At 36.7% G+C, this 72,089-nt stretch overlaps 1 protein-coding gene and 2 long non-coding RNA genes across 3 annotated transcripts; 1 reads left to right on the plus strand and 2 right to left on the minus strand.

Moving 5' to 3' along the window:
- Positions 1–41,853: 41,853 nt before the first annotated feature.
- LOC107012881 lies at positions 41,854–47,225 on the minus strand. The gene is made up of 2 exons (XR_001456101.2): positions 46,349–47,225; positions 41,854–44,354 (listed from the first exon to the last, which is right to left on the minus strand). It is a non-coding gene; the product is annotated as an uncharacterized LOC107012881 (long non-coding RNA).
- On the plus strand, positions 42,507–47,494 carry LOC114077652. Its single transcript, XR_003579001.1, has 2 exons — positions 42,507–42,585; positions 47,299–47,494. It is a non-coding gene; the product is annotated as an uncharacterized LOC114077652 (long non-coding RNA).
- Positions 47,495–68,011: 20,517 nt separating this feature from the next.
- Positions 68,012–68,638, minus strand: LOC107022811. Its single transcript, XM_015223400.1, has 2 exons — positions 68,392–68,638; positions 68,012–68,253 (listed from the first exon to the last, which is right to left on the minus strand). The coding sequence occupies exons 1-2, from the start codon at positions 68,636–68,638 to the stop codon at positions 68,012–68,014; spliced, it is 489 nt and encodes a 162-aa protein (XP_015078886.1).
- Positions 68,639–72,089: the final 3,451 nt, after the last annotated feature.

The raw sequence follows: 72,089 nt of genomic DNA on the forward strand, positions 1-72,089 counted from the left end.
TATCAAGATGCATTGTATTGCCTTTTTGCAAGGAGCTTGAATTTTTATCTTTTGGTAACTTTATATTAGTACATTTTCAAATACAAGTAATTATGCATAGTGTGGTCATTTTCTTTTCTCCTGCAACATCTATAGCCATCCAGGCTCCAACTTACAACCCTAAAAATTTGCTAATAAAATGGCATTCACGGTCACGATTATGGGACATTAAAGGAATTTACCAAAACTCCTTATAACTATTTAACTTTGACTAAAAGATAATATTATAGAGTTTAATGTCTAAATAGTCACTCCACTTATAATAATGAATTACTACAGTCAGTTTTCTTTGTTTTATAGTTTCCAGAAAACAATTAACATTGTTTATATTGTCCTTTTAGCTTAAAATAAATTTTAAAATTTTTTAAGTCCACAATATATAAGGTCCCAACATATACATAAGACCAAACTCTAAAAAGTAGCAACCTTTTAGTTCAAAGGAGTAATATCCATGGATGCCCAAAGATCTAAGCTTTTCAATGAAGATTGTGAACGAAGAAAAATATTTCCTGTCACCATGATTATGGACCTTCCAACAGTTATGATGATCGAAATTCTTTCTCGATTGACAATCAAAATAGTTTTTAAATTTTTGTACCTTATTTTAATTTCTGATCCTTTGTTTATTAACATGTATCACCTCAAAGGACCAAACTCTAAAAAGTAGAACTGAAAGTAGGTGATTCTCACCCCATACAAAGAGGTTTTGTGTTGAGCCAGATGTTTCACGTCCCTTCACCCAAATTTCCTTAAGGTAACATGACATTAATTGATTCATGTAATGGATATATTTGTTTGTTGAATTGTTGGAAAAATGGCGCAAACCACAGAATTTACATTAGCAATCCAATTTTAGATGAGTATTTCGAGGTTAAATTACCCAAATGGGAGAAAAGAATTAGGCTCCCTTATAACTCAATTTTCACTTGGAACCAACTAAGGGACATTTTCATAGCACGTTACTACCCGGTTTCCAAGAAACTAAACAACAAAGACAAAGTGAACAACTTTGTGGCACTACAGTTGGTAGTTCTTGGGATAGATTCCCCTCATTTTTTAGAAGCGTCCCCAATCACCGCATAGATGATGACTCACTAAAGGAATAATTCTATCAGGTACAGGATGATAATAATAAAGCGGTATTGGATACTATAGCTGGTGGTTCTTATGGGGAGTATCCTTATGCTGAGATTGCTGAAAAGATAGAGAAAATCTCCCGGAATAATAAGGCTTGGAGTACTAAGAAGTCAAATACTGGAAGAAATACCTTCGCAGTGCAATCCACTCACTTCCCAGCCACAGATGAGATTCGTGAAGAGATGGCTCAGATTAGAACTAAGCTTGGGTTGGTATTAAAATATGTCACTGGGGTGCAGAAAAGATAAATGCAGTTAACTACTTGTCTAAACCACCACCACCAAATGATGAATGTTATTATGTGAAGAATTCCTATGCGGTAATTGAGCATACGGGGGGTTTCCGACCGAGTGCCCAATGCTCAAATCAGGAGAATTGGCGCCAAGGTCAAGGAAACCAAGGTCGGATATATGGTAACTATAACCGTGAGGGTCATTATGTCCGAGATTGAAACTACAACCGCGAAAACAACTACAACAAGGGTAACTATGGTATTAGAAATGATAGGAATGGGCCCTATGTCCCTTCTCAAAATCGTGAAGTTACTCCTAGGGATGGTGAAGATAGTATGGCGCGAGTTGAAAATATGTTGCACAAAATGATGAGGAGGTTCGATGCTAGTGATGAGCACATTAAAGAGTTAAGGAGTGATTTAGCGGGTATTGGGCAGAAAGTCAATACACATGCAATATCGATTAAGCATCTTAAGTTGCAAATGGCCCAATTATCTGCGACCGTGAACACACGGCAACCGGGCACTTTTCCTAGCAACACTGTCCAAAATCCCAAAAATGATGGACAATGTATGGAAATCACTACTCGGGGTGGTAAGCGAACCATTGACCTACCTATGTCGTCTAATGAGGAAAATGTAATAAAAGATAATGATAAAGTGGTAAAGGTTAGTGGTGAACTAGAAGATAACACTGAAAAGATTCTAAAGTGCCTACAAAGGTAATTCCCATGCATAGACCACCACCCACCTTTCCTCCAAGATTAATGAAAAAGACCGAGATGGTAAATATCGGTGTTTTATAACAATGTTGAAGCAACTTTCTATCAATGTCCCTTTGGTAGAAGCCTTAGAACAAATGCCCGGTCATGACAAGTTTATGAAAGATCTGGTTAAAAAGAAAAGATAGGTCATTTTTGAGGACGATGATAGATGCAGCATTGTAGTGCTATTGCTACAAGATCTCTAGTACAAAAGAAAAAAGATCTGGGTGCGTTTACTATTTCTTGTACAGTCGGGTCATTAGATTTTGCGAATGCATTATGTGATCTGGGGGCAAGCATAAATCTAATGCCCCTATCGATTTACAAGAAATTGGTTTTGGGTGATCCCAAGCCCACTGCGATGCGGCTACTGATGGCCGATCGAACAGTAAAAAGGACTATAGGGATATTCTACGATGTGCTAGTAAAAGTGGAGTCGTTCATATTTCCCGCAGATTTTGTTATTCTTGATTGTGAAGTCGATTTTGAAGTTCGTATTATTCTTGGGAGGCCATTCCTTGCTACGGGTAGAGCCTTAGTTTATATGGAAAAGGGGCAGATGAAATTTTGATTGAACAATGAAGAAGCGACCTTCAACATTTGTAGGTCCATGTGGTAGAGTGGTGAGCTCCAATCGGTATCTGCTATATCCTACAAAGATAAGATGAAGAATCACCATAACCTAAAAATTAAAAAATGAGAGTTTACGGTTGGGGATTTGGAGTTTTTATACAACCCTAGGTTGCGTTTGTTTTCGGGCAATCTTAAGTCCAAATGGACTGGCCCTTACTTGGTTATCCAACTATTCCCTCATTGAGCAGTTGAGTTGGAAACCAAGGAGGGTATGCGGTTTAAGGTAAATGGACGACGAATAAAAGCCTATTCCTGGCATGCTGAATCATCAAATGAAGTAATCCCTGCATACCATCTTGATGAAGTCTGAGTAATCAAGTGTCTTCAGTCGTGCCATGACGTTAAATCAGGCGCTGGTTTGGACGCAACCCAACACCTATAGTTTTCATTCTAGTAATGGTAGCGTTTTCTACTAATGGGTTTTAAATTTGCAGGTAGCACATCACCAGGAAATTCTGCAGAAAATCACTCCGCAATAGTCACTGCCAGATACATCGATGAACTGTCACGCATGTGATGGACTGTCGCATGAGTCCATCGTGCCAGGTACGTCGTTCATTTATTTTCAAAACTTAGGCACACACAATGGAACCAATGATGGACCGTCGCATCTAGATGGACAGTCGTCGGGGAATCGTTGCGTCATTAATGAGAGTACCCGACCTGAACCGGTCGGGGGTATTTTAATAATGGTTAACATTTAAAAACCCCACCCCTTCATTTCACCCATTTCCTTCCCTCCTTCTCCCATTTCCCTCCCTTTCAAACTTCAAACTTCCTATATCTCTTCTCTATTAACCGATCACTTCCCCAATTCCTAATTCCTAAAATCTACTCTCTACTGGTCAGGGTCTGGTGTTGTGGTTCTGTTCTTGCTAACCATGTGTGTCACTTGCCTGTCTTTCTCCTGTTCTCAGGTGTGTGACTCTGGTTTCTACCAATTTACATTGCATTTTTGTTTTTCAATTAGTATCAGCCTATTTCTTATTGATAGGTCTTCATTCTTTGATCCAATTTTGTATGACCTAGGTTTAGAATCCTCAAATTGTCTCGTTCAAACTCTAGAAATAAGTGTTTTAGCATTGCTAGTTTGCTAGGTATTTGGGTTAGAAACATATATGTTAACACTTAGTATTCCATGTGTGTCACAAAGGATGAAGGTGCAATCCTCTGTTCTATCAATGAATGACAGAACGAGACCCCGATGACGGACCACCGTACCCAAGACTGACCACCATAGGGTCTGTTCCAACAATCCCAATAACCCACTGTCCAATTTTCTCCAAATGTCCACAATTGAACACATGCGACGGACCGTCGTTCCCACGACTGTCCATCCTGCACAACCGTTCTGGATGTCATAGACCCTATTCCTAAGGGTCTCCAACTTTTTCTAAGTGTCGTTTGACGGACATCTAAGACGGATCTTCATACCCTCGACGGTCCATCCTGCACAACCGTCATGACGGTTAGAGACCAATCTCCTGAGGGTCTCCATACTTTTTCTCAGTGTCCTCTGACGGACATCTACGACGGATCGTCATACCCAGGATGGTCCGTCCTGCACAACCGTTATGACGGTCAGAGACCCATCTCCTGAGGGTCTCCTTACTTTTTCTAAGTGACCTCTGACAGACATCTACGACGGACCGTCATACCCTCGACGGTTCGTCATGCACAACCGTCGTGACGGTTAGAGACCCCTCTCCTAAAGGTCTCCATACCTTTTTCTAATTACCCCACGACGTACATCGACGACGGACCGTCATTGTCACGACGGTCCGTCCTGCTTAGCCGTTAGAACTGTCATAGACTTTCCTTCAGGGTCTCCACATCAACATAGTTGAAGTAAGACATGACGGTCCGTCGTACTCACGACGAGCCATCACCTTGTCCATCGTGTTTCACTGTTACTGTAGAAAAGTCAATAAAGCTTAGCTCTTATATTTATTTAGTGTCATTTTTGCTCGTCTTGTTTCCTTCTCGTACTAATATTGATCCTTTACAGGTACTATCTCTAATGACACCAAAACAAGATTGAGTTTACGCACGTGGGTGTTCAAAGTATGTCGCCCCGTCTGCCCGACTGGTTATAGGCTCTGATGATTAGCATGACCCCGAGTACGTGCCCCCAGGCACTGCCACTCCATCATGAGCTGCACGTGCTACGCCCAAAAAGGTAGCGTCTGACGTAGTCACTGCCTCCTAGTATGATGAGGAGCGCACACTGACCGGCACACCTTTGGGGTCATCTACACATGAAGAAGGAGCATCTGGTTCCTTAGGAGTTTTGTGGTTGGAGGAAACCTCCGGGTCCGCAGAAGTCCCTGCACCCGCCACGGCTTGAAAGTGTGCCTTGTCTGATGAGGCTGACAGTCGTGATTCAACTCCCAGCTCACCAACTAGTGCTCTCAACTCGGTTGATGACCACCCCAACCGGTGGTGTGTCGACGGGAAATATCAAGTGTATTCAGACGCCACGTTTCAAAATGATAAAGTCGTCATGACACGGACCCTTACACTGGAGAGTCGAGTCCTTACGGGAAGTCTCCCCACCATGCCAGATATCTATAATCTCTTTAACAGACACCGGCTAGAGTGGACAACTCGTGCTTTGGGCCTCTACAGTGAGGAGATGGTCTGAGAGTTCTATGTGTCTTATGTTTCTACTCTCCTATCACAGATAGATAGACGGGATGCCCCCGCCAAACAGGCCCCACTTGAGCATGTACGAGTACATGGCATACAGGTTGATATCTCACTGCCAGCCATCCGCCAGTATCTGTACGGCGAGGATGTTGATGCCAACAAGACCCTTCTCACGTCCGAGTTAGACTACCGGTGGCAAATTGTAAAAGAGGGCCAATTATTGCGTGAGCCATCACTGAGAGAGACCACCAAGATGTGGATTGCCCTGCATTTGTCTATTGATGGGGTGGGTGCAAACTGGGTAACGGAGCCGAAGGGAGCCATCAAGAAGGATATCTTGACCTTCACGGATTAGTTCTTATGGTTGATTCTTCGCCACTGCCTTTCTCCCACGGCTACTGATAATATTGTCACATGGGATCGCGCAGTTCTGGTGGCGGCGATGACAGACAGGTTTGAGGTGGACTTCGCTTGGCTTCTACAGGCGGTCATGCACGAGAGGGCTTTCAAGGTCACAACTACTTACCCATTTCCGTGCATGGGATTTTCCTTATGCAGGTCCGCACGTGTGCCCATATGGCACGTTGATCAGCTAAAGACTCCATTGGGAACTGTTGATATTTACCTCATCAGGGATGAGGCCAATGAGTTTGATCCACGCAGAGGGCCCCGTCCATAGTTGCCTCCATTTGGTGAAAATCTGGCTGATATGGTAGCACATGCTTAGACGGCTACGCAGGCTGCTTCTAAAACTACTGACAGTACCCTAGTCGAGTCTATCCCGGGTAGTAGCACTGCCGCTAGCTCCTCTCGCTCAGTCCCTTTCCCCTTTCTGGTCATGCTTGTTAGGGTCGAGAAACTAGAGGCACGGCCTTGGATGCAGAGGTCTATTGCTGAGGCAGAAGAGCGCTTGGAGCGTAAAATTGTCCAGCACACAGAGCGGAAGATCGCTGAGGTTCACCAGCGCTTGGACGCTTTTGAGTTGCGGGTGCTAACCCAGCCAGCCCCTCACGTGAACGTGTCGACCCATCTGGTTGAGGTTGAGAGTCTGCGAGCGGACATTAATATGATCCTAAAGGCTAGGGTGCCTGAGTCTGAGGCCCCTTCTACTGAGCCTGCTGAGGACACAGTGATGGCGGCCTTATTCGCCACTTCTGAGATTACACAACCTCCCCCTCGAGAGTATGCCAAGAGGTGCAAGGTTCGAGAGAAAATGAGGCTAGAGCACGGAAGAAGAAGCGCCGTGAGATGGAGGCTGCTAGGAGAGCCTCGCTTGCTGATGAGGAGACACGTCGGATCAAGGTTGTAGAGTCAATTGCTGGGGCATCTAGCTCTAGAGATGTGGCAATAGCGGGAGGCAGTGCTGACAGTGTTGTTGTTGATGAGGACACTACTGAGGGTGTCCAGATTATAAAGGTAGTGGGTTCCAGGGAACCAGACCCACCAGCATGCTGATCGTCGGCGTTTTGTGCCCCAGGTTTGCTTCACCTACCACTCTCGTATTTCAATTTTTTTTTTGCATTGGGGAAAATTGCATATCTTTTTGTTGGGGGTGGGGTAAATGGAAAGTGAGTGCTAGGGTGAAGTCTGAGTAGCCCAATTCACTATCCTTTTTTGGGGTTTTCTTGCCTGTGTTCTTTTTCCCCAAGAGACTGATTATTTTTATTGTTGAACCGGCATGTCTATATCTTGTGTACATAGTTTAACTCTGAAGCATGATGGCTAAAACGTTATCCTTATGTAATGAAAATGATGCATGACTAGGCATGGTAATTGATAAATGTGTGGCTCTAAGCATGACATAGATATACACCACTGCATGACCCCAAGTCCAAAATTCGAAATAGGTGTCTGATAATCTTGTAGAGTAATGAGATGTCAAGTGAGTGTGAGGAAAATTTGAATAGTCCACTATTTGTACTGACTAGAACTTGCCTAGTTAGTCCTGCTAAAAGTAAGTTGTCATAAACAATTAGTAAATGATCATAGGACCTTGTTCAATATAGCCAATTTTTAGCCTAAATAAAAAAACCCAATGAAATTAAACCCTCTTTGATCCAAATGATTTAACCTTAAAATAGACCTTTCTTTTTCACCCCAACTGATCTTTTCTGGGAATAATGTGTTGGCCCTGGTCCCTCTTTGGACATGTGCACCTCAGCTTATGCCAAAAGAATAATTTGAGGGTGGCTAATGCAGTAAACAACCTTTTAGTGGCCCTGACCAAACATTGGTTATTGTGTACTTTGACTCATGTAAAAGCCATGAGTTGAGGGTGACTCTTATGAGGATTGCTCTGGAAAGTGGGGTTGAAAGAACAATGAAAGAGAAAGAACAAAAGTAAAGTGACTCAAGAAATATAGTTAACACATATTTAATAATCAACTAGGAGCTTAGAATATATCTCATATATGATCTCTTCCAGCATTGAAAATTGTATTGAATGCCTCTTGCTCTTTTTGTTCTCCATTAGGAAAAGCATTTGTTACCTGAAATAGTTCCATATTGATATTTTCAAGTAACGAATACTTGAACGATTTCATTACTAAACACATTAATGAACAATACCATATATCACGATGTTTTAGAACATAGCGTTACCTTTTTTTATATGAGAACAGAAACTGCTAGTAATAAACTGGGAATATGAACAATGGAATCTCAAGAAATGTATTAAAAATCTATATTATTCAAGTCTCAAGAGTAATATTTTATATGTGTAGTTTCCCTTCAATGTTTAGATAATGTTTTAGTTATATATTTATTAATTTCTAAAGCCTAGGTAGGTTTAAGAAATAATACTAGGAAAAAATGTAATGTTAGTTATGGGATAGTTACAGTTAACTAATTTTTTCAATCAATAACTGTTTTGGATACTTGTGGAACTCAAATTAGCATATATATATTAATTTTATATTGAAATTAATTTCCACAATCTTTGAGCACAGTGTACATGTAATTCCAGCGAATACATAAGACTAAAACCCTCAAAACTAGTTCCATTTTTGTTCAAATTTAGTGACATCAATGGATTCCAATATCCTGAGCTTTTACAAGGAGTTGTTGGAAGAGTTATAATCGCTCATGCACAAAGGATTATGCACCTTACAATGGTTATAGTCGAAATCATTCATGATTGTCAATCAAGTCAATTTCTATTGTACGATTACTTTTATTCAACAATATTCTCTATTAACTTTCAATAATTTATTTGTTGACATGTATCACAAAACATTTAATTTTCCCAAAATTTTCTATTCGATATATGACGATGTCTGATTACTTCTGCAACTCAAAGACAATGTCCTGACCCAATAAACAGAGGCACTGTGTTATTTCCTAGGTGTCACATCGTTAAACCCACTTAATCTAAACAAAACATGATACTAATTACTTGTTCAATTGTTGGAAAGATATGGTTGAGTATTCAGTTTACATTAGCAATCCTCTTTTGGGAGAGTATTTTGAGCTTTAATTTATCGTGAATTTTTCGGTATTGTTGATACATTATACTTGAAGTTTGCATGTCTTAGTTATTTTATTTTATTACTAGATATGATGGTATTTTGGTCTAATTTTGTAGGATATAGTTTTGATTTAGTTAGTGTTGAATGTATCTAAACCATCAGGATTTTTGAAACAAAGGAGCTCATCACAAGACGTCGTTTACTTGATGGGCCCTAGGTGAGGCCATAGTTGGAGTGTTCAAGTATAACCAAGGGTAGAACCACGGAGGATAAAAAGGCCACGTCGCTTGAGTTAAGGACCGTGGTTGATAGTTTTCATCTCATTATGAGAAAAGTAGTTCCAATACTTGAACAATGGAGAGACAGGATGGACCGTTAATAGACCTACGGGTTGTAAGTGCGACATGAATTTGAATACCATATGATTATGTCGAACTGCTGGCTTATGGAGCTAATCGAAGACAGTTGATTGAATCACAAACCGTCGTTTGGTTGTCCTCGATCGAAACTACTTAGACCATATTTTCTTATATTTTCTTTTCCTAGTTGGCTTAGGATATGGTTTCTATAAATATAAGTTGTATTTTTTTGTTTTTGGGTTGTTAAACCTTTTGTGAAACTTTTCTCTGGATTCGAGGATTATTGTGAAAATACTTTGGGCATTTTAATTCTAAAAGATTGTTAATGCAATTTTCCTTTGATTTTCAATTTATTATTTTAGATTTCAATCTATTGCAATTGAAAGTTCATGATTTCATTTCAAACTAAAATATGGATTGTGATAACTCAAGCATGAATAGACAAATCCACAACTAAGATTTTGGGATACATGCGTTATTAACAAAGTAAAACCAATAACTAAGTAAATCTAAAATAGTGTTTATGCATGTATTGTTAATATTTTTGTTTAGAATTTTTTTAACAGTGTGCAACGTTACAACTCGCCTCATTCAGTTTTTCCAAACCAAGGAGGTAAAAAATGAGAAAAGTATCAAACGGTGGAGATTTAGACGTGATAATTTCCTATCTAATAGCCTAGGCCATTTACTACGAAGGCTAATCTGGGTTTAAGGTTAAGGTTTAGTAATGCACACCCCTAGACGAATAAAGTTGTGTGGTGAAATTACCTATTTTGTGGACTAATAGCATAGAGATACATAACTTACCAACCTTACATGTTAACACTAGGATAGAGCTACGATTATTGGAATTACTGCGTTAAGAACTCGTTTGGAACATATGTACCCTAGTTTTCATATTATATTGATATTCAAACTGCAAATTATGATTACTTTTTACTTGTTAATTCAGATCAATAAACTTTTATTTTATTTACACATTACCCCTTTTTCAGAAGTATGTTAGTGAAGTAGATAATGTTAGTGAAGTAGATAATGGTAAGTCAGACTATGTCGGGATCATATTCTTCGTGTAATCGACCCTAATCTAAAAGTCAGGGTTCTTTATTTGAAAGCAAACACTTATATATCTTTGGGGAGGTGTAATTAGGGATTATCAAGGTCAAATTTTGCAAATGGGATAAAATAATTTTGTGTGTTTATTATCTATATTTGCATTATACATACTACTAAAATCGGAAGTAGGGAGAACTAGGGTGATGAAAATTCAACAATTTCATTGGAAACAACCTTAGTTTTGGTTTTCTTGAAGTCAATACGTTTGAAAAGACTCCTGGGGAAAGGAATCCAAGAAAGAAAACCCATTCTTTACTGTAGGATTGAATCTACGAAGATCACCCTGTATTTTGCACGAAAATCTTGAAAAATTGCCTTGAAATCGCCTAAGGAGAACCGATCAGGTTTTCTTATGTTTGTTTACTGTTTTTCAGTTGTGAGTTTCTAACCTAGTTAAATGTGAGTCTAAGTCTTAGGAACTTAATATTGACTAATTCAACTTAGGGTAATTAACATAAATAAATAAATAAATTAGCTAAGTACCAAATGCCCCTCCTAAATTAACTAAAAATAGGAGAGCACTTGACTTAGCCAAATCTTGAAAATTTGCTAAGGGTTAGGGTTTGACATTATTTTAAATTAATTAATTAATTTAGAAATTTAATTATTTAAGTGACCTATGATAATTACAAAAATACCCCTAAGTCAGTAGGACCATAATCAACCCCTTTGGACCATCCTAGGTTACAAACTAGGATGTTTCTTGAGTTAGTTACTCGGCTAGTGTCACCCGGTAAGGTCTTAAGATTTCGGTCACACTAGTTAGCTTATTTTAGTTAGTCCTAGGATAGTTAGCTAGTTAGGTAAGTTATTTAGAGCCTAGGATTGGTTAGGAAGCTAGAGCCCACGTTGCTTGACCGGACGCACTCCTGCCCCCTAACCGAATTCGGTTGGGTTTGGCCGGTAGCACATGTGTTGTTGTGCACTTCTTGTCCAAGGATCATCAATATGTCCTTGGGCACTGCTTAATCTAAATTTTAAATGATAATGTTCTATGGTACCTAGGCTTGACTCTTGGATTCCTCATACCTAATATGTGGAATCTAAGAAATGAAAATTTTTAGCTTAGGGTCTTCATTGCAGGTACAGTTCCTAAAAAAGCCTTGATTGGAGCATTTGAACATCAAAGTATATCTTAAGTTACTTGTCAATACATAAATTGGCTAACATCATTAAGACAATATTCTCTAACTTGTCCAATATTACTCAATATTGGGCATTGGGATGTCTATGTACCCCAATACATATTCTTGAAACGTAATAGACCCTTCACTAGACAAGTACATTTTCTGGAATGTTACAGGAAGTTAAATCATAATAAAGATGAAAAAATGGGGAATAATCATAGGCTAAAACTTATATATATGAAAAATTGATGAGTTTAATACAAAGAAGTTATCAACTTAACACTAAGTTGAAACTAACTATGTCTGAATTAAGCCTCTAATTGACTAAAAAAGATGGGACAAGCCCCAGCTAAGTCTAGCAAAACATAAACTAAATTACTAAAAGATTGAAATAAACTCATGACTTTTGTCCTTAGAGATTGAGGACTCACCACAGATTTTTCTGAAGTTTAGATCGGGAATCTATCTAAGAGTGATTTGGATGCTAAGAACCTGAATCTACATCACGAGAAGATGTAGCGCACGTATCCGTCAGTACTTGAAAGGTAGTGAGCATAAAGGATAAAGTAAAGCTGAAATAAAACATAACGGAACAAGCGCAAAAACAAGTATAATATTAAGAACATTGTATAGTGAATTCTGAGCTAACTGGATGCAGTGACCAAATTTATAATATGGTGATATTGAATACTAACTAAACTGTAAATATAGTCAGTGCAATAGATTTTGACTTAACTGTGGGAGATACTAATAACCGATAATAAAACCACATGAGTTAAATGTGGAATCCAATGTATAAACCCCATTGAAAGGACCCAATATACCCTTCCAGAGGTAAAAAGGCATGTTGGCGTGATCACTAAACTGATGTCCACATAGGGGTTTTAGAACCTACTTTGCTTGTAGTTCTGGAACTATTTGGGTACGTTAAACCCTAATCCAACTAGGAATTATGCTACTCCCATTGAATTGATTGATTAACATATTATTACTGAATTAATGTAAATACTAGATAGCTCAAAACTGAACATGTAAACTGATAATGCAACTATTAATTTGATAATGATGAATTAAAAACTAAAGCATGTATAACTAAATAATTAGAATATTGACCTAGCATGTGTAATTCAAGAACTAAAAAAATACATAGCTAAAATTCATGTGATAATCTAAGTAATAATATGGAAATCTAATTTCGAACATATAACAAACTAATTCATGATATTTTGTTCAAGTTCTAATGACCTAGGTCTAATAATGATAAGAAAATTAAAAATCTGACTTAAAACTAGCGATAAAATAGGTGAAAGGAACCAACTAGTTAAATCCTACATACATGAGGATGAAATCCGCAGAGAAATCTTTAGATTTCGGGGCTAGAACTGATTGAACCTTGATGCATTCTTGATTTAGGTTTTTGACCTTTTTCTCATCAATTGCTTCTAATTTTCTAGTTTTGATTTGTGATTTTTACTTGGGTAAGTTCGTTTTATGTTTCTAAGCTTAAAATGACTAAAATCTCATGATTTAAGGTCTAAACTATGTAGCTTAGGGGACAACGAACAAGGAAATGATAAAAAAAAACGTGAATTAAAAGTTGTTGGAGTCATTGACGGAGTCGACTGACAGTATGTACTTGTAGATCATCATTTGTGACTGAGAGTTGAAAGTTAGCTCCATACTGGTCGACCATCGTTCGCGACTAAGAACTGGAAGTAAGTTAATTAATCGATGAAGTAGATTGAAAGACCGTATGTCGACTGACTATCTATACTAGTTGACCGTCGTTTGTGACTTTGAACTAAGAGTCAGCTGGTCCATCGACGGAGTCGACTGATGTACCGTAAGTTGACTGATGGTCTATAGTTGGTTCCGTCGTTTGCACCAACAATTTCTGAAATTTGAATTTATTTTATTTTTTTAAGTATTTTTTGGGTCTATTTTGGATGCATGGTGTTATATTATCTCCCCCTTGGGACCATTCGTCCTGGAATGACGACTAAACTAGCTAAAATAGAGGGAGAGAACTACAACCCTTACCACTAAACACTGAGAACTGAGTATCTGATTGAATTGATTTCCACGAACATGCAAATATGCTGAAAATGCAAGTACAAACATAAGGGACATGATTCTAAGGCAGAATGTACACATGAATGAGTGAAAAATTGAAGAGGAAATATTATCTCAAGATGTAGTGGAATCTAAAGCAAAGAGGTTAGGATACTTGGTTTCATGAGTGCTTCTGCTTCCCAAGTATCTCCCTCTATGGACTAACTCCTCCACAAAACCTTGACTGAAGTGACTTCTTTCTTTCTCAACCTTCTAACTTGACCATTAAGAATCTCAACTGGTACATCCTCATAAGAAAGACTATCTTTCACCGCCACACTCTCTACTGGCACTACAGAGGATGGGTCACCCAGACACTTCTTCAAGAGAGAGATGTGGAAGACTCGTTGCAGTGTTGCTAGTTTTGCTGGAAACTATAACTCATATGCCACCTTACCAACCCATTTAAAGATCTTTTAAGGGCCTACATATCTAGGACAAAGCTTCTCTTTTTTTCCAAATCTCATCACCCTTTTCAAATGTTACACTTTCAGAAAAAACTCAATCATCAACTTGGAAGTCTATTTTCTTTCTCCTTGCATCTGCATAAGATTTCTGATGACTTTGGGTATTCTTAAGTCTATCTCTAATGTGTTTAGCTTTCTCCATAGAAGAAACGATTGAATCTTGCCCTATTAAAGCTGTTTCCCTTACTTCAAAGCAACAAACATGAGATCTACACCTACGCCTATACAGTTCCTCATAGGGGGTCATTTGAATGTTGGAATGGTAGCTATGGTTATAGGCGAACTAAATAAGAGGAATGTGATCATACCAACTGCCCTTGAAATCGATCACACAAGCTCCCAACATATCCTCTAGGATCTAAATGGTAATCTCTACATGTTCATCCTATTGTGGATAAAATGTTGTGCTAAGGTTAACCTGAGTACCATGACCCTTTTGAAATGACTTCCAAAATGAGAGGTAAATTGAGGACCTCTATCTGAGATGATAAACAATGGAACCCCATGAAACCTCACATTTTCATTAATCTAAAGCTTTGCATAGTCCTCTGCTGAATTTGTAGTCTTGACCGCTAAAAAGTGAGAAAACTTAGTCATCGTGTCAAATATCACCCAAATGGAGTCATGTTTTCTGCGAGTACTAGGTAACCTTGTGATGAAATCCATATTGATGATATCCCACTTCCATGTAGGAATGTCGATATCTTGAGTCATACTCCCTGGTTTCTGATGTTCTTCCTTTACTTGCTGGAAATTGGGGCACTTACTCATACAATATGCTATATCTCTTTTCATGCCATTCCATCAATAGACTTCCCGCAGATCGCGATACATCTTAGTAGAACCTGGACTCATTGAATATCTGGAATTATAGGCTTCTATAATAATATGTTGCTTCGACTCACCCACATCAGGAAACATAGAATCTACCTTAGTAGCGAAGTACACCATCTCCCCCTTGGGACAAACCTCCAGTCTATAATCGTGGACTGCACCCTTAAGTTCAATCAAGATTGGATCACTGTATTACTTTTCAGTAGCCTCCACTATCAAAGAAGATTCTGCCCCATTCTGAATTGTTACCCCACAACCTAATGTTCTCATATGGCGAACACCCAAGCGGTCAAGTCTATGAACATCTTTTACTAGTTCCTTCCTTTCTTCCTCAACATGTGCTACACTACCCATAGATAATATGCTAAGAGCATATGCTACTACATTCGCCTTACTAGGATGGTAATGCACACTCCTATTCTGTAGCTCCTCTCTTGACTACAGTTAATCTATTTTTCAATTCTACAATGCTTTTCTCATAATCATTTGACCATTGAAACTTAACAATTTTCTGAGCCAACCTAGTTAATGGTGAGGCTATGGATGAAAATCCTTCCATGAACCTTCTGTTATAACCCTCAAGATCTATGAAACTTCTAATATATGTAGCAGAGTTAAGTATGGGCCATTTTTTCACTACTTCTATCATTTGTGAATCCACTCGGATCTCCTCCCTAGATATAATATGACCAAGTAAAGCAACGGATTGCAACCAGAACTCACATTTGCTAAACTTGGCGAATAATTGGCGATCTTTGAGAGTCTACAAATAACTCTCAAATGATTCGCATGTCCTTCCTCATTCCTAGAGTAAATGAGGATATCATTAATAAAGACGATAAAGAACAAGTCCAAGTACTGTTTGAACACTCTGTTCATTAAGTCTATGAAAGTTGCAAAAGAATTTATTAGTCCTGACGACATAACTACAAATTCATAATGACCATACCAGTCTGTCTTCGGAATGTCACTATTTGTGACTCTAAGCTGATGATAACCCGATCTGAGGTCTATCTTTTATAAATTACTAGAACCCTGCAGTCGGTAAAACAAGTCACCAATCCTGGGGATGGGATACTTATTCTTGATTGTGACATTGTTCAACTTCCTATAGTAAATCTACATTTTGAAAGAATCGTCTTTCTTCTTTATGAACAACAGTAGTGCACCCCATGGCGAAATATTAGGTCTGATCAAGCCCTTATATAGAAGGTCATTCAACTGTTTTTTCAATTCCTTGAGCTCATCTGGAGCTAGTCTGTAAGAAGGAATATAAATAGGTTGGGTATCTGGAAGGAGGTTAATTCAAAAGTTGATTTCCCTTTCGGGAAGGACTCTAGGAATATCTTCTGGAAACTCACTGACTACTGGAACTGATTGAAGAGTTGGGGTTTCAGAGCTAGAATCCTTAACTCAAACTAGATGAAAACGATATTCCTTAGAGATCATCTTTCTAGCCTTACGGTAAGAAATAAATCATCTCATAGGCGCTAAGTTACTACCCTTCAATTCTAAGATTGGTCCATTTGGAATTGATAACGAACAATCCTAGTTCTACAATCGACTGAGGCATAACAGGAATGTAACCAATCCATTCCTAGAATGACATCAACGTCTACTATTTCTAACTCTACAAGATCTACTAAGGTGACTTTTAGAGAGGCTATGACAAGGCAATTTCTATATACCCATCTATGTATAACTGGGTCACCAACTGGAGTAGAGACTGAGAAAGGTTCTGAGAGATTTTCTGGATTAAAAATGAAATTTATTACTATACTGAGTTACAAAAGACAAAGTGATAAATGTTTTCTTTACACTAAGTGAATCATATGTGAGTGACATCCTTAAGCTAGTTGGATGCCAATTTCACCCTATCATTATTAGTCACTTGCATCATTCTAAAGATTTTCTTAACCTCATCAATGTAGTTTTGTGGGTCCTTAACAACTTATGACCCTTAAACTCCGGTGGATTCATCCAAACAAAATCTCAAAGTCTAGCTACCATTGATCCATCATTTCTATTGGTAGGAACTAGAACCTTCTGATCATTCTAGTTGGTCATACTATGAGCCCAAAGCTGAATTGGAGTTCCAAAACATTGCATTCGAAACCTCCTAATCTGGGACTAGAGGAAATTCATTAACATTTTTTGCATTAATATTCCCTATGTAAACTCTATGACAAGGAATGATCTTAAGCGCATATCAATGGATTAGAAATGAGATCATAGCAATGCACGATAAGAATATCGAGAAAGTGATGTTTTCCTAAAACACTTCATAGGTTCCCTCTCTTAGATGTGGTGCACTTCACGCACATGAAAAGGACTATACTTAGTGTGGCATTTAAGATATCCTAGGACACTTAAACCTTGTTCTATGATACCATGTTTGTCACCCCCGAGCTATCCCTGAGACACTAACAAAGGACCTACGACCACAAGTTATCCCAAGCTAATCCTGCTAGCATGATCATAAACATTCTAAAGATGATAAACCGATGCGAAACCTAAATCTTTATAAAGATGAAAAGATGGGGAATACCCATATTCCAAAACTGAGATATATGAAAAACTAATGAATTTAATAAAAAGAAGTTATTAACTCAATACTAAGCTGAAACTAACTATGTATGAAATAAATTTTCTAACAGACTAGAAATTCTTGGACAAACCCCAGCCAAGTCTACCAAACACTTAAACTAAATGACTAAAAGACAGAAATGACCGCATGACTCTTGTCCTCGGAGAATAAGGACTCACCACTGATTCTGCTAAAGTTGAGATCGGGAATTGATCTAATAAGAGGGATGTGGATACGGAAAACATGATCCTACATTACGAGAAGATGTAGCGCACGCAAAAGTCAATACTTGAAAGGTATTGACCATAAGGATAGTAAAGATAAACTAAAACATAACTAAACAAGCACAAAAGCATGTACAATATTCTTAACATGATACTGATTTCTAAGCTAACTAATGTAGTGCCAAAATTTATAACATGCTGAGACTGAATACTAATTTAACTGTATATATGGTAATTGAAATAGAGTTAAACTGAACATTAGGAGATACTAATACCCGATAATAAAACCCTATGAGCTAAATGTGGAGTCCGATGTATATGCCTCGAGAGGACCCAATATACCCTGCCATAGGTATTAAGGCATGCAGGCGTGATCACTATAATGATGCCGACATAGGGGACTTACAGCCTACTTAGCTAGTAGTTTTGGGACTATTTGGGTGCGGTGAACCCTAGTCCAACTGAGTATTATGCTGCTCCCCATGAATTATCTGATTAACATATCATGACTGAATTTTTGTTAACATTAGATAGCTGAAAAGTGAACATGCAAAATGAGAAATACAATAATTAATTTGATAATGATGCTTTAATAACTGAGGCATGTAAAAATAAAAAACGGAAACATCTTACCTAGCATGTGTAATTCAAGAACTAAAGAAATGCATAGCAAGGGTTCTGGAATTCATGCGATAATCACAGTGATAACATGGTAATCTTTGTTGGAACATATAACTAACTGATTCATGATATTCTGTTGATGTTCTAGAAACCCTAGGTCTAATCATGATCAGGGAATCAAGAATATGACCGGAAGCTAGAGATCTATTGGGTGAAAGGAACCCACTAGTGAAATACCACATAACTAGAGATGAAATCAACAGAGAAATCTTTAGATTTCGGGGCTGGAACTGATGGAACCTTGTTGCGTTCTTGAACTAGGATTCTTGACCTTTTTCTCCTCTCTTGCTTCTATTTTTTCTAAGTTTTTATGTATAATTTTGACTTAGGCATGTTCTTCTTATTCTTCTAAGTTTTAATTGATTAAAATCTCATGATTTAGGGTATAAAGGACATAGCTTAGCGGTCAAACGACCAAGGAAAGACTCAAAGACCCCTGACTTAAAAGATGTTAGAGTTATTGACGGATCGTAAGTCGACTGACGGTCCGTACTAGTCTACTGTCATTTGTGACTAAGAGTTGAAACTAAGCTGCCAAATCAATGGAGTGGACAGACATGCCATACATCGACGGACGGTTTGCACTTGCCGACTGTCGTTCGCGACTGAGAGTTAGATTTAACCTGATCAATCAATGGAGTCAACTAACGGACGATAAATATCACATCTGGGGAGAACCCCGTAGATGTAACATAGCGTATTTGACCTCTCGGAGGTCTTATGCAAGCCCATAGTTATCATTCATCGGATTGACATAATAAATTTAGCGGAAAATTTAAAACATTTCATAGCACATCATATGCTAGAAACTTTACTTCGTATATATATAAAAAAAATAAGTCATAAATACATATTAGACCCTAAGTATCCTTTCCATATTAACACAACACCATTAGAATACATTAGGGACACGACCATTAAGATATAATATAAAACTATACAATATTTTATAGACTTTACTGTAAGTACACATTAGGACATCCTTGGACTTAAGCATTCCTTTCCTTGAGATTTGGAATCACCTATCAAGCTCCTCAAATCATGTATACACCCTTTGCGCATCCATAACCTACACATTGTTAAAAAAGTAGAGAAGAATGGGATTAGTATAAGAATGCACTAAAAGAATGGAAACCATGCAAAAACATGCATTTAAAAGGGAAATTTTCTTGAAATCATACTTCATGCCTTTCTGAGTAAATATTTATAAAATCTTTCAACAATAGCATTTGCATCATTTTCATCCTTTATAGAAACACAATCAAATTCCAAACATCATAGAAGTGCACATATAGAATTTAAGTCGAATTTGAGTTCACTTTACAGTGAGCTCAATTCCCATTAACAGTAAACTCTTTCTTTTAATTCATTAGTCTCCTATGTAATCCAGTAGGGATGCTTGGTGCAGTGTATCACCTTAGGACCACAAGGAAAACCATACAAATCATGTACACAAGACGACACACATCATCATAGAAGTATAGTACACCATAGACACGATTAAATCAAGACTATAAGGACATTACAGTGAAATTTTAGTCATTATGCACATATGCTTATTTTACTTCACATAGAACCTTATAAGACCTAACTCATGCCCCTAATCGAAGTCTACTAGTGCAATGTACATGTAAGGCCCCATAACCTCACACATACTTAGTAAACCTATCATGAAACACCAAGTCTTACCATCCAGTTCATACATCTACAAGCAAGAGAATATAACTTCATTCATCTCAATACGAGACCTCTATCATATAGAAATTTAGACTAACATAATGCATATAAGAATAAGATCAAATCATGTAGACTCATACCATGCAAATTTTCATAACAAATAGACCAATACTACAAAGCCATGCATATGGACATAAAAATATTCATACATATTAGGTCACTTTTCTAGGACATTCTAAGGAGATTTTTGTGCAATGTTTAGATGGTTTCATTACTTCCACCTATCTTTAGTAATTAACCTTAAGTCCTCCTAGTTAGGTTCCTATTTATTTACTTCCACTGTCCATTTTCTTTAGGGAAACTATAGCCTTAACCGACACTAAGACCATGGGTGCTAAACGTGGAATTTGGTCTTGTAGAGCCTTACACAATTGGAAGGTGTTCCTCTCTAGCAAAGGTAGAACGTTAAAATATATCCTAGCATATTAGGTGATATCACTTGCTAGATCATATGTGGCAAGCATAGTTTATGGAACTAGGAGATAGGTGTTCCCTAATCGTACCATGTGGTAATTGGGCCTCTTCTCCTGGAAATCCCTCGGATGAAATATCCGTAAAAAGGGAAGTCAACATCATATCGGCACCTGTAGAGTGAATCTTTCTTATTTAAGAAAAGTAATCACCTACTTTTTGTCAAGTTCATTTGATGCTAAGCTATGTTACCTTTATTGAAAAGCATTTATTACATTTATTTATAAAACATAGGCTTAGGATATTAATTCCTCATATTCTATAGCATAGTCAAGCACCTATCTAGTTTTATAGTATTCTTGGGCACCCCTCTCAAGGCCCCTCTATTAACTAGATCTTCATACATGTGTTTGTGTATACATTGATGTGAACAAACCTTTCACATAACACATAAAGTCATACACGTTTATAGATTAATGCATGAGTCTATAGGTATACCTACATGAGTAATTCTTAAATATCAACACTCCAATACACTATGCACATTCATAATTCATCATATTATATACTTAACATCATATCATATAAGTCATATCTATAACATATTCATATAACCCTACGCATGTCCTTAGGAGACCAACCTAGGAACTATCCCGTAAAGGTGCACATGTGCAATACATAGTCAAAGTCTCATACCCTTGCCTATTTTAGTACACCTATCAAGTTAGCCTAGTGAATGATACATCACACAACATCATAGAATGGTTAGCATAGCACAGACTCATTTATTTAAGACTTACAATATTCTTACAATAAGCTTAGGTCTTTATGTACTTATCTTAGATTTACATCATATATATATATATATATATCATTATAAAACCTCATTATAGGAAGCAAGTACATATAACCTTAACACAACTATTTACATGCTCATAACAATAGCAACATCACCAAAATTCACAACTAGAGAAGAAGACTAGGCACAAGTTACACATAAATTGATCATTATATTCACTCAATCATATATTAATCAATTTTTGCCTTCAAAGTCATGGTCAATACATATATAATGATAATAAAGTAAACACCGCCTCCATAAGTGGACCATACCACACAATTCCATAAAAGGCTTTATCAACATTACTATAAGGTAGTAGAAAGTAGAACAGTAGAGCAATTCTTACCAATTCTTTAGCCTTTGTTCACCATTGACCATTACTAATCTTTAATAAATAAATCAAGTATAGGGCATTAACTTTAGTACCATAATCATACATGAATTCAAGTATAGGCTACTACAAGGTCATACTACAACTAGCACAACACATTAAAATACTAGAATGTAGAAGAACATAAACCATAAACCAATTTATTTTTCATGGATTATAGATCATATTACATGAATCATATAACTCTAAATAAATAGATAATCTTAAACTTATACATAACGAAATCATGCTTACATCCCTACAAGATCAAGATACTATCGTAGGCATTCAACTATCAATTCAATAAAGTGTAGAGATAATAGGCCATCCTACTAATTATCCCAAAGTATTAATCATAAATCATATTTTACCAATAAATTACATGTTAGTCAGTATCTATAGAAAATTAAACATGATCAATTCATATAACAACTAACCTAACGGCAAGATCACAAGTTACAATATCATAGACTAGAAGAACTTAGACCAATTCATGTAAGTATTTCATCAATTTGATAATCAAGGATTTAGACACACAATTCATCAATAATATCAACATAAAGGAGTAGCTACAATGATCAACAACCATTCAAATTCAATATTAAATTATGAAAAGACCAACATTACAGTGAATCATGGGAGTTAGAGTAAATATATTCAAATCTTCATAAATTGATCCTCATATATCCTTAACATCAATTATCATTCAACTAACATAACTATAGTAGATGTAGACAATTCAAAGTAAGAAAATAACAATTAAATCGATAACAAGTCATGATCATCATGCCCATGCAAGGGCTAAATTGATTTTTGAAAGGAACATAGGTTAATTATGCAATTGGAGTAAAATAACGTTTAAAACATTACATTAACATCAATTCATCATTATTTAACCATTAAAAACTTTTTGAGAAAGAACCCATGGCTAGATTGAATGATTGGAAGACTGATCATAAAATCTCTTATGAAAATTTTTAGAAGAACTCTCCAAGTTAAAGGTTACTTTAAGATCAAGGATAACCATAACTTTGTATAGTAGAAAACCTCTAAAACTTGATGATTCATCAGTCGAAATCCAATCTCCAATCTGTTCTTGAGCTTCACCAACAAATGGTGGTTTCTAGGTAAATATTTTTGGAGGGAAAGGCTTTAATCATGTGAGTTGATTTGGGAATGGTTTGATCACTTTTTAGATGACTTATATACACCTAAAACTGACGCAGACAACAACTCACAGGCCACCATTGACAGAACCATTTACTGGCCGTTGGTCAGTCGACGGGCTGTGCATTGGCTTCCATCGTTTGGTCCTTGGCTAAGTTTTGGATCGAAACTTGCCCAAGTTAAGTACCGATTGACGAGACCTCACCTACGGGCCGTTGGTTGACCAACTGGCCATCGTTTGGTCCATACACTACCAAGGTAGTGTCTTGACCATCCTTGGGTCCTTCTTGTGGGGCTTTTTGTGGGTCCCTTTAGAAGTTGTATGTAAAAACCCTAAAAAAATGAATAATATAAATGCTTAAGGTGTCAAGAATGCTTGCGATTAGACCCAAGGTTCACACGGATTGATACGCGTAGAACCAGACTTTAGAACCCTTACTACGGCCAAGCCAACTAACTTGGGGAGTTTGTTGGTCTAGGAAATGTTTGAACCAACCATATAGAGCTCACGAAAATGAAGATTTAATGGAACGAGTCTTTACCGGACTTAAAAGAGGAAATTTTAAGTTTTGACGGTCCGGGGGTAAAATGGTCTTTTCCAGGCCTAGGTTAATATGGTAATTACCCTAAGGAAATAATTAATTAATTAATTAATTTAATTAAAGAACCAATTAGCCTTGGGTTGACCCGAAATGGTCCATTTCACAAGGGTCACTCCACCCTAGTTCGAGCCCCAAAGGAAGCAACATATTGGTGATTTAATTATTTTTTATAATCTTATTTTTTATGGGAATAATGGTCCTTTCACAAAGATAATTAAATAAGGTTTTTATTTAAATTAATAAGCAGTCCTAATTTGTCTAATTCTTAAACAAAAAACTCCTAATTTTAGACTACTCTCTCATGATCTCTCTCTCACGTTGGTTTCTGCCAAAAAAACTAAATAAAAAGAAATAATATTAAGAGTTCTTCACACTTGAAGAACTCACATTAAATTTTAAGAAAAACAAAGTAACTTCAACGTTTTAACAATCATATAAGGTGTGGGTTACTTCCCTCTTGGTACCTTTCCCAAGAGACCCCTTAAGATTCAGTCATTCAGTCCGAAAACTAGAATTGTTTTTTTCCTTTGCATGTCCCTGTCACTAGCTCCAAATGATTCTTATGTACGTGAAATCATGATAATTAAAATCAATGTGTGTTCGAAGTTATGTGCAAGTGTGTGAAAGTATGTGATTTAGGAAATGGTCTCGGCTTAATGCTCAAAATTTGATAAAGTTCTAGTTGTTTTATGTGTATAAATCCATGAAAATTGTGATGTTCATTTAAGGAAATATGGCCGAATTAGTGACAATCTTTTAGCCAAATAATCTCATGAAAGATGCGCCTAAAGATGTGTTCAAATGGTATATGAATGCGCCCTAAGAAATAACATGAAAAGGTTGATGAAAGGAAGATAAAAATAATGAATAAATTTCCGTCTTGGTGTACCTTAATTTCGCTTAAAAAGAATGTTGGAAATCTGGAAACTTAATATATTTTAAAGAGGTGAGTCCACCAGGATTCAAACCTATGACCTCACCCTTTGGCTACTAAAATTCGCGGAAAAAAAAAAAGAAAAGGGGAATAGGGGAATCGAAATTGGGTCTAATTGTTTAGGAAGAAGAGAACAAGCATTAAAATAAATAAATGGGAGGCGTGGGAATCGAATCCACGACTTCCAGGCAGCGAGTCAAGAAGAGAAATTAAAGAAAAGACAATGGGAGGCGTGGGAATTGAACCCACGACCTCAAGGATGGAAAGGAGAAGGCAAAATTAATTAAAGAAATAAAGTGAGGCTGTGGGAGTTCTATCCCACAACCTGACTGCCACATGCCTAACTTAGTGAATTTTTAATTAAAATAAAGATAGGAGGTTGCGGGGGTTCGAACCCACAATCTCCCAATTCCCAACGAAAATTAAGAATAAATAAAAGAGGTTGTGGGGTTTTGATCCCACAACCTCTTGGTTTAGGCGAAATTGATCAACAAGATGATAATGAAAAATAAAAAGTGGTTGTGGTGGTTCGAACCCAAAACCCTTAGGCCAACCTAAGAGGAAAACCAAGTAGAAAACTAAAGCTACAATGTTAATGATGGGGTTCAATCTAGATTCCCAATATCATGGAGATAAATATAAAATCAATGAAAAATGAAATGTTATCCAAGTGATTCGAACTTGGGTTTCCTTTCCCAAACATCCGTATTGATACATAAGTCATACATGAACAAAATATCAAGAATAATGCCACCTACTCAGATCGAAATCAGTATCTTAGCATATATACAAGTTACATAAGTCTTGTACTACATAATATTAGGAATGTATGAATCACTTAACAAGCTATGAATGAATCCCCATGGCATGTATGTATAGACTCATAAGTCTAGCATACGTTCAAAAGTAAGTGAACCTAAGATGTATGTAATGAAATGATGAACCCTAGAAGGGTTAAGTATGAGTGTAAGATACACTAAATGGCCAAGTGCATTTGTATAATATGAGATTAACAATGAAATGAGGAAATGAACAATGAAATGATGAAACCCTAGAAGGGTAAAGTAAGGGTGTGGAACACACTGAATGGCCAAACGCGTTGGCATATGATGAAATTAACATTCACGTAATATGAGGTGAGTAACTATGAAAACAAAAGGTGCTAATGATAATGAATGTGGTGACAACATAATATGAGGCTAATGAAAATGATGAGAGCAATCTCAAATGAGCCTAAGTAAATGTTACCAAAACATACTCACCTACGATAGTGTAAGATAATGAATAGACCAGTCTCTATGAACACTGTAATGATAGTATTGAGCTTAACACACTTAATAGTAATGATGAGATGAGAAATCATGTAATGAGTTATGGTGTCCTCATACTAGAATCTAACTTCCATGAAGTATGAGTTTAATGTAATGGAACTTTATACTGAGAATAGGCTACATATGAGCGGTGATGCCTTCTTTCGGGAAGGGAGGAGGTTCACGTAACTCTCATGAGATGATACTTTCCGGCTTGCCGGGTATGGGTCTCCTTATATCTCCTAGTCTTCGAACCAATACAACCAATACAAGGATATGGCGGGGTTAAATTTCCAAGTACGCTAGCATGTTATGGGTCACTTTAGTCGGTGATTCCACTTCTTTTAGGTGTGGGGGAGACACTGGTTTCATGATGCTCACATTATCTATGTAGGTTAAAGTTAATGTTCCAAATAAATGAATGATGCCAGCCTCAAATGAAGCACATAATGAATTGAATGATACCAAAGGTGCTACGATAGGATAATCAAAAGGTGAATTAGATTCAAGTAATGACATTAGGTCATTCATGGTCATTGCACAACGAACATAATGAAAGTCTTAAATTACATCTCAGGTATAGCTGTTGTTTACACTAGCCTATGAATGAACTTAAATGGAGTAGGTATGAATGAACGAAGCAGACTCTGTGTTTGCTAATGAAGACTCCCTAGTTGAGGTCCCATCTGTTGAGCCCTCATTTCTAGAATGTCTTGATGTTAAGTCCATGATTCCAAGGTCTCATGGCATATGACTGAATGGTAATAAAGGAGTTATGTGCTACATGCAAAATGTGTTGTATGCTATATGATATGTGCAATGTGTAAATGTTATGTGTTGTATGCAAATGTGAAAAGTATGATGATGTATGTTATTCTCATGGTATAACTTTCCTATTCCAAATCTATAAATCTCACTAACTCTCCTAATTCAAATTTGGAAAGCTCATTGACTTTCCTAATCAAAATTTGGAAAGTGTCCTAATCTCAATTCGGTATGTCCACTTACTTGACTTCCAAAAATCATATTGTTAGGAAAGAGCTATTCTTTCTCATGCATGTCCTAGATGTGTGCTTGCATATACCCATACTTAGTACATGTGTGTACAAACCCTATACGAACTCTACCGTTTTAGGTGCAGGCAAAGGTGGACGGTAGGGCTGCAGGATCATCGTTTGCAGTTATCCGGACGTTCAGCATTCATCCGATTTTTGTAGGTCCTCATGCTTTCGAGGATGCTGTTGTTTTATATTCTAGCTTAGTTTTAGAGTTGAGCTAGTGGAGCATGTTCCACTAGCGTTTCTTTCCTATTTTTATTCAGACTATGTATTGGTGCCATTTTGGCAATTATACACTAAATAAGAATTGAACTATTTCTTTCAGTTGCTTATCTCTTAATGTTAGATGGTTGATGGTGAACAATTACGTATTAATGAGAATGTTTTTATAAATATTTGAAGAAACAAAAAGTTTCAAAGTTTCCGCCAAAATTAACCTATGTAAAGTAAGAATGACGTAAGTAGTCTTGTCTGCGACCTTTATGAGTCAACGATGCCTGTCTCTTCTAGGGTCTAGAGTTCGGTCGTGACAAAGTTGGTATCAGAGAACTAGGTTAAAGTCCGAGGAATATAAGTTAACATAAACCACATTGAGTAGTTTATAAGTCATGGTAGTGAAGTGCACCACTATCCTGGATTAGAGACTGCATGATATGTAGGAAAATTTCCTTTCATCTGATCTTATCGTGCTTTTCCTAATGTTTGAATTCTTGGTGTTATCAGAGTGTTTGACAGAAATCCTTGTTTTTCTCCAGAGAATGAACACTAGGAGAGGTAATGGTTAGAGGAGAGGAGGACCAGCTGCTTAGGGTAATTAGAATCCACCTCAGGCTCCAGCTCAAGGAGTTGCCATGCCAGTTAACCCCGTTGGGTTGACTGATGCTGAGGTGAGGGCATCTGGCTTAGATGGCACAGGCCATTACAATGAAGGCTCAGTCTATGACTTCATTGTCAACCTGTAGGATGTTCAGAGAGAGAACCCACCGGTTGGCACCATGGCTGACAGGCTGCAAGACTTCACGAGGATGAACCCTCCTATATCAAAAGGGTCTAAGACATCAGAGGTTCCTCAGGAGTTTGTAGACGAGGTACATAAGATTCTTGTTGCTATGGGGGCCACATATAATGAGAAGGCTGAACTGGCTTCTTATCAGCTCAAGGATGTTGCACAGACTTTGTGCAAGATGTGGCAAGATAGCCGAGTTTTTGGTGGACTGCCAGTCACTTGGGAGCTGTTCAAGACAACATTTCTTGAGATATTCTTCCCTAGAGAGATGAGGGAAGCCAAGGTTTAGGAGTTCATCAACCTTAAACAAGGATATTTGACAGTCATGGAGTATTCCCTGAAGTTTGTTAAGCTATCAAGGTATGTTATTTTCCATACTATTTAATAGCAAGAATGAGGAGAGTACTGAGCCTTGTTGAAATTATCAAGGTATGCTAGCTCCCTGGTTTCGAACAGCACGGATTAGATGAGCATGTACCTCACGGGAATCAATGGATACCTGAAGGAGGAGTGTCGGTCTATGATGCTCCATGATAATTTGGACCTTTCAAGGTTAATGGTGCATGTCCAGCAGGTAGTCAAAAACCGCAAGAAGAGAGGTGTTCATGATGTTAGGAGGCCTAGGACTCAAGATCAGGAAGGACCCAACCATGGAAGCCACAGAAACAATTTTGGCGTCCGTGAGCAGCCCAGGTTCAAGAAGGGGCAATAGAGTTTTGGGAACTCTAACTTTCACAGGAGTAGAACAGCAAGAGGAGGCAGACTTGAGCCCAAGAAGGGCAATGGAGGTTAGATGAACCGTCCTAAGAAATACTTTTCTAAGTGTGGCGAAGATCATTGCGGAGAGTGCAGACAGGGCAGTAATGCCTACTTTGATTGCGGTAAGAGTGGGCACATGGTTAGACATTGCCCACAGAATAGAGATCAGGTTGGATGTAATGCTCAGCCTAAGACAAATCCACAGGGTGCAGCAACAGCCGAGCCTCCTATGAGGAACATGTTCTATGCCCTGAAGGGCAGGGAGGAGCAGGAGAAGTCTGCTTATGTGGTCACAGCTATGCTGCAGGTATTCTCAACTTCTGTTTGTCTTTTACTTGATCTAGGGTCTACGCTTTCCTTCGTAACTCCTTTGCTTGCTCTCACTTTTGGGATATTGCCTTAAGTTCTGCATGATCCTATAGTGGTTAGTACACCTTTAGGAGAAAATGTATGAACTGATAGAGTATACAAGGATTGCCCAATAGTTTTAAGTGGTAAGACTATGTGTGCAGATTTGGTTGAGTTACCCATGCATGATTTTGATGTTATTCCTGGCATGGACTGGCTTCACAGTTGTTATGCTTGCTTGGACTGTCGTAGTAGAGTGGTGAGATTTCGCTTCCCTATGAAGAAGAGTTACTCTGGGTGGGGTACAATTCGAGTCGTCCTAATCCCATGATTTCAAATCTTAAGGCCAATAAAATGATGTCCAAGGGGTTATTGTGTCATCTAGTGAGTGTTAATGATTTAGATCATGATATTCCTTCCATAGACTCAGTGCCTGTAGTGAATAAATTCCTAGATGTGTTTCCTAAAGATTTGCCTCGAGTTCCTCCCCTTCGAGAGATTCAATTTGGTATCAACTTAGAACCCGATACTAACCCAATCTCATTTCCTCCTTATAGGATGGCTCCAGCAGAACTCAAATAGTTGAAGTTGCGATTGAACAATCTCACTTATAAGGGTTTCATTCAGCCGAGCATATCCCCTTGCGGCGCTCCATTATTGTTTGTAAAGAAGAAACACGGGACCCTTAGAATGTGTATCGATTATCGGCATCTCAACAAAGTCACTATCAAGAACAAGTATCCACTTTCCAAAATAGATGACATTTTTAACCAACTCCAAGGGTATAGTTTCTTTTCAAAAATTAATCTTCATTCAGGGTACCATCAGCTTAGGGTTAGGGATGGAGATATCACAAAGACAGTCTTTCGTACCCGTTATGGTCACTATATGTTTCTAGTCATGTCATTTGGTCTCACGAATGCACCTGCTGCATTGATGGATCTTATGAACAGGGTCTGCCGTGAATAGCTTGACTCTTTTGTCATTGTATTCATTGATGACATTCTCATCTACTATAAGACCAAGAAAAAGCATGGACAACATTTGAGACTAACCTTGCAGGTACTTAGACAACATCAGTTCTATGCCAAATTAGGCAAGTGTAAATTCTGGCTAAGATCAGTGACCTTCCTGGGTCATGTTGTGTCCGATCAAGGTGAAGAGGTGGACCCCAAGAAGACTGAAGCTGTTAAGAACTGGCCAAAGCCCCTTACTCCGACTGACATCCACAGCTTTCTGGGATTGGCTGGTTAATACTACAGGTTTGTGGAGGTATTTTCTTCCATTGCTACCCCACTGACGGCTTTGACGAAGAAGAGAGCCAAGTTTGAATAGACGGACACTTGTGAGAAGAGTTTCCAGGAGCTCAAAAACAGACTAACTTCAGCCCCGGTGCTTACTCTGCCTAAGTGTGGTAAGAATTACACTGTCTATTGTGAAGATCTAAGGTTGGTTTGGGTGTGTTATTATGCAAGTTGGTAAGGTGATAGCCTATGCTTCCAGACAGCTCAAGGTTCATGAGAAGAATTCTCTCACTCATCACCTGGAGTTGGCAGCTGTGGTGTGTGCACTGAAGTTGTGGAGTCATTATCTGTATGGAGTGCATGTGGATGTGTTCAGAGATCATAAGAGTCTCCGGTACGTGTTCACATAAAGGGAGTTGAATCTACGTCAGCGGAGATGGTTGGAGCCTTTGAAGGATTATGACATGAATGTGCACTACCATCGTAGTAAGGCTAATGTTGTGGTTGATGCTTTGAGCAGGATAAGCATGGGGAGTACAACCCACGTTGAGGACAAGAAGAAGGAGTTGGCAAAAGATGTACACGGACTGCCAGACTGGGTGTACGATTGGTTGACTCTACTTTTAGGGGTGTTTCAGTTCTACCTTGTTCCTAATCATCCTTGGTAGTTGAAGTCAAGAAGGGTCAGCATATTGATTTTATGTTAATGGAGCTTAAGGACTCGGTGTTGTTAAAAATTAAGAAGTCTTTCGCTTTGGGAGGTGATGGCATACTTGGGTATCAGGATAGGCTATGTGTACCAGATGTGGATGAATTGCGGACCAGGATTGTGGCAGAGGCCCATGGTTCCAGATATTCCATACATCCAGGTTCCACCAAGATGTATCTTGATCTTAAGCAGATTTATTGGTGGAATGGCATGAAGAAGGACATTGCAGAATATGTGGCTAAGTGTCCTAATTGTCAGCAAGTTAAGACAGAGCATCTTAAGTCTGGTGGTCTGACTCAGATTATTGACGTTTCAACTTTGAAGTGGAAAGCCATTAATATGGACTTTGTGGTTAGTCTTCCGAAAACTAGGAGGCAGCATGACTCCATATGTGTTATTGTGCACTGGTTGACTAAGTCTGCTCACTTTATCTCTATGAAGTCTACCTAAAGAGCCGAAGATTATGAGAGACTTTATATTGATGAGATTGTGAAGTGGCATGGGATTCCTTTGTCTATCATTTCAGATAGATAAGCTCAGTTTACTTCACATTTTTGGAGATCTTTCCAGAAAAGATTGGGCACGCAGGTAAAGGTTAGTACCGCCTTTCATCCTCAATCTGATGGGCAGGCAGAGTGCACCATTCAGACATTGGAGGACATGTTGAGGGCATGTGTAATTGACTTCAAAGGAAGCTGGGATGACCATATGCCTTAGATAGAGTTCTCGTATAATAATAGTTATCACTCCAGCATTGGGATGGCACCGTTTGAGGCAATATATGGTAGGAGGTGTAGATCTCCAGTTGGGTGGTTCGAGGTTGGAGATTAATCCATTTTGGGTCCAGAGATCAGTAATGAGAACTTACAGAAGGTCAGAGTGATTAGGGACAGGTTGGCTACTTCTTAAAGCCGGCAGAAGTCATATGTAGACAACAGAAATTGGCCCTTAGAATTTGATGTTGGTCACCAGGTTTACTTAAAGACATCACCTATGATAGGGGTGATGAGATTTTGTAGAAATGGGAAGTTGAGTCCGAGGTATGATGGGCCATATGAGATCCTACAACGTATGGGTGAAGTGGCCTATGAGTAAGCATTGCCTTCGGAGCTAGTTCTATCCATCCAATCTTTCATGTCTCTATGTTAAAAAAGTGCCTAGGTGATCCAGTATCAATTCTAGCTGAGGAAGATTTGGGGGTATATGAAGACTTGTTTTATGAGGAGGTACCTGTTGAGATCTTAGATAGACAGGTCAAGCGGCTGAGGAACAAGGAGATTTCCACAGTGAAGGTATTGTGGAGAAATCAATATGTAGAGGATAATATGTGACAGGCTAAGGCCGACAAGAGATCCCGCCACCCTCATATTTTCAGCTCTTGAGGTTAGACTTCCTACTCGTAAGTATATGTTTCCTTATCTCTCCGTATATTGTTGATATTGTTTGACTGTGCATGGTGATTATGTTATGATCTTATTAGCATTACAATGTGTAGTGGTAGTCTCATTCGGGGAAAAATATTCCTAAGGGGAAGATAATGTAACAACCCTAAAAGAAATGAATAAGATAAATGCTTAAGGTGTCAACAATGCTTGCGATAAGACCCAGGGTTCACACGGATTGATACGCGTAGAACCAGACCTCAGAACCCTTACTACGGCCAAGAAAACTAACAGAAAGGATTGAAAAAACCATGTAGGGCTCTCTAAAACGAAGATTTAATCGAAAGAGTCTTTACCGGACTTAAAGGAGGAAATTTTATGTTTTGAGGGTCCAAGGGTAAAATGGTATTTTCCAGGCAAAGCGTAATATAGTAATTACCCTTAGGAATTAATTAATTAAAGAACCAATAAGGCTCGAGTGGACCCGAAATGGTCCATCTCGCAAGGGTCACTCCACTCGAGTTCGAGCCCCAATGGACGCATCATATTTGTGATTTAATTATGTTTTATAATCTGATTTTTCAAGGGCATAGTGGTCCTTTCACTAAGCTAATTAAATCAGGTTTTTATTTTAATTAATAAGGAGTCCAAGTTTGATTAAATCCCAAACAAAAACTCCTAATATTAGACTACTCTCTCATGATCTCTCTCTCATGTTTCATCATTTCTCTCACGTTGGTTTCAGCCAAAAAAACTAAAAGAATAGAAATAATATTAAGAGTTCTTCACACTTGAAGAACTCAATTGAAATTTTAAGAAAAACAAAGTATCAAAAAATGTTAAGGTAAAGAGAAGTTGTCCGTCGAGTGGTGTGGACGTTGAGGAAGCTTAGATTTTGGAGAGGGTTTTGCGCAGCAACTTCAAAGTTTGAACAATCAAATAAGGTATGGGTTCTTTCCCTATTGGTCCCTTGCCCATGAGACCCCTTAAGATTCAGTCATTCAGTCCGAAAACAAGGATTGTCTTCCCCGTTGCATGTCCCTATTACTAGCTCCCAATAATTCGTAGGTTGGGTATGTTTGCGGGTAGGTTTAGGTATGTGTGATGTTTTTGTGTTGAATGTGAATATGTTTATGTACGTGAAATCATGATAATGACAATCAATGTGTGTTCGAAATTATGTGCAAGTGTGTGAGAGTATGTGACTTTGGAATGGATCTCAGCTTGATGCTCAAAATTTGATGAAGTTGTAGTTGTTTCTTTATGTGCATAAATCCATGAGAAATCGTGATGTTCATTTAAGGAAATGTGGATGATTTAGTTACAATCTTTTAGCCAAATAAACTCATGAAAGATGCGCCTAATGATGAGTTAAAATTGTATATGAATACGCCCTAAGAACTAACATGAAAAGGTTGATGAAAGGAAGCTAAGAAGAATGAATAAATTTCCAGCTTGGTGTATCTTAATTTCTTTTTAAAAGAAAGTTAAAAATCTAGAAATTTAATACATTCTAAAGAGGTGAAGCCACCAGGATTAGAACCTGTGAACTCACCCTTTTGATTCCCAGCGAAAATTAAGAATAAATCAAAGAGGCTATGGGGGTTTGATCCCACAACCTCTTGGTTTAGGCGAAATTGGGCAACAAGATGATAATGAAAAATAAAAAGTGGTTGTGGTGGTTCGAACCCACAACCCTTCGGCCAAACTAAGAGGAAAACCAAGTAGAAAACTAAAGATACAATGTTATTGATAGGGTTAAATCTAGAGTCCCAATATCATGGAAAAATAAAATTAGTGAAAAATGTAAATATTTATCGAAGTGATTCGAACTTGGGTTTCTTTGACCAAACTTCCGTATTGATACATAAGTCATACGTGACCAAAATATCCAAGAATAATGCCACCTACTCAGATCTAAATCAGGATCTAAGCATATATACAAGATACATAAGTCTTGTACTACATAATATTACGAATGTACGAATCACTTAACAAACTATGAATGAAGCCCCATGGCTAGTGTAAATACACACATAAGTCTAGCGTACGTTCAAAACTAAGTGAACCTAAGATGTATGTAATGAAATGATGAACCCAAGAAGGGTTAAGTATGAGTGTAAGATACACTAAATGGCCAAGTGCATTAGCATAAGATGAGATGAACAATGAAATGAGGAAATGAACATTGAAATGATGAAACCCTAGAAGGGTTAAATAAGGGTGTAAAACACACTGAATGGTCAAGCGCGTTGGCATATGATGAAATGAACATTAACGTAATAAGAGGTGAGTAACTATGAAAAGCAAAGGTGCTAATGATAATGAATGTGGTGACAACATGATATGAGGCTAATGTAAATGATGAGAGCAATCTCAATTGAGCCTATGTAAATGTTACCAAAACGTACTCACCTATGAGAGTGTAAGATAATGAATAGACCAGTCTCTATGAACACTCTAATGAAAGTATTGAGCTTAACACACTTCAGACTAATGATGAGATGAGAAATCATCTAATGATCTACGATGTCCTCATACTAGAAGCCAACTTCCATGACGTATGAGATGAATGTAATGGAACTTTATATGGAGCACCGATACGCTAGCTATGAGTGGTGATACCTTGTTTTGGGATCTGGCGGGGTTAAATTCCATTTACGCTAGAATGTTATGGGTCACTTTGGACGGTAATTCTACCTCTTATCGGTGTGGGGGAGACACTGGATTTCATGATGCTCACATGATCTATGTCGGTTAAAGATAAAGTTCCCAATGAATGAATGAGTCTAGCCTCAAATGATGCGCATAATAAAATGAATGATACCAAAGGTGTTAGGATAGAATAATCAAAAGGTGAGTTGGATTCAAGTAATGACATTAGTTCATTCTTTGTCATTTCACAACATACCTAATGAAAGTCTTAAACTACATCCTAGGTATAGCTGGTGTTTACACTAGCCTATGAATGAACTAAAATGGAGTACGTACGAATGAACGAAACAGACTCTGTGTTTTCTAATGAAGACTCCCTAGTTGAAGTCCCAACTGTTGAGCCCTCATTTCAGGAATGTCTTGATGTTATGCCCATGGTTCCAAGGTCTCATGGCATATAAATGAATTATATTAAAGAAGTTATGTGCTGTATGCAAAATGTGTTGTATGCTATATGATGTGTGATATATGTCAATGTTATGTGTTGTGTCTGAATGTGAAAACTATGATGATGTATGTTATGCTCATGGTATAACTTTCCTATTCCAAATATGGAAAACATTCCTAATTAAAATTTGAAAAGCACATTGACTTTCCTTATCCCAATTTGGAAACTTTCCTAATCTCAATTTGGTAAGTCCACAGACTTGACTTCCCAAAATCATGTTGTCAGGAAAGAGCTATTCTTTCTCATGCATGACATTGGTGAGTGCTTGCATATACCCATACTTAGTAAAAGTTCCTACTAACCCTATACGAACTCTACTGTTTTAGGTGCTGGCACAGGTGGACGATAAAGCTACAGGATCATCGCTGCAGTTATCCAGACGTTCAACATTCATCCGATTTTTGTAGGTCCTCATGCTTTCGAGGATGTTGTTGTTTTATATTCTATAATAGTATTATATTTTATCGAGTGAACCATGTTCCACTAGAGTTTCATTCTTGTTTTTATTCAGACTATGTATTGGTGCCATTTTGGAAATTATACACTTAATAAGAATTGAACTATTTCTTTCAGTTGCTTATCTCTTGATTTTAGATGGTTTATGGTGAACAACTATGTATAACTGAGAATGCTTTTATAAGTATGTTAAGAAACAAAAAGTTTTGAATTTTCGGCCAAAATTAACCTATGTAAAGTAAGAATGATGTAAGTAGACTTTTCTATGACCTCTGAGAGGTTAACGACGCCGGTCTCGTATGTGGTCTAGATTCGAGTTGTAACATTGTACCCGGATGTTTCCAATATAAATACAACCCTTAACAGGTTGTACACCTTCCACATAAGTTTCACCCAAAACAAACACCTGCAAGTCGTCCAAACAGGCTAGGCCCCATCAAGACACACGTTGAGCGTCTTAAGGGCTATCTTTTGAACGCCTTGGACGTTCTATGTCGTTTGACCTCCAAACTTCTCAAAATTACATTTACCAATATAAAAAATCGTCATAACTCATTTAAAGGATTAAAAATCTCATTACACAAAAATCTAAGCATGCATAGACACATACGACACATAGGTGACTTGTCGCCGAACGTCTTGTTCGTCCCTTGACGTTCGACTTCCAAATCACTTCAAACTTTAGATACTGCCTCTATGAAATATTATAAGAAATTTTATGAGCATAGAATCTTAAGACAAAAATGTTAGTATCTAGACACCCTATCTCGTTTTGGGGTCTCACAATAAGTAGACGGATGGTCCATACTGGTCGACCGTCTTTTGTGACATATAAATAAGAGTAGGCTGACCATAACTCGACTGACAGGCCGTAAGTCGACTGAAAATCCATAGTTAGATCCGTCACTGGCACCTTCAACTTCTTGAATCTATATTTATTTTATTTTATTTTATTGGGTCTATTTTGGATACGATGTGTTACAGCTCGTTTATCTCTTCTACCTTAAGATCTTTTCCTTTTGTTCCTTCTATAAATTTAAGAATCACCATGGATACCCATTTGATTTTGTTATCATACACTAAGTAACTTTTTCGATTCCTTGTAGTTAATATCCAGTTTTCCTATTGAATATAACAAAAAAATTGTCCCAAAAATAAGAGTGTCTCCTCTTATTTGTTAATAAAAATTAGGTCTTTATTGAGGTCATGATAATTGGTATGAGTTCAATGTTCGTTTGACCGTGTGGTAACAAGGCTAACGGAGCAAGATCTAGGATTGTGGAGGAAAAGCTGGCTAGACATGACAAGGTCTTAAAGGAGCTACTGCTAATAAACAGGAGATTTAAAATACAAACACAGGGATACTATTAGACTCGTAAGCTACTTGATCTAACTAAATGCAGACATTCAAGCGTTTGGGCATCGGTCTTGGAATGCATGGGGGCAAAACAATGCAACTTGGACCTTTGTTGCATTGTTTTACCCCCATGCATGATAGTGTGTTGGCTTGACACTATGCGAATTGGCATGCAAAACACTGTAGGAATTGGCACGCAAAATTGAAGTTTTCATTGGGATCACTAATGAAACTCAAAACGACCCAACGTTTGTGGATCTTTTAACACAAATTATTGGTTTGAGATTGAATGCTGAAAGAGCTTATAGTGAAATTGGTGTGCATTGAAAAGATGTTGATGGACACATAGCTGAAATATTGATTTTTCATGACACAACAACACTATAATTGAAGGGATTGCAGAAGGAAAATAAAAACCTTTGCGCGTAGATCATTGTTCTCTATCAGGGTATGGCAAAATTAGGCTCAAGTCATGGTCAATCGTGTAAGGTGAAAATTCCAGAACCTACAGACTTTGGTGGTTCAAAAAGTGTTAATGAACTAGAAAATTTTATCTGGGATATGGAACAATATTTTATTGCTTCAAGGGTTCGTGAGAATGATAAGTTGAGTATTCCTACAATGTACTTTACGGGTGATGCTAAACTTTGGTGAAGGACTCGAAATGCAGATGATGTAGGTGTTGGACAAACCACAATTGATATGTGGGATAATTTAGTTCAATTAACGTGCGATCAATTTCTTCCTAACAACGCCTCTAGTCTTGCAAGGGAAAAGTTGAAGAAACAGAGGCAGACAGGTTCTGTGTGGGATTATATTAAGGAATTTACCTTTGTGATGTTAGATATCCAAAATATGTTTTATGAGGATAAATAAATATTTTCATTTAGGGTATACAAGTTTGGGCTCAAAACAAACTTAGGAGGCAGAATGTTTAGGATATGCTTGGTGTAATTGCTACTGCAGATTGTTGGTTGATTTCCGAACGACTCGTCTAGTGACTGATGTTCCTTCTGCTTCGAAAACTAAGAAAAGGGGGAGTGTAAAAGGGACAATCATAAGGACAATACAAATTACAAAGGAAAGACACCTATAAAATAATGCAAAGACACACCAAAGAATAAAGATAGTAATTCAAAGGGCTGTTGGACTTGTAGTGGTCCTCATTTGACTAAGTCTTAACCAAATTGGAAAAATGTGAATACTTTGCTTGATAGAAATGTGAATCAAGGGGAAAAAGAAGAAGAAGTTGTAGTTGCCATGGCGAATCAATTAGGATTGTCTTTCAATCAAATTACGTTGGTTAATAATGTTGAAGGAGCGTCCAGTACTTTGAATCTTCATGCTCAACTTATTCATATAAAAATGAAGGTTAAAGAACAAAGTGTGATGGCTATTATTGATACATGGGCTAACTTTATTTTGTGGATGTCAAAATTGCTAAAAGAAATTGGGGCTGAAGTTGAATAAAAGCCCTTTCTACGTCAAAACAGTTAATTCTAAGGCACAAGCCATTGTGGGAAAGGCTCATGAGGTGTCTATGTCGACCGGAAGTTTAGTGGGGAAACAAAATTTGATGGTGATGACGCTTGGTGAATTTGAGATCATAGTTTGTACTTATTTTCTAAGAAAATTTAAGTTTGTTCTTTTTCCTCATTTAGATGGAATGATGGTCATGAATAAGAATGATGTTGGATTTCTTAAGGGTTTTCATCCATTCGGAAAGTTTAGTAATGTTGAGAAGAAGAAAGACAAGGGAATACTTTTTTCTGCTATGTCAATCGACAAAGGGTTGAAGAAAACTAATGAAACTATAGTTCTTGCCTTAGTTAAATTGAAGCTTGATGTTATGGTAGAAGTGCCTGATTATGTTGATGAATTTATTGAAACAATATGCTGATGTTATGCGGCCTGAATTACCAAAGAATTTACCACGAAGGAGGGATATAGATCATAAGATTGACTTGCTGCCAGGTACAGTTGCTCCTGCACAAGCCCCTTATCTTATGGTTCCTACGGAGTTGGATGAATTGTGTAAACAGTCCAACGTTTGTTAGATGCTGGTTTAATTCAACCATCAAAGTCTCCCTATTGGTGCTCCTATTTTATTTCAAAAGAAGCAGGAGAATGTGTGTAGATTATAGGGTGCTGAACATGGCAACTGTGAAGAACAATATCTAGTTCCATTGGTGCAGGATTTTATGGACATGTAGAGCAAGGCATGCTAGTTCACTAAGCTTGATCTAAGGGCAGGTTATTGGCATGTTAGAATAGCAGAGGACGATGAACAAAAGACTCTTTGTGTAACTAGATATAGTTCGTATGAGTTCCTTTACATGCCATTTAGGCTAACAAATGATCCAACTACGTTTTGCAACTTTATAAATAATGTATAGTTTGACTATCTTGATGATTTTATGGTTGTCTATCAAGATGATATTGTTGTATATAGTCGATCGTTGGAGGAACATGTTAATCACCTACGTTTTGTTTTGTCTGAGTTGAGAAAATATACACTTATTGTTACAATTGAAAACTGTATTGCTCAACAAGAGATAAATTTTTTGGGGCATCTTGTTAGTAAAAATCAAGTTCAAATGGATCCTAAGAAAGTGCAGGTCATTATTGATTAGAAGGAACCTAGAAGTGTTAATGTTTTGCTATCATTTCTTGGGTTGGCTAATTATTACAAAAAGTTCATTATTGGTTATTCAAAGAGGGAAGAGACATAGACTAATTTGTTGAAGTAAGATTTAAAATTGGTGTTGTATGAAAGATGTGGGGAAGCGCTTCAAAATTTGAAAGAAGTTATCGCATCCGAACCAATACATAAGTTGCCTGACTTTGAGTTACCATTTTTAGTTCACACTGATGCGTTTGATAAAGCTATTAGAGGTGCATTTGTGCAAGAAGGACATCACATGTCCTTCGAAATTTAAAAATTGAATGATGCAGAACAAAGGTATTCGACTCATCAAAATGAAATGGTTGTTGTACATTGCCTGCAGGTTTGGAGAGTCTATTTTTTGGGAACTCGATTTGTGGTACAGACCGACAATTTTGCTAACACATTTTTCAAGATGCAAAAAAGTTGAGTCCTGAACAGGCACGGTGGCAGGGATTTCTGGCTGAATATGACTTTGTATGGGAACATAAGTCAATGAAACACAACAAAGTTGTTGAGGCATTTAGTTGAAAAGAGGTATTTGTTGTAGTTTATTCAATTTAAAAACGTGAAACTAATTTCTTTGATAGAATCAGGTTGTGTGCGGCAAATGATTCATTGTATGTTAAACGGATGGGTCATCAGCATGATGGTTAAATGGACGGTATTGGATCAAGGACGATCTTCTCTATTTTAAAGGGGGAGAATCGTTGTACCAAATCAGAGCAAAGACTTGATGAAGGAAGTGCATGATTCTTCTTGGGCTGGACATTCTGGTGTTGAAAGGATGTTGTCTCTATTATCTCGTGTTTATTTCTGTCCAAAGATGGAAGATGACATAATGGCATACATAAAGAGTTGTCATGTTTGTCAAGTGGACATGACTGAACGTAAGAAGGAAGCTAGTTTATACAACCTTGACTATTCCAGAAAGGCCTTGGTTGTTGGTAAGCATCGATTTCATTGCTGGGTTTCCTAAGATAGATTACAAAGCATCAATAATGGATGTGCTAGACAGATTTTTGAAATATTTTGTGCGGATTGCCTTCATCATTCAATGTTCCAATCCAAATAGAAGTTTGTAAGGGTCTTCGAAGGTCGACTTCAACTCTTACTTTTGCAAGATGAGATCTTGATCGTTTGGTAGTCGCCTGATCAATCTGTAGAAGCCTACCTATTATACTAAGAACTTGATTGACGAACCACCATTCAAGCATGTACCACGGCAATTGCGGGAGAAGTGCCCAAATAGGAGATTAGGTGGTTTGTTCGTCCGGATGAAAATTCAGAGTCCATTTGAAAATTCTCATCAAAGAACCACCAATATTCATCATTCTCTTCGAATAGACGTTGCAGTAGTCTTCTTTACAGGTGAAATCAATGAATACATGTCTAAAATTGAAAAGCTATATTTTTTCCTGACCTTCGAAAGAAAATTGAGATATGAAATCAGTTTGGATGGTTTCAAACATAGGTCTACCAGCAGAAAATTTACCCGCCAAGGTAAGTTTACATTTGTCTGTCATTAATCCATAATAGTCATTGGCCTTGAAAAACACAGTTGGCTTGCCTTAGAAAACAGTGGTCTTCACAAAACTTGTGGAGTAGAGGATTTTTTTGAACCGATGAAGCATAACAGAGGGAAGGAGTTGGGGAAGAAGACGAGGTATTCTGTAAATCTCGTGGGATGCTTCCCGCTGGAGGAGAACACACAGGCGGATTCATCGGAGATGACCGTTAGAGGCATATTTAAGTTACTATACGGTTTTCATCTTGTTCACTTGTCAAAATCTTACATCAATTAAACAATTATCATACAGAAATTTAATAGAACAGTAGATGTTTTTGGGATAATTTTCTATTAATTAGCTGAATGTAAGGAATTACAACTTGAAAAAATGGAAAATGAATTTAAAGTTTTGAAATTTCCATTGGTTAGTCCTTAATTTGAAAAACAAGAATGAGTGAGATTAGGATGTAATAAGGAGAAAGGAGAGATCTCAGAGAAGAGAGAACAAGTGGGAAAGATACCACTTATCGGTCAATCCCCTGTTTCCTCTTGAGAGTTGGTTATATCAACGTGACATGTGCTGGTTTAGCAGTGACGACGTGGCTGTATCTTCACTCTCTAATCTCATTAATGTACATCTAATTTGGACCGTTTCTTCTACCAAGTAGTTATAACTACATGTTTGAAGCCAAGGTCATGACAATTCCCTCACATGCAAATCATCTTTGTCCCGAGGGTTAATAATAAAAGCATGAAACTTGGCCTAGTTGAAATAATAATCTTCCTATCTAGTATCTTATGGTGGTACATTCGACCACTGTATAAGCAATTTCATATTGGCTCGATTGTTCGGCTTCACCATTTGCCGCTGAAGAACAGCCACTGGTTGAACCAAAAACTGACCATCCTGCCCAGTTATTGGTAGAATGGATTGTACCACCTCTCTAGCCCCTATGTTCTTTTTGAGAACCGATACATGGAACACTGGATGCACTTTAGAAGTAGGTGGAAGATATATCATACAGGTCCAATACATTCTAGAATCTGGTACGAGCTATAGTATTTGCAGCTGAGCTTCAAATTTCTTCGTAGAGCAATGAAGGAATGTCTATACGGTTGGAGCTTGAGGTATACCATTGCACCATGTTGAAACTCCCTTTGGTCCTATATAGATTAACTTAGTTTTTCATTCTCTCTTGAGCTTTCAGCAAATTGTCTTTAAGAATTTGTTGCACATGTTGCCTTTTTGTGATCAAATATTCATCAGCATGCACCACAACATCCATCATTGGTCCCATCAATAGTTGAGGAGGTGAGTACCCATACTGAGCTTCAAAAGAGACGCATTTCAAGTATGTGTGGTAGTTGGTGTTGTACCACCTCTCATCTAGGGGTAACCGCTGCTTCCACTTATGAGGTACTAGTCATGCACCTCAAGTAATTTTTCTATACACCGATTAACCCTCTCTATTTGCCCATCTATTTGAGGATGATATGAAGAACTATATAAAAGGTGAATTTCATTCAATTCGAAAAGAGCTTGCCAGAATATACTGAGAAATGTCCTATCTCGATTAGAGATAATGGACTCAGTTCAACCATGAAGACTGTGTACTCACTTCCACAATTTAGTTGCCACTTGCAGAGATGTGAAATGGTGGGATAGAGCTATAAAATGATCATCTTTAGCGAGCCTATCAACCACTAGATAAATAAAATATTTGCTTGAGGATTTAGGCAAACCTTCAATAAAATCCAAACTTATGGGTTTCCATGACTGTATAGTAATGGGCAAGGGTCGCAAAAAACCTTGATATGAAACATTCTCATCCTTGTTTATATGAAAAACCTAACATTCAGATACAAACTGCACCACGATTTGTTTCATTGAAGGCCAATAAATTAATAGAGATAATCTTTTGAAATTTCCAAGTTGGATTGAGTGCCCCCTAAGTTAGAAGCTAAGGTCTCGATCAACTAATGCCGAATAGGTCCTTTCGAGCCCACATAAATCTTCCCCTCCATTCCCAATACTCCTAAGTAAAATTGCCACAAGTTAGGACGATTACTATCTACTGTCAATTGTGTAATGAGCTATACAATCATAAGATATTCTTCATAGCTAGCTGCAACATCTTGGAACCAAAATTGAACTGCTACACTGATAGCATCTAACTGGACTTCTTCACACAAGTGGTTTTCTTCTAGTAGGTTAGACATTGTATCAACTTCACTTAAGCTAACCCCATCAAAAAGCCTTGAGAGTGCATGAACCACTCCATTCTCTGCTCCTTTCTTATGTTGCACCTCATAATCTAACTTTAACAATTTGGTCAGACCTCTTTGTTACTCTAGTGTAGTAACCTCCTGTTCAAACAAATATTTCAATCTATAATGGTCAGTCTTGACCACACAATGCTTGTATTGAAGGTAATGTCTCCACTTGTCTATTGCATTCAATAGAGCTAAATATTCTTTCTCGTAGATGGATTTATGTGTATGTTTCATAGCCAATACCTCACTAGAATAGGCTTTTGGCCTTCCACTTTGTAATAGCATTGCTCCAATTCCTGAATGACATGCATCAGTCTCTAATACAAATTCTTCATCATAATTTAGCAACGCAAGCATTGTTGTGGTAGACATGGCCCTTTTAAGTGCCGCTAAAAATTGATCAACTTCCTTAGTCCACACAAAAGTATCCTTCTTCAACAAGTCGGATAGTGGTCTGCTTATGCTTCCATAATTACGTACATACATTCTATAATATCATGTTAAGCCCAGAAATCCCCTCAAAGCTTTAACTGTTCTAAAGGTAGGCCATTCTTCCATAGCCTTCACCTTGGCAGGCTTAGTTGACAACCCTTCCGCATTAATAACATGTCCTAAGTACTCTGCTGTAGATTGACCAAAAAAGCAGTTAGACCTTTTTGCATACAATGAGTGGAATAATAAGGTGTTGAACACCAACAATTAATGCTCTACATGTTCAAACAATGATTTACTATAACCGGGGATATCATCAAAAAACACCAAAACAAACTTTCTAAGGTACAATTGAAATATCTGATTCATTAGGGCATGAAAGGTAGCAGGAGCATTGGTACGACCATATCACATAACCTTAAACTCATAATTCTCTATGTGATTTTTGAATGTCATTTTGTACACATCTTCAGCCTTCATTCTGATTTAATGATAACATGCCCTGAGATCAATTTCGGAAAAGACCACGCTCCATGTAGATCATCTAAAAGGTCATCAATGATGGGAATTTTGTACTTATATTTTACTGTAATCTCATTCAACCCTTTAAGTGTACACAAAATCCCAGGTGCCATACTTTTTCTTTACCAATAATGTGGGTGAGGAAAAGGGAGATTAGCTATAACTAATAATCCCATTAGTAAGCATTTTGAGACTTGCTTTTCTAATTCCTCCTTTTGTTAGTGATTATATTTACAAGGTCATACACTAACTGGTGAGTCTCTAGGCTTTAAGTTATTAGGATGGTCCATTTGTCTAACTAGTGGTAAATTCTTTGGCTGAGCTAATACAGACTGGTACTTGTCCAAAACTTCTTGTATAGTGGCATCCACCTGCTCCTACTCATTGTAGGAATTTTATCCTAGCATGAATAAATGAGCCCACAGTGATTGACCCTTATTGATAAGCCTTCCCATGGAACTACCAGTTATCATACTCACAGCATTTAGAATGGTTTTGTTTCCCTTTATGCCAACTGTCACATACTTTTCATAATGATTGAACTTGGTAGAATTATTCTTTTTCATAATCCAATCATTTCCTAGCACTAGATAACATCCTTTTAAGTTAATGATTCTCATATACTCCTTGAACTCTTTTCCTTCTGTTTTCCAACTAAATAAAGGGCAACTAGTATGACACATCAATAATTTCCATCAGCAACAGTGATGTTCATCGGAGGGCTATACTCATCCACATAACCAATGTTACCATCTGCTTGTCGTCAATGAAGATGTGAGTGCTATCAGAATAAATCAACACGGCAAGTGTCCTATTATCGATAAATCCTTTAACCTATATAGCATTTACTCCTAGGCTACTACAAGATAGTACACTCAAACATATGGCCTATATAAGCTCCGGTTGTATCTTTTCTTCAATTATAAGATCTGGTGCTTCATGTTCCTCTATTTCATTTGGTAGTATGGCCTCTTCTTCAACCCTCGTGCATATCAACTACTTAGCCTTGCAATTGTATCCTAGGAATCACTTCTTGCCCTTTCTATATTCATATACTTTTGGGGTTAACCTAAAAGTTTTGGTCAAGTGTTGTTCACAGCAACTGGTTTTAGGTAATTTAAATCAATACAAACAGTAGACTCGGATTACTTCCCATAGAATTCTTTGTGAAACTAGACCCTCCCACCGGACAAGAAGTTTTAGCCGTCATGTTCTTCTTCTGAGCCGCATCTATTGCTTTCTCCTGTAGCCTAGCCATCTCTATAGCTACTCTTAATTTTACCGATTTAAACATATTAACCCCAAACTTAATTTCCTCCTTCAAATCCCCAATAAAACTTGATAGGAAATGAGCCTCATTCAAGGATGAATTTCATATTATCATTTGTCCTTTCAAGTGTTCGAACTTGCCAAGGAATTCATCTACAGTTCTTGTTTAAGATATCTTATTAAATTCCTCGACTTTTTCTTCAACCACTGTTTCCCCATATCTCACACAGAGTTCCACCTTAAATTCAGCCCAAGTAACTACTCCTCTATTATAAACTAGTGAATTATACCATGTCTCATCAACTCCATTAAAATAGAGTGAAGCTCCCTCTACCGTTTGATTATTAACAGTTCTATATAGGTTAAAGTATTTTTCACACCTACGCAACCATACCTTATGTTTGTTCCCTTTGAATCATGGTAGTTCCCATTTAGGAGTTCGAATTGCCAATATGGCCCTATCTTCCTGTATGGGATTTGGTAGCGTCCCATCTCTCACCGTAAAAGCACATTCAAGAGCTCTTACTTGTGATCTTTATAGTTGTCAAATGATCCAAAATAAGTTCCAAGGTTCCCCTGATTCTAGATTGAGTTTCATTGATTTCTCTGCAATTCATAGTGAGATCTCCAAAAATTTCATCATGACGCTGCAACTTATCCTCTAGAATATTCATCCCGGTCCGTTCAGCCGTTTTCACCTTCACGAACTGAGCGCACCGTTGCTCTAATACCAATTATTAAAACCTGACCTCAATTCAATAATTATCAAACCGAACTTTAATAGAAAAGTAGAAGTTTTTGCACAATATTCTATTAATCAACTGAACATAAGGAATTACAACTTGATACAATGGAAAATGAATCTGAAGTGTGGAAATTTCAATAGATGAGTCCTTAATTTGCAGAAGAAGAATGAATGATATTAGGAAGGAAGAAGAAGAAAGGACAAATCTGAGAGAATAAATGAGAAAGATACCAATTATCCATTAATCCCTTCTATCCTCTACAGAGTTTGTTAAATTAACGTGACGTGTTCTTGTTTGGTATTGATGACATGTCTGAATCTCCACCCTCTACTCTCATTAATTTACATCTTATCTAGACCGTTGCTTCCACTCGGTAGTTATAAATACTTGTTGGAAGCCAATGTCATGACATCACCTCTCTATATGTGAATGCATTTGGTGTATTTTTCATTTTCGTAGATCAATTAGCTTATTTTTAGTTGTCTGTAATTTCTTATATTTTTAAATATGTTGAAGCTCAATATTATATTCATTACATTTAGGATTTGTGTTCTCATTTCGGTTTACCTATTTTTCTGGGAAAAAACAATGTCACTAGGCTTTGATTTTGATATCTAGCATTGTGGAGTTGGTAAGGCTACATGGAAATGCAGTCAGATATATGTGCAAGGTATCCTTATATCTTAAAGGCTTCAGGTACTTTATTTTACTTTATGTTCGAGGACGAACATAGTTTTTACTGGTAGATAATGTAATTTGAACAGTTACTTTTAGTATTTCCGTGATATTTATCATTTTACCCTCTCAACTTTTGGCCATGAGTCATTAATGTTTATGTTCCAGACCTTCTATAAGAAGGTGTGATATGTTTTAAGTTTTATGGGCTTAAGTTGGTTAAAAAGTGATTTTCATGATCTTTTGAAGTTTCGAAAGTCAAAATAAATCTACGTTAATTTCATCAATCCCTAGATGTGAAATCTTGTCTAGAAAAGTTGTTGATTTCATATTCGGAGTTCTATAGAGGATAGGAGGTTCTAAGTTAAAATTTGTAGAGATTTCAGATTTGGGTTGACTTTAATCAAGATTTACATTTTTATTTTGAAAATAAATTGTCAATCTTAAGAAAGTCTTTAAACATTATATAATTGCATTTTTTAAAAAAAGAGCGAGAGGAAAAAATACTTGAAGAAAAGAAAAGAATTAAATAGAGATAAATGATTGAAGAAAAGAGAAAAAAAGAAAAAATATATGACCGAATAAAAGAGAAGGGGAGAGAGAAAAACGACCGAAAGAAAAAAAGAGTAGAATGAAAGAAAGAGAAAATGATAGAAGAAGAAAGAGAGAGAGAGAGAGAGAGAAAGAAAATGATGGAAGAAAAGACGAGAAAGAAATAAAGAGAATGATCTATTTGTGGTAACATTTGTAAGGCTAATTTGTGTAAGAGTTTAAAATATGTCATAATTCATAAGTAAAGATATATAATATATTATTTATGTGAATGGAATATATATCTTTGTTAATTTTATCGATACATATATGATGTAAAGTATGTTTTGATGCAAACTAGATAAAACAAGGTAAATGTTTTATTTGAACTTGTAGTGTCTGTTTAAGAAACTTTGTGAAAAAAAGATTTAGAGAAAGACAAATGTGTCAGTTTAATATTTAATCCCCATAATATCACATCACGTGAGTTTTGGTATATAAAGCATTCTACCAAATGTGACATTACTGTTACAAATTTCATTCCAAATTGTCAATTAAATTATATTTACTTATTTCTCAAATCAAAGAATACTCAAGTTGGTTAAAGACATTAAGCCCTCATTTGTTTCCATTAATATTAAGACGTCTTAATCAGAATAAACATATGAATATAAGATCATGTGCATTAAGATCTTGATGTATAGATGTGAATGCACATCTAAATATTAAGATGTGATTTCTATTTCTGAATACTGAAGAATTAGTACTGTTTGTTTTAATATTTGAATATGCATATGAAATAAAACATTATAGAAAAAAACATTACTTTTTAATTAAAAAATAGCATTTAATGTTTATATTTGAATTAAAAAACTATATGATATGCAAATAAAAGTTATATATTGATATGAAATACCTGCAACATGATTTCTTTTAAGAATTCAACATAAACATCCTTTAAGAAAATATATTACTAAAAATATCATAGGACTAATATAATATCAAAAAGTTCAACAAGTATGATGGGTACTAGTCGAAAAATAATAAAGCAGATTTCACATCATCAACACCTAATATATTCCATCTCGTCAGAAAAAATAAAGAATTCTCATTTTTCGGATGACCTTAATCTAATTTTCTAACTTGTGGTTGTTCTTATCCAAGTCCATCTAATTTTTTCTTTGTACTCTTCAAAGCTATGTGCACTATTTTTTTAATGAATAACTCTAAAATATTACTCATATTCTCATTAGTTTCTACCTCAAAACGTTTCTTTCAAGAGAAATTGGAGATTGGGATGAAGAATTATTAGGAGTTTCATCACTTTTTGTCACAAACTAGATATAGGTATAACTTGGACTCCAATCATGAACTTATGTAGTAGCATAGTCTTCAATGATTTTGACCTAAACAAATTAAATTATAATAAGAAACCACATATATCTATATCTTGTTGTTGTTTTTAATCATGACTACTATTTTTTCACATCTTGAGTTCTTGATAAACACCAAAAGATATTATTACAACAAGAGTTCTTGAAAAATATCATTACACCCCAAAAATAATTGTTAATATAAGAACATACTCCTAATGATTATGAAAATCTACTAGTTCAATCTTTAGGAGAGAGAGACCAAGATGCATAATAAGATAGATAGAGAGAGAGAGTCGAAGTTATTTTTTTAGAGTATTAAATATTGAATATTGTTAAGACTCTCCTATAAATCTAGTTTTTTCATATCTATTCAGAAGCTTTTTTAAAAAAGAAATAGATGGACTTAAATGGCTAAATGTGAATTATTAAAATTCAGACCTAAAAATCAATCACACTCAATTGACTGAATTTGAATGATTAACATTCAGACTTCTATTAAATGCAAAAAATGAGGCCTAAGTACTAACAAGTCATAAAATACTTTCTTCTCTTGCGAAAAGTATAACCAAAACACGTTTTTAATTTAATTTCAAAATTTTTCTGTTATAAATAAATTTTAAAAAATATTTAAATATTTATGATTAAACATTTACAAAAATAGTAGTTTTTAATAATATTTTTTCTGGAGTTGGTGGTCGGATTAGGGGTCGGGATTAGGGTTGGGGATTTGGAAGCTTTTTCTTTTTTATCTCATCTATTAACTCTTCACTTTGTTTACTTCTTTCCATAATTAAAAAAAGGCTTAATTCATGTACGGCCCCTTAAATTTTATATACATAATGCACTTAGACACCTCATCTAAGACTTGTACCTATTGAAAACCTCTATCCTTCCGAATTTGAACTGTGTAAACAATTTTTGCTCACATGGCACCTTGTTTGTGATTCACTTCACATAGGCGCATGAAAGTATTTAATCAGGATTTTGTGGGGAAAAATATTTTTTCGTCTTCGTCACCTCATTACCATTTGTTTCCCTTACACCAGTTTGCTGACCCCGGTCATACATCATTCTTTCTTTTTTTCTGTGGACATTTCCATTCGCTCTATCGTTGTTGTTTTTATTTTTTTTCCTAGTTTTATTCATATTAAGAATGACATAATCAGCATTGCCACCTGCCCACCGCCAAGGCTGCCATCATTATCATCATTTAATTTGTAGAGGAGTAATGTTTTAAATTTGTTTCTATAAATCAATATAAATATTAGGGAAAATGCACAAGTACCCCCTCAACCTATGCCCGAAATCCCAGAGACACACTTATAAAATACTAAAGTCCTATTACCCCCCTGAACTTATTTTATAAGTAATTTTCTACCGCTTTTTGGCCTATGTGGCACTAGCTTAAAAAAAAGTCAACCAACGTTGGGCCCACAAGATAGTGCCACGTACGCTGAAAAGGGGTAGAAAGTTGTTAATAAAATAAGTTCAGGGGGTTAATAGGACCTTACTATAGTATAAGTGTGCCTCTGATATTTCGGGCATTGGTTGAGGGGGTACTTGTGCATTATCCCTAAATATTATGTAAATGTAAATAGTTCATTAATTAAAAAATTCAGTTATAAATCTGAAAACAAATTGGATGTAACCCCATTTTTTCTAACTATGTTGATAAGAATATACTAATTTTTGACATAATTTATTTTCTTATACCAAAAATTAATCGAAGAAGAAAGTTACAATTTGTGTTTGATTATTTAAGAGATTGACGATAAATAACGTGTGGGAAGGGTTCACTCAATTCCTCTCCCATCTATAAAAATAGTCATATATTTTTCCATACTTCTACTTCTTCTTTTGATTCTCTATTGCATAAGTACCAAAATGTTTAAAAACAATATAACATGGGTGTTTTTCCATGTCGTGGGTAGCACAGCCGAGGAAAAGCTGGGTTAGAGTTTTGGCTTCGATGAATAACAAGGGTGGGTTACAACCTTTATTTTTTTCTTTTATTCTCTACATAAAAATAAATTCTTTTTCATTTACTTTATAATACTTTTTTATAATCTTTTGGACCACCTATCATTAATGGCCGCATGTTATCTTGATTCGAAGATGAATAGAAAAACATGTGAGAAACTCAAGCTGCTACAGGCATTGAATAAGCTGATTTTGGCTATCATGAGATTAATCATTCTCAAAAAAAGTTGAAACTTTGTTCTTGAATTTCAAATCCATATTTCTCTTGAAGAAACCTGAAAACCATCACAAACAAAAGAAATTAACAAAAATTTTGCCCCAGTTTTCACTGGAAAATTAATGTTAGTTATTATTAAATGTGAATTTAAAATAAATAAATAAATAAATTCTTACTAGGAAGTGTTTATCCAAGGAGAAAGTAACCAAATTTCATTATATAGGATGGTCCTACTATTTGAAAATGCTAGGTGGGTTCTCTAGTTGAAGACTTGTATCTCCATTCTACAAGAATTGGTACGTCCTCATGGATTCGAGGGCAAATAAATTCTTCTGTTTCCTTTTTATGCAATAGACTCTTAGTCGTTTATTTCAATTGTAAAGGGTTGCCTCATCAAATTTGATTTCGTGTCTAAGATTTCTATGTTGAGACTTAGTATTTCTTTGTTTTATAAAAGAGTTTTCTATTGTTTACTTTATTGAGGAAAGTTTTAATTTCGCACTATTATTATTACCTATGTGATGAATGAATTCTAAGATACTTGTATAAAAAACCTTCATTGTCAAGTGCGCCCTGTTACAACTTACGAGTACTATCGGGTCGTGATGAGGTGAGGCACTGTGCTCTTGGCTAGTGGTTGTCTTGGCCTTTGACCTTGGCTTGTACCTTTTGCCTTGGAACTTGCCTCTTGTCTTAGCCTCACTTTGACTTCATATCAACCTTAAATGACTTATTAACATCCGGGGATTCATTTTTACGATATTTAGTCATACACTTAGGCTCTAGTTTAACCTATCATTTTTTCTGGATGTTATAGATAATTTCGATCATGGCTGCTGCTTCTTCCCAAGTATCTCTCTCTATGGAGTGACTCTACGATAAAACCTTTTGAGAAGAGACTTTCTTATTTTTAAACCTACGAACTAGATGTCCAATAATTTAAACTAGAACCTCTTCATAGGTAAGGCAATACTTCACAACAACACTCTCTAAATGTATTATCGAAGCAAGATAACCCATACAGTCCAAAGGTATTACCAAAGCCAGATAACCCACACAGTCCTTCAATACGAGAATATGAGAAAGTTGGTGAACAACTGCTAATTTTGCTGGTAGCTATAACCCATGAACAACATTAGCAACCCTTTTCATGATTCTGTTAGGACTTACATACTTGGGATTGGGATTCCTTTTCTTACAAAATATCATCACCTCTCTTCATGGGTGAAAATTTTAGAAAAAAAATCATCGATTTCAAACTCTAAAACCCTTCTTTTTATATGTGCATAACACTTCTGATGACTGTGAGTTGGCTTTAGTTTATCTTTGATAAGATGAACTTCCTCCATAGCTTCATGATCCAAATCTGACCTTAATAAAGTTGTTTATCCTACTTTGCATGATCAAACAAAGTACTTGTATCTACGCCCATACAATGCCTGATAATTGCCCATCTGAATACTAGAATAAAAGTTATTATTAAAGGTGAATTATATAAGAGGTAGGTGATCATCACAAATGCTCTTTAAATCTAAAAGGAATACGCTCGACATAAGGTCTGTATAGTACATTATGCCTAATCATCCATCAGCAATTAAAATGTTGTAGTGAGATTTACATGATTACCAAGACCTTTTTGAAATGATTTCCAGAAAGGAGTGGTAAATGGAGGACCCCCTATATGAGATGAAAGAAAGGGAAACCCCATGCAACCTTAGTATCTCATTTATTTAAAGTCTGGTAAAATCCTCAGCTGAATCAATAGTCTTGACAACCAAGAAGTTAGTTGACATAATGACTTCATCCACTATCACACAAATAGAGTCATATTTGTCACGAACGGAGTCTAGATCCAGATGAGACCAACATCGTTGACCTCTCAAAAGTCGCAGACAAGCCTACTTACGTCATTGGTACTTCATCTAGGTTAATTTTAGCAGAAAATTTGAAATTTTTATTGGCTTATTTCATATGAAACATATTCAACACCGCAATAAACGTAAACTTGCAAAAACGACACCAATACAATGTCTAAAATAATATGGGAAAGAAACGCTAGTGGAACATACTCCACTAACTCAAAGCTATATCTAAGCTAGAATATAATGGGCAAGCGTCCGCGAAAGCATGAGGTCCTACCAAGTCTGGATGAATACTCTACATCCGGATAGCTTCAGCATCAACCTGTAAGCACTAATGTCCGCCCGTTCCTGCACCTAAAATGTAGATTTGTATGGGATTAGTACACACTTGTACTAAGTATGCGTATATGCAAGCACACACCAAGGATATTCATTATTAAGAAGAGCTCTTTCCTAACGATATGGATCATGGAAAGTCAAGTCAATAGACCTGCCAAATTCAGATCAGGAAAGTAATGCAATGAGAGTAACATGCATCATCATACTTATCATTTTGCAAATAGCACATAACATATTGCACATATCATATCACATAGCTCATATCATTCTTTAATATGCCATGAGACCTTGGAATCATGAATTCGACATTAGGACTTCCCAAAATGAGGGCTCAACACATGGGACCTCAACTAGGGAGCCTTCTTTAGCAAACACAGAGTCTGCTTCATTCATTCATACGTACTTCATTTTTCATTCATTCATATACTAGTGCAACCACCAGTCATATCTAGGATGTAGTTTAAGACTCTCATCGGGTTCGTTGTGCAATGACCAAGAATAACCTAGTGTCATTACTTAACTCTAGCTCACCTTATGATTATCCTATCCTAACACCTTTGGTATCGTTCATTTCATTATTTGCATTTGTTTAGGTTGACCTCATTCTTTCTTTGGGAACTTTAACCTTAACCAACATAGATCATGTGAGCATCATGAAATCAAGTGTCTTCCCCACACAAAAAAGAGATGGAATCACTGGCCAGAGTGATTCAAACATGCTATCGTATCTAGGGAGTCCAACCTTGCTAGATTCCTGTATTGGCAATATAGGTTCAAAGACTAGAAGATATAAGGATACCCAAACCCGGCATGCGGGACAGTCTCATCTCATGAGATTTACGTGAACCTCCGACCTTCTTGAAGGAAGGCATCACCACTCATAGCTAGCCTATCGGTGCTTAGTATTAAGTTCCATTACATTTAACTCATACATCATAGTAGCTGGCTTCTAGCATGAGGACATCATATCTCGTTAGATTATTTCTTATCTCATCATTAATATTTAGTATGCGTTAACTTAAATACTTTCATTAGAGTGTTCATAGTGACTGGTCTCTTCATTAACTTTACAATCTCATAGATGCATATGTTCTAGTAACATTTACTTAGACTCATTTGAGATTGCTCTCATCTTCCACATTAGACTCTTATCATGTTTCCACCACATTCATTAGCTTTAACACATTTGCTCTTCATAATTACTATTAAGCAAATCATACTATATGGATACTAACATGAGGAACACAATAATGAAAGCTCATTTCCTCATTTTAAAAAGAATTCAACTAGGATGTGAATATAATAAGGAAACTATACAATAACTCATTAACACTCATGACTCGAAAACATAAGACAAGCTACAATAAATTTTAGATCTCAAGCTTGAGTAAGAATAGAAGGGAAAGAGATAAGGGTTAGGAACTCTCATAACCTTGTTGTTCATCATTCCATCCCCTACTTAAAAGAAAACCCATCTAACGCTATCATAGATCAACATAGGGCCTTTAACACAAAATTCACTATCTATAAGGAATCATTAACTTACCGGATCTTTTAAACTAGGAAGGTTCTCATTAAGCAACTATTGCCCTCACAACCTTACCAACACCACGCAAGATCTCATACTTCTACTACTTAATAAATCCCTCATAAAGTGAGAATTTATGTAATTCCAAAACATGAACATAGAGAAGACTCGTCAACCTAACTAGCTAAGTACATCATCTCTACTCTACAGAGCAAGTGTAAGACCCCCTAAATGAGTTAGGGTGTGTAGATCCTAACATGTTATTCATAAGGGTCTAAGGTCCTAAAATTTTTGATAATGTGGTATTGAGGCAGTGTCTAAAGTTTTAGGTTAAATGGAAGTCAAACGTCAAGGGACGACTAAGACGTTTGAGGACTAGTCTCAAAGAGGCCTTTTGTGTTTTTATGTTCTTATGTGTATTTCATAGTCTTATGAAGTCTTAAAATGAGTAATAATGAATTTTATAAGAAGTGTAAGTAGTTTCATGAAGTTTGGACGTCAAACGTCCAAGAACGTTTAAGACGTTCGAAAGATAGCGCTTGAGACGTTCATGTGTGTTGAGTTTGTCGTGCACGTTGGATGTGCTTGATATGTTCATTTTGGGTGAAACTCTCATGGAAGGTTTTAAACATGTTAGTCTGTATATTCACGTTGGAAACGTCCGGGTAGGACTCCCCAAGGGCCCCATAAGAATCCCCAAGAAGGACCCAAACGCTGTCGAGACACTGCCTCAATCGACGAGCCAAGTTGACGCCCCATTTCCCAATCGACGCCCCGTCGATGGGAGGCGTATATCAACACTTGTATTGGTGAGAGTTGTGTCTCAAATAACGGTCTGCAGTCACCAATGATGAAGAAGCAGGATGCCCTGTCGTCCAATCTACGCCCAGTCGATGATGTCTGTCGATGGTTGCCTGCAACTTTATTTCTGCGCACTGTTTAATTAAAGGGGTGAATGGGAAATTCATCCCACGTGCTAACCTAACCCTACTTGGTTTATTTAATTATTTTTGGGTGTATTTATGTGATTAAAAACGTGAAGAAACTTTTGTCAATCAATTCTACACAAATTACACTTTCCCTCCAAAACACATTCTCTCTAGAAACCTACTTTGAAGGTGAAGATCTAGAACAACTTTTATATTGCATTCCCATGGACTCTTCATCAGGTTCTATATTTTTTCTTCTAAATAAAGGTATGGTTATCCTTTATCTCTATTTAATCTTCCATCAAAAGAGTTCTTCTCAAAGTTTTTAAAAGAGATTTCATGATCAAACTTCTTCTTCTTAAATCTAGCCATGGGTTCTTTCTCAAAAAAATTTCAAAGGATTAATCATGATTAATTGATGATAATGTATTGTTTTTAAAGTGAATTTCAATCAAATTGCATTGTGAACCCATGTCCCTTCTTAAACTCGATTTAGCATGTGCATGGACATTGTTATTGTGGCTTGTTATTGGTGGATTTGTGATTCTATTATGTTGAATTACTTATTTATACTTTTGATTATGTATATTAATAGTGTATTGTGTATGGGGATCCATTTGGATCCATATATGAAGATTTGGATAAGTCTACATTATGTCTCTATGTGTTCACTGTAACATTGACCTTGTAATGCTTTAATGTGCAATTCGATTATGTTAAGATGATTGTGGCTACTACCTTAGGTTAATATCATGGTTGAATTGTGGGTATGAATCTTGTACGATCAAAGTAAAGAAGTCTTGGGATGAATTGATCTAGGTTCTTCTAGTCTATTAATTGATAATATTATGTATGTGATGTGCTCTCGATTTTAGGTTAGATGAAGCATGATTTCTTTTGAGTAATGATATCGTTAGCTACTACCTAAAATTTATATTATTGATAAAATATGATTGATGACCAAGTCTTTGGGGAATTAGTAGGATTTCCTATTTCTTTTACTCTGTATTGAATTGAAAGTTTAGTGCCTATGTTGGTATCTTCATCTTGTAGGGATTTAAATATGATTTCGTTATGTTAAGTATATATTTAGGTATTGCCCTATAATGTGTTTTTGATAAAAAAAAAGGTGCATTGATCAATGATGATCAAAGGATGATAAATTGGTAAGGATGGCTTTTTGCCTCTACTTTTCTATAGTATTGTTAGTTAAAGCCATGTATGGCGTTGAGTGGTATGTTCAAATTGTAGTGGAGGTGTTTACTTTATTATAAATATATATGATATGTGAACATTGCCTTGAAGGCAATCATACTATGAATGCGTGTTGACGATGATCACCCTATGTGAAGCCTATGCCTTGTTTAGTATTCTAGCTATGATATAGGTTGTGTTTCTAATGTCATGAACATGTAAATGGTTATGCTAAGTTTATGTGTACTTGATGACTATTATGAGATCCTAAAATGTTATATGTGATGTAAAGCTAAGATAGGTGCATAAAGTCTAGAACTTACTGTAAGATGTTGTATGTCTTGAATAAATGAGTCTTGTGCTATGCTATCTATCCTATTATGTTTGTGTGATAATCATTCACTATGATGACTTGATAGGTGTACTATTTTAGGCAAAGGTATTGAACCTTGTCTATGCATTGCACATGTGTACTTTGATAGGATAGTTTCTAGGTTGGTCTTCTAAGTACATGCATAGGTTTGTACGTACGTGCTATGAAAATTTCATACATACTATGATCTTAAGTATATAATATGATTAAATATGAATGTGCATAGTGTCTTTAAGTATTTATATGAAGGGATTGATCATATAGTTACACTTATAGACTTATGCATTGCTATATGAACATGTGTAACATTTATGTGTTATGTGAAAGGTTTGCTCACATAAAAGATACACACACATGTATAAAGATCTAGTGAATAGAGGGGACTCGAAAGGTGTGCTCAGTAGTCCCCCAAAACTAGATAGGTGCTCGAATATGCTATAAGCATCTAAGGAGTCAATCTCCTAGCCTATGTTTTATAAAGAAATGTAATAAAGATTTTTCAATAAAGAGAACTTAGCTTAGCACAGAGTGAAGTTTAGAATGAGAGCTGTTGGATTCCCTTGGAGAATGATTCACCATTGGGTCCTCATAAGATGTTGACTTCCCTTGGAAGAACATTCACCTATGGTTCGACATGAGGTTTTGACTTTCCTTAAGGAAGTTTCACCCATGGTTTTGTCATGAGATCAGGATCCAATGCTAATGAACATTTATAGGGTCATGTATATCTCTTAGTTACATAAACTATGCTTGCCACATAGGATCTACAAATGACTTCACTAGTATTCTAGCATGTGTTAATGCTCTACCTTGTCTAGGTAAGAACACCTTCTATTGGTGTAAATATATGCAACACCAAATTCCATGTAGCACCCGTGGTCTTAATGTCGGTTAAGGCTATAGTTTCCTTAAAGTAAAATGGACAATGGATGTAAATGAATAGGACCCTAATTAAGATGACGTAAGGGAGGTTTCTTAGAATAGGTGGAAGTAATGAACCCACCTAGACATTGCACAACTAGCTTCTTAGGGAGTTATAGAAAGGGGTCTTAATGCATGTGTCTAAGTACATGTTCCTTATCCATGACTTTGTAGTATTTGTCAACTTGTTATGAAGATGTGCATGTAACGAGTCTATATTATGTGGTCTTATCCTTATGTGCATAAGTTTGTCTTAATGACTATATGATTAAGGTCTTGTTGACATAAATGAAGTTTTCGTTATGGCCTTGTTGATGTATGAAATAAAGTGTTATGGCTGGTGGTCTCATGATAGGTTTTCTAAGTATGTGTGAGGTAAAGGGGATTCACATGTACATAAAACTAGTGGACTTTTATTGGGATTGTGAGATTTGTTTTATAATTCTTTATGTGAATTGATGTGAATAGATGTGCAAGTTGATGTAGCTTACTGTAAATTACATGAGAGTCTTGACTTAAAAGTGTCTATGATGTATCATACTCCCATGATGGTATGTGTTTGTTTATGTAGGTTGTATGTATGCTTTCTTTGTGGCCTTAAGGTAATGCATTGAACCAAGCATAACGAGAGGGTTACTTGAGGGAAATAGGAAGTACGAAGAAAAGAATTCACTGTAAAGTGGAAATAGGTTACTGTAAAGTGACCCTAAACGTGGATTAAATTCTATGTGTGATTTTATATGTTGATTGGCATTTGAATATCTCTGTATGAAGTATGTGAATGATATAAATGCTATGGTATGAATGTTTTATGGAGATTTTCTCAAAAAAGCATGAAGAATGATTTCAGGAAAATGTCCCTTTTAAATGCATGTCTTGCATGGTTTTCACTCTTAGTGCATTCTTGTATTAACTCTTTTATTCTCTAATTTTTACACAAAGTGCAGGTTATGGATGCTTAAAAGGATGTCTCTATGATTGAGGAGCTTGATATGTGATTCCCAAGCTCCAGGAAAGGAATCCTTAAGTCCAACGGTCTCCTACATTGTGGTTTATTGTGAAATGTAGCATTATTGTACTAATGATTTATGTTTTAAGTGTCGTGTACATTAAGTACTCTTATGATGCTTAGTCTAGGTTGGCAAAAAGATACTACATTCTTTAACTATGCATGATGATATTTTATACATATATGAAGTAATGTTCTAGCATGTGATGTGCTAAGAATGTTTAGATTTTCCGCTAAATTTACCTATGATAATGTGATGAATAATGATTGTGGGATTGTATAAGACCTCTGAGAGGACAAGTACTCCATGTCACTTCTAGGGGGTACTCCTCGAATGTGACAAACGTGGTATCAGAGCATGAGATTTGTGAAAGTGGTTTTAGGTTCCAAAAGTCTAATATTGCCACATCTAGAAGAGTCTCGATCATCGGTGATGAGTCGCGACACATCTATGAGTGAGAGTCTATAAGACGATAGAGTTTCCCTTCTTCATCATTCTCATATCGTGCCATAGAACTTAACTTGATAAAATCACTCTTATGTTTTCTTGAGCGGTAGTCTTTTAGATATGATTGCTTGGATGAGATGGTACTCTATGCTTGAAGGACAAAAGGTGAGATTTGATGCTTATCTTGGTCTTATGGTTTGATGAGTATGTGTGAAGGTTAATTTGGCATGCTTTGATATTGGGATGCCCATTATGGTTATGTATGTGAAATATGAGAATGATATGTTATGTTTATATGATGTCTCTTGTGGCTATATATGTGACCTACGTGAAATAGAATGTTATGTTGAAAACTATATGAAATGATATAGTTAAAGCATGTTAGATGTAATTATAATTAAAATGAGTCTCTTTTGGAATGGTATGTTACTATATGACTTTGCATGATGATAGTCTTATAATATGGTTAGACTTTGTCACGCCCAGGTCCTAGACCCTAGATGAGACAAGTGTCGTTAAGTTCTCAGAGGTCGCAGACAAGCCTCTTCTTAGCTTTCATCACAATCATACAGTTAAATTTAGCGGGAAATTTAAAACTTTTTAAATTTACTGAATTGTACTTAGACTTCATATAATTCTTTAATAAAGTGATATACTAACAGGTCAAAATAAACAACCATCTATTAACAGATTGAACAATTGAAATGAAGAATTCATTATATCATTAATAGTTATAAAATAGGCCTTAATACAAAAGTTTGAACAAATTTTTTGAAAAGGAAACACTACGAACAACATCCACTAGATATGTATAATCTACTAAATCTAGAAAATAAAGCGTAGGTATCCTCGAATTCAAGAGGACCTACCAAAGTCTGAAGGTACTAGTCCAAACAGCTCCAACTAATCTTCAGTCTTCTTCAAGGACCTGGACCTATAAAAGTTGTAATTGTATATGGGTTAGTAAACACTTGTACTATGTATGGATGTAATTCAAGGACTATGCATGATCAAGGAAAGCTCTTCCTATATCAACATGCCATTTTTGGAAAGTGAAGTCATTTCATTGTCCTAATTCGTTATTTATGAATCATGCTATGAATATGACATATTTTCATGCATTTGAATCACACAACTAATATTCTATATGATCATAAGACCTTGTAATCATGAACATAATTTTAGAACAACTCAAGAAAAATTTAATATGTTTTCTCCCCTTAGGTCGAGAGCTCCCTCTCCCAGACTTAGTTTATTTTTCAGTCTTTTCTTCTTTTTGTTTTGTAGTTCAATGATCTCCTTTGATCCTATGTTTTACTTACGAGTGCAATGAGTCATTTTAGTCCCATTGCTTCAATTAATCAAGTAAGTAATCAAAAAGACTAAGAAAATGATTTGACTACCCTATTCACAAGTTATTCTTTCCATTCTTGTTAAATTGGGCATGAATTTTTTCTTTGCCAATCTATATTGTATATGTCAATTCTTTCATCATTTGCATAATATAAATATGTGGGGGCATATATTCATACTTCAATTGATGAGTCATTATGTTTTGCTCCCTTTCTTGGCATAAGCCAATAACTTTTATAACTTCATTCTTATTAAACACTGATGATTTCATATACTTATGATTTTGCTTACTTAGTTCACTTTGAACTCACATTTCTTCTTCTTTGATCTCATGTTAACTTTGAACATGATATGTTGACTTATGATATTCTTTTAAGACATCCATTGGGATCCTTCTGTGCAATGACTAAGAATGACTTACATCATTACTTAGTCTAACCTCACCCTTTGGTAATCCTATCCGGACACCCCTCATCTTCCTATTTCTTTCTTTCTTTCTTTCTTACTTTCTTAAATAATTCTTTAGCATTTAAATGACATAGATCATGTGAGCTAACATAAAATCCAGTGTCTTCCCCACACTTCAAAGTGGTAGTTCACCGGCCTGAGTGAAATCGAATATATCCTAGATTTCTTAGGTGGATCCTCTAGCTAGTCACCTATCTTGGCGACATAGTTCAAATACTACGAGAATTTGGAGAACAGTATTCACCTTGGTGGTAGTCTCATCTCATGAGGCTTACATGTGCTTCCACAAGCTCAGTACTAGTCTATCGGTGCTTAGCTCAATTTATTATACTTTACAACTTTTAGAGTTGACACATACACTATGGAAGCTTTTTTCTAGTATGAGGTATGTGTATGTCAATGGAGGCATCCGTTACTACACTTGATGAAAGTTGACTTAAATCTTACAGTATCATTATGGTGTGAATGAGACTTGTGTCACGATTTCTAACACCCCATTCTAGCTCAATTTCATAATTCATTAGCTTTTAATTCTTTCATTACTCGCCTTATCTTGTTCAATGTTATTTGGTAGTCTTGTACCATTCTTTATGAATGTTATAAGGACTTATTCAATGTGCTACTATGTTCAGAAGTTCATTTAGATAAGGAATGTTGGAACTTGTCCCAATCATTGGCATACCCTAGGTTATGAGTTCATTGAGTTACATCTTGTCAAGTCAATCGTTAACATGTATTTGGCCTTACAAGAAACATCATAATTTACATTTGCCATATAAGATTGGTATTACTTAGTCATTGGACAATTCTATTACATATTTTGGAAATAAAATTGCCAGCATATTTTTGGCATAAACCATACTTTCACTTAACACTTGTAATGATATTATCACTAGCCAAGTCAATTAACTTCATGTATATAGTATAGTAATCTCATGTAGATGATACACTAATCATACGGATCTAACCTATAGTTCTCATTCGACATTATCAAATCATAAAAACCTACACATAATGATAAGTTATTACCACATACCAACAACATTCTCGAGATTTGCATTAAAGATACAACTAGAATCGGAAATAAGGAGAACTAGGGAGATGAACATTCAACAATTTCATTAGGAACAACCCTAGTTTCAGTTTTCTTGAATTCAAAACGTTTGAAAAGCCTCTTGAGTAAAGGAATCCACGAGATAAAACTCATACCTTACTGTAAATTGAATCTACGAAGATCACCCTGTATTTTGCACGAAAAACATATTGAATGGCCTTGAAATCCCCTAAGGAGAACCGAGAGTATTATTCTATTTTTCTTACATTTGTTCACTATTTTGCAGTAATGAGTTTCTACTGAATAAACGTGAGTCTAAGTCTGAGGAATTGAGTATTGACTTATTCAACTTAGGATAATTAACTCAATTAAATAAATCAATAAGCTAATTACCAAAACGCCCCTCTTAAATTGACTAAAACAAGGAGATCATTTGACATAGCCAAATTCTGAAAATTTTCTAAGGATCTCGAGTTGGACCATGAATTTAAATAAATAAATTATGTTGCTAATTTAATTAATTAAGTGACATACGGTAATTACTAAAGTACCCCTAAGTCACTAGGACCATAACCAACCCCTTTGGACCATCCTAGGTTAGGTACTACGATGTCTCTTTAGTTAGCTACTCGGCTAGTGTCACCCGGTTAAGTCTTAGTATTTCGTTCACACTAGTTAGTTCATTTTAGTTAGTCCTACGTTAGTTTGCTAGTTAGGTAAGTTAGTTAGAGCCTAGGTTTGGTTAGGACGCTTTGCCCCACGTGGCTTGACCCGACGTGTGCGTCTCCTAACCGCCCTAACTGAATCGGTTAGGCTTTGACGCTTGGTCTGTCGGCCAGTAGCACATATGTTGACGTGCACTTTCCTAGCCGTGCACTCTGTAGTTGCACTTGGAAAGTTCACTTCTTTTCTAAAGGATCCTCACTATGTCCTTGGGCACTACTTATACTACATGATAATTTTAAATGATCATGTGCTATAGTACCTAGGCTTGACACTTGGATGCCTCGTACCTAATGTATGTAACAATGAAATCAAAAATTTTAGCTTAGGGTCTTCATTGCAAGTACAATTCTTAAACATGCTTTGATTGGAGCATTTGAACATCAAAGTGTATTTTAAGTTATTTGTTAATACATGGACATTGGCTAACACCCTTATGTCAATATTCTCTAACATGGCCCGTATTACTCATCATTGGTCATTGGGATGCCTATATACCCCAATGCATATTCTTAAAACCTAATAGACCTTTCACTAGACAAGTACATTTTTTGGAATGTTACATTATCCCTCCCCCATTAGGAACATTCGTCCCCGAATGACACTATACATCATTTCTAATCAAAGAGCTTATTTTTGAAAAAAAACACCTCAACATTCATGAAAATCTACTCTTTGTGAATTCTGATTCACAACTTACTCTTGATGATGCACATCACTCAAAGCTTATCAGAATCTTCATATCTGAGATTGAGGAACTTCCTTCTCAACTCATTTTAAGTCAATGCACATCACAACTCATGCGACACAAAAATTACGTCAATGCTATACAAAAACTGCAACATTAACGCAAGCATAACCTCATACTAACTCATATAGTACAATTATAAAACACTTAGTTATGGACTTAAAACACCAAAACCGACTAATGCACTAAAATTTAGAGTTTCATAAACAAAATTAGACTTATGAAGAGTATATCTAACCTCAAGAGCTGAACAAGTGAGGATAACGGGACCTCATGTCAGCCTCAGCCTCCCATTTTGCTCCCCGAACAAAGTGGTTCCTCCATAACACCTTTACGGTGGCAACCTCCTTGTTCCTCAACTGCTTCACTTGGCGATCAAAAATTTCAACTGGAACATCTTCATAAGAAAGGTTCTCATTGAATCCTAACCCTTCAACAGGCAGTATGGATTCTTGATTACCTAGAAACTTATTAAGCATCGAAATATGAAACACTGGATGAACAGAAGCCAAGTTGTTTGGTAACTTCAGTTCATAGGAAACATTCCCTACTCGTTGTAAGACCACATAAGTACCTATATACCTCGTACTCAACTTCCCTTTCTTAACAAACCTCATCACCCCTTTAATGGGTGATATTTTAAGGTAGACTTGATCACCTACTTCGAATTCATAAGCCTTCTTCCTGTTATCAGCATAGGATTTTTCACGACTATAGGAAGTAGCTAATATATCCCTGATCATTCTCACCTTTTTCATAGCCTCATGTATGATCTCAAGGCCAAGGATGGAAGACTCTCCGACCTCAAACACCCAAACTGGGGACCTACATCTCCTTCAATACAGTGCTTCAAAAGGTGCTATCCCAATACTGGAATAGTAGCTAGTATTATAAGAGAAGTCAATCAGTTGCAAGTGATCATACCAACTCCCCTTGAAGTGAATACCACATGCTCTGAGCATGTCTTTAAGGGTCTGAATGGTACGCTCTGCTTTTCCATCCGTCTGAGGATGAAAAGCATTACCAGGCTTCCCCTATGTACCCAAGCTCTGTTTGAAAGATCTCCAAAAGTGAGAAGTGAATTGGTCTCCTCTATCCAAAATGATAGATAAAGGGATCCCATGCCACCTCACTATCTCATCAATATACATCTTGGTATATTCTTTGGCCCTGTAAGTAGACTTCACAGGAATGAAGTGAGCAGACTTAGTCATCCTATCAACAATGACAAAAATAGAATCATGCAGTTTCCTAGTCCTCGGCAGAACATCCAAAAAAGTCAATACTAATAGCCTCCCACTTCCGTGTTAGGATCTCAATCGACTGAGTAAGACCTACACGCTTAAGGTGTTCGGCCTTAACGTATTTGCAATTGGGGAACTCCACCACAAACTAAGAAATATCTCGCTTCATACCTTTCCACCAATAGATCTCCTTTAGATCATGATACATCTTGGTGGAACCTGGATGAACGGAATACCTGGAGCCATGAGCCTCATCAATAATATTAGGTCTTAGATTATCAATATTAGGCACACACAATCTTCCTTCATATCTAAGCACACCATCCCCCAGGGAGGATGATTCATTTAGCTTACTTAACACTTAGTCTTTCAACTCCATGAGTATTGGGTCGATTTGCTGCTTAGCATTAACATCTACAACAAATGAGGATTCATAATTGGAATGAATTGAAACTCCCCCACTTGGTGTATGTAAAAGTCGTTCACCTAACCTAGCCATTTAGTGTACCTCTTTAACAAGCTCCTTCTTCTCATCATCAATATGAGACATACTGCCCATGCTCAATCGGCTCAAAGCATTGGCAACTACATTGGCCTTACGTCGGTGATAGTGAACATTCATGTCATAATCCTTGAGTAGATCTAGACATCTTTTCTTACAAAGATTCAGTTCTCTCTGTCTAAAAACATACCGAAAACTTTTTTGGTCAATAAATACATCAATACGTACACCATATAAGTAATGTCTTTATAGTTTTAACGCAAATACCACAGCAACTAGCTAAAGATCAAGGGTAGGGTAATTCTTCTTGTGGATTTTCAACTATTTTGATGCATATGCAATCGGCTTGCCATCCTGCATAACCACACATCCCAAACCTACTCGGGACGCATCATAGTACACCACATACCCTTCACCACTCCTAGGAAATGTAAGAATTGAGGTTGAAGTAAGTTGGTCTTTGAGCTGTTGGAATCTCTTTTCACAGTTTTAGACCACTCAAACTTCACCTTCTTCTTTGTTAAAGCTTTTAATGGAGCAGCAATAACGGAAAATCCCTCAATAAACCTACGATAGTAACAAGACAAACCTAAAGCTCTTGATGTTTGTAGGAGTGAGGGGTCTCGTCAAGTTCTTTACTGACTCAATCTTTTTTTGATCAACCTCTACACCCTGGTCGGACACCACATGAACAAGGAAGGTCACTGATCTCAGCCAAAACTCACATTTGCTGAATTTTGCATACAACTGATGTTTACTGAGTACTTGCTGTACATGCAATGTCATTCTCAAATGTTATTAATGCTCTTCTCTAGTCTTAGAGTATATGAGGATGTTATCTATGAATACTATGACAAAAGAATCAAGGAATTCATGGAAGAACCTATTCATAAGGTCCATAAACGCGACTGGTGCGTTAGTGAGACCAAATGACATGACAAGAAACTCATAATGAACATACCTAGTACAGAAGGCCGTCTTAGGAATGTCCTCTTGTATCACTCTAAGTTGGTGATATCCTGACCGGAGATCTATTTTAGAAAAGAAACTTGAACCTTGGAGCTGATCAAATAGATCATCAATTTTGGGAAGAGGGTATTTTTCTTTATAGTGATTTTGTTGAGTTGCCGATAATCGATACATATTACAAGGGTTCCATCCTTTTTCTTAACGAATAACACTAGAGCACCCCATGGGGATATGCCCGGCTTGATGAAGCCCATATCAAGTAGATTTTTTAACTAAACTTCAACTCTTTGAGTTCAGCTGGAGCCATTCTATAGGGAGGAATGGAAATTGGTTTGGTGTTGGGATATAAGTCAACACCAAAGTCAATTTCACACTCTGGAGGGATTCCTGGTAAATCCTCCGGAAAGACATCTTGAAACTCATTCACTATGGACACAGAGTCTATGGAAGGAACTTCATGTTGTATGCCATTGACTCTGACTAGCTGGTATAAATACCCCTTAGATAACATCTTATTGGCTTTAAGATGGGAAACTATTTGGCCTGTTTGATATGAACTATGCCCTTCCCATTCCAGATCTAACTAATTAGGAAGCTAAAACCTTACTACCATGTTTCGACAGTCTATTGTAGCATAGCATTTAAGGAGCCAATCCATACCCAAAATTATATCAGAGTCAAGCATAGTTAATTCTATTAGGTCAGTATAGGTAACTATATCAAGAATAGTTATTGGGCAATCTCTATATACTCGTTCAACTCTAATGTTGTCTCCTATGGGAATACTAACTAGAAAAGGTTCATGCAAGATCTCAAGAAGCAAGTCTAATTTAATGGCTATTAAAAGAGTAACAAAATACAAGGTGGATCATGGATCTAACAATGCATACACGGAAAAAGAAAAGACATGCAAGGTACCGGTGACCAAATATGCTAACTTCTCCAGCTCCTCTCTACCTTTGAAAGCATAGAACTTGTTCCTCTTGGGAGGATCGGTTGAAGTAGTAGGCTTAGGCCGAGACTGATTATCTGCCTTGGCCTGATTATTCACATATGGGCAGTCCCTGATCATATGCCAACTCTTTTCGCGCCCATAGCAGGCATTAGAACCTACCGTGCACTCACCTTAATGTAAACTTCCACACTTACCACACAACTTTCTTTCACGTTGGGCATTTCTATCATTGCCCTTCTTGGGTCTAGACATGTCCCCTTTGTCATTAGTGTTCCTTGAAAGAGTAGTATTACCTGAGTTCGAGTGCCCTTTCCTGAGCTTGGCCCTATCCTGGACTCCAAACGAACTCCTACCAGTACTAGAACCAGCCTGATCGGAGGTCCTAGGCTTATTTCCTTCTAGGCCTCTCTTCCTGTGATGACTCTCCTCCACCTGTTGTGCATCTACAATCAACCTATCAAGGTCCATGTTATCATGCAACATAGCTGCCCGATATTCCTCCTCCAGATCCTCCGGTACACCAGTCACAAAACTTCTCATCTCATCCCCGCTACTTGACACCAAGGAAGAAGCATATATGGAAAGTTCAACAAACTTTAAGGAGTATTCCTTGACTGACGTACCTCACTAATGTAGGTTGATGAATTCCTCAACCTTATCCTCTCCTTTCTCTCTGGGAATGAACCTCTCCATGAATGCAGTCTTGAGAATATCCCTAGTTATAGGGTTTTCTCCTGGTTCTCATCCATCTACCCACATATTGTACCATACCTGAGGCACATCCTTGAGCTCGTATGCAGACAACTAAGTATTCTCCTCTTCACTAACACCCATAGAACATAGAATCTTGTGGACCTCATCCACAAACTCCTAGGGATCCTCATTAGTTTTGGACCTGAAGTAGACTGAGGGATTCATCTTTGTGAAATCTCTCAGTCTTCTAGCCATGGTGCTAGCATGTGGTTTCTCCGTTAGAGTACCCTCTCTAGTGCCTTGTATTATAATATGTGCCTGAGTAGTGATGGCTTGGGCAGTCTGAAACAGTGTTGCTCTCACTTCTCCATCTGTCAACGCAGCTGGGTTGGCAGGCACTTACACTCCAGCAGCTGGGGCTAAGGGAGGAGCTTGGTTTCCCCCAGCAGCTACTTCTCCAACTCTCCTGCGTTTCTTCTTATATGTTCACTTTTCTACAAGCACACACAAGGAGGGAGTTAGATGCTAGAATGCATAAAATGTCAAAACTCTACATAGCACGATAAAAAGTAGAAGAAGGGAAGATTCTTAACAACACTAAGTCTCTAAGTCATGGTACTGGTTCACTTCACAACCATATGCTTGAAACTACAAAAAGTGGTTCTTTTGAGCATTAGTTCCTAGGTAATTTAATCTCATGCTTTGATACCAAGTTTGTCACACTCGGGTCCTAGACCCTAGATGAGATCGGCGTCGTTAACCTCTAAGCCTCTTCTTAGCTTTCATCACAATCATAATGCTAAAATTAGCAGAAAATTTAAAACATTTTCACTTTACTTAAGTGTACATAGACTTCATATAATTCTTGCATAAGAGTGATATACTAACAACTCAAAAAAAAACAACCATCTATTAACAGACTGAACAATTGAAATGAAGAATTCATAATATCATTAATAGTTGCCAAACCGGCCTTAATACAAAAGCTTGAACGAATTGTTTGAAAGGAAACACTAGGGACAACATCCACTAGCTAGGTCTAATCTACTAAAGCTAGAAAAAAAAGCGTAGGCATCCTCGAACTCAAGAGGACCTACCAAAGTATGGAGGTACTAATCCAAACCGCTTCGACTAATCTTTAATCTTCTTCAAGGACCTGCACCTATAAAAATAATGATTGTATATGGGTTAGTAAACACTTGTACTAAGTATGGGTGTAACTTAAGGACTATGCATGATCAAGGAAAGCTCTTCCTATAGCAACATGCCATTTTTGGAAAGTGAAGTCATTTCATTGTCCTAATTCGTTATTTATGAATCATGGTATGAATATGACATATTTTCACGCATTTAAATCACACAACTCATTTTTTATATGAACATAAGACCTTGGAATCATGAATATTATTTTAGAACAACTCAAGAAAAATTTAATATGTTTGCTCCCCTTATTGGCTATGCCCATTCCTTGATCATTTGCAAAATATAAAGATGTTGGAATATATATTCATACTCCAATTGATGAGTCATTATATTTTGATCCCTTTATTGGCATAAGCCTATAACTGTTAAAACTTCATTCTTATCAAACACTGATGATTCGACATAATTATGCTTTTGCTTACTTAGTTCAGATTGAACTTATATTTCTTCTTCTTTGATATCATATTCACTTTCAACATGCTAGGTTGACTTAGACTACTCTTTTAAGACTTCCATTGGGATCCTTTTGTGGAATGACTAAGAATGACTTACATCATTACTTCATCTAACCTCACCCTTTGGTCATCCTATCCGAACACCCCTCATCTTCCTAGTTCTTTCTTTCTTTCTTTCTTACTTTCTCAAAGAAATCTATAGAATTTAACTGACATAGATCATGTGTGCTAACATGAAATCCAGTTTCTTCTCAACACTGAAAAGAGGTGGTTCATCGGCAAAAGTGAAATTGAATACTTCTTAGCTTTCTTAGGTCTATCCACTAGCTAGTAACCTATGTTAGCGACATAGTTCAACGAATAGGAGAATTTGGAGACCTCTATCCACCTTGACGGTAGTCTCGTCTCATGAGACTTGCATGTGTTTTCACAAGCTTATTACTAGTCTATCGGTGCTTAGGTCAATTTATTATACTTTACAACTTTTACAATTGACTCATACACTATGGAATCTTTCTTCTAGTATGTGGTATGCTTAGCTCAATGGATGACTTGTCATCCCTTTCTATACTTTATGAATGTGAACTTAAATCTTGCATTATCATTATCTTATGAATGAGACTTTTCTCACGATTTCTAACACCTTCTAATTTGAGAATCTTTAATAGAACTGTTTAGGTGCAAGTGAGAGTTGTCTCACTTCCTTTAACACCACATTCTAGGTGAATTTCGTAGCTCATAAGCTTTTAGTTTCATCTTCAATGTTACTTGTTAGTATTGTACCATTCTTTATGAAAGTTATTAGAACTTATTCAATGTGCTACTATATTTGCAAGTTCAATTATATAGGGTATGTTGGGACTTGTCCCAATCATTGGCATACCCTAGGTTATGAGTTCATTGAGTTACATCTTGTCAAGTCAATCTTTAACATGTATTTGGCCTTACAAGAAACATCATTATTTACTAAAATGCCCCTCCTGAATTGACTAAACATAGGAGATCATTTGACTTTGCCAAATTCTGAAAATTTTCTTAGGGTCTCGGGTTTGACCATGAAATCAATTTAATTAATTAAGTTGCTAATTTAATTAATTAAGTTACCTAGGATAATTACTAAAGTACACTTAAGTTACTATGACCATAACCAACCCCTTTGGACAATCTTAGGTTAGGTACTAGGATGTTTCTTTAGTTAGCTACTCTGCTAGTGTCACCCGGTTAGGTCTTAGGATTTCGGGCACACTAGTTAGTTCATTTTAGTTATTCCTAGGCTAGTTAGCAAGTTAGGAAAGTTAGTTAGATCCTAGGCTTGGTTAGGAAGCTCGGCCCTAGTCGATGGACCCAGTGCGTGCCGGCCCCTTAACCGCCTTAACCGAATAGGATGGGCTTGTTCGCTAGAACATGTGCTTGCACATTTGTTGTCGTGCACTTTCCTATTCGTTCATTCTGTAGTTATGCTTCGAAAGTTCACTTCTCGTCCCAAGGATACTCACTATGTCCTTAGGCACTACATGATCATTTTAAATGATCATGTTGTATGACCTAGGCTTGAAACTTGGATGCCTCGTACCTAATGTGTGTAAGCTATGAAATCAAAAATTTTAGCTTAGGGTCTTAATTGCAGGTACAATTCCTAA

Source organism: Solanum pennellii, chromosome 1, assembly GCF_001406875.1.
Source record: "Solanum pennellii chromosome 1, SPENNV200".
NCBI lineage: Eukaryota > Viridiplantae > Streptophyta > Magnoliopsida > Solanales > Solanaceae > Solanum > Solanum pennellii.

Excerpts from the sequence above, each read along its gene's own strand:
- LOC107022811 (XM_015223400.1), bottom strand. The coding sequence starts at position 68,638 with ATGAGAAGTTTTGTGACTGGTGTACCGGAGGATCTGGAGGAGGAATAT. Across the intron at positions 68,254-68,391 it reads GAAAGGGCACTCGAACTCAG|GTTCTAATGCCTGCTATGGG; the intron begins GTAATACTACTC and ends AGTGCACGGTAG.